Source organism: Marmota marmota, unplaced genomic scaffold, assembly GCF_001458135.2.
Source record: "Marmota marmota marmota unplaced genomic scaffold, marMar, whole genome shotgun sequence".
In the NCBI taxonomy this organism is placed as follows: domain Eukaryota; kingdom Metazoa; phylum Chordata; class Mammalia; order Rodentia; family Sciuridae; genus Marmota; species Marmota marmota.
Genome location: NW_026000140.1, coordinates 3184430 through 3253765, shown reverse-complemented (window position 1 = coordinate 3253765; position 69336 = coordinate 3184430). Strand labels below are relative to the sequence as shown.

The 69336-nt window shown below is 35.5% G+C and overlaps 1 protein-coding gene and 1 long non-coding RNA gene across 2 annotated transcripts; one reads left to right on the top strand and one right to left on the bottom strand.

Annotated features, from left to right (window-relative positions):
* Positions 1-25475: 25475 nt before the first annotated feature.
* LOC107158786 (albumin-like) lies at positions 25476-43346 on the bottom strand. The gene is made up of 15 exons (XM_015505279.2): positions 43190-43346; positions 42457-42514; positions 41390-41522; positions 39149-39360; positions 38488-38620; positions 37150-37247; positions 34991-35120; positions 33820-34034; positions 32629-32761; positions 31429-31526; positions 29799-29937; positions 28980-29203; positions 27499-27631; positions 26774-26841; positions 25476-25627 (listed from the first exon to the last, which is right to left on the bottom strand). The coding sequence occupies exons 1-14, from the start codon at positions 43266-43268 to the stop codon at positions 26800-26802; spliced, it is 1827 nt and encodes a 608-aa protein (XP_015360765.1). The 5' UTR covers positions 43269-43346; the 3' UTR covers positions 25476-25627; positions 26774-26799.
* Positions 37472-38177, top strand: LOC125611311. Its single transcript, XR_007341460.1, has 2 exons — positions 37472-37585; positions 38063-38177. It is a non-coding gene; the product is annotated as an uncharacterized LOC125611311 (long non-coding RNA).
* Positions 43347-69336: the final 25990 nt, after the last annotated feature.

Sequence of the window (69336 nt, the reverse complement as noted above, 5' to 3'; positions counted from 1 at the left end):
GCCAAACAAAACAGCTTCTCAGGAAAAACCCTCAGAGCCTCAACTGCCACCACCGGCTTTCCACAAGCCTCTCTCTCCCACACAAGCTTCTCTCCCCCTCCCACAATCCTCCTGCTCTTGAGGCCGATTGGCTGGGTCACATGGGCGGAGCCAAAAAAGTCCCCCAATGAGCAGCTTCGTGGTCTGAAAGGGCAGGGAAACAGCCCAATGAGCATCACCACAGAGGAGCCAATCAGCTAGATGTTGCTGGGGCTGCTGTGAGCCAATCATCAGCCGGCAGCCTGAAGTTTGCTGGGGCCCCTTCGGCTGTGGCTCTCAACAAGCATATTTTACAAATATGTTTGTACCCGTGTTAATTGTGACACAGTTCACAATAGCCAAGTTGCAGAATCAGCCCAGATGCTCATCAACAGATGATTGGATTAAAAAGTATGGTACACAATGGAGTATTATTCGGACATTGGTTTAGTTGGCTTTTTCACTGCTGTGACTAAAAACCTGACCAGCACAATTGTAAAGGAGAAAGTTTATTTTCAGGGTTTCAGAGGTCTCAATGCATAGACAGCAGTGTCCATTCCTCAGGGCTCCTGGTGAGGCAGGACATCACATTTTGATCAGAAAGCAGAGAGAGAACCCCACCTGCCAGATACAATGGGATGAAGTTAGGGGTTGAGGTTAGAAGTGAGATGGGGGTTGGCACCTTTTTTCTAACAAGACACATATTCAGATCTCAGCTGAGACCATCAGTGTCTTAGGCGCAGCATCATTATTCTCTGACAATCTACTTCTATTTTAAATTAACAACAATAGAGTTCCTCTTATTTCTCTATAAAGGTGTTTAAAAAGAAGGTCATTTGAAATACAATAGAATACATTAGTTTTAATTCCAAACTTCACAGAAATTTTCAATTATGTCCTAATTCAGTACCTCAGATTTAACATTATGAATCCCACATTTCCATTAGCAATCAAACACCAAAAAAAATAAACATGAGTGAGACTCCTTTAACTGCAAAACTGTAGGAAATAAGACAATTCTTGGGAAAGTCTGCTGTGCACTGCTTAAAACACAGGGTATTTCTCAATACTGTAAAATTCATGCTATTTCATTTATATGCTCCTTATTAGAGTCTAAAACATTTTAACTAAAATTTACACTGATAAAGCCAAATTTCCCTGAAGCAATCCGTATATTTTTAATGAAATTGTATTATCTTTGAGTTCATGAAAAAATCAAAACATGCCAATAATATGTTTGCCAATATATTATCTTATAAAAAACACTTTGATGGTTACCAGATGGTGAGGGGCAGTGGTACTGTTGCTCAAAGGACACAAAATTACAATTCAACAGGAAGAGTAAGTTAAAGAGATCTAATACATATCATGGAGACTATTGTTAATAACAGCATATTAAACACTTGAAATTTTCCAAGAAAGTAGATTTAAAATGTTTTTACCACAGAAAAGATGTGTATAAGGAAATGCATATGCTAACAGCTTAATACATTACACAATGTATACCTATATCAAAATGTACCATATACTATAAATGCACAGATTCTTACTTGTCAATTGGAAGGTAGGTAGGAAGAACACAGGGAAAACAATTGAAAACATCTATACAGAAAATGATTTTTTATAAGGACCCCAAAACAGAGATAACAAAAGCAATTTTAGAGAAATAGAATTTCATCACACTAAAAAGCTTCTGCACAGCAAAGGAGTCAACCTTAAGAAAGAACAAAATATTTACAAACTATTTATCTGGGAAAGGGTTGGCATTCTGAATATAAAAGGAACTGAAAAACTTCAAGAGAAATAGCAGATATTTCAATTCAAAAATAGGCAAATGATCTGAATAGACATCCCTCAAAAAAAGAAATACAAATGACCAGCTTATAAGAAAAAAGGTTAACATCACTAGCTGTCAGGGGAATTCAAGTCAAAACCACAAAGAGGTTACTTACTGCACTCAGAACAGCTAGGATTAAAAAAAAATGTAAAAAAAAATAACAAATGCTGGTGAGGATGCAGAGAAAAGGGAACTCTATACACTTCTGCTGAAAATGTAAATTAGTACAATTGTTATGGAGAACACTTTTCCCTCAAAAAATACCAATAGATGTATGTTCCAGCTTTGCCCTTCTGGGTCTATATCCAAAGGAAATGAAATCAGCATATGAAAGAGATACCTGCATACCTGCATTTACTGCAACACTTCACAATAGCCAGGGTGTGGAATCAACCTAAGTGCCACTGGCAGATTAAAAAAAAAGTGTGTTCTATATACCCAAAGGAATACTATTCAGCCATAAAATATTTGTGGTAAAATGGCTGAAACTGGAGAATATAATGTTAAGTGAGTGAAATGTTTTCTTTCATGTATGGTACCTTGAAAAGTTTATTTTGAAGTAGGCAAGAGTAGAATAGCAATTACTAGAGACTAGAACTTCATAAGGCAGTGGAGGTTGGATAATGGCTACCAAAATATAGTTAGGTAAGAAGAACAACTTCTAGTGTTCTTCAGTCCATTAAGGTAACTATAGTTCATAAGAACCTATATATATTTTATGAAGAACTAGAAAAGCTCTAAACAAAGAAATGATAAAAACATGGAAAGGCTAATTGCAAATTTGATCAGTTTGCATTTATATGTCTATTGGAATATCACACTGTATCTAAAAAGCATGTACAACTTTACATGTAAATTAGAAATAGAAAATTTTAAATGAGTGCCACAAATCCCATTTTTACTTACTTTTGGGGAATATTTACCTGGCAACGGATGCACTGCAAAACATCCCCTTCACAACATCCGTCATACATGAAAGAAACATCTTCTAGAAGGGAAGTAAGCTCCTTAAATTCAATCTTGGGGAATTTTTGATTGAATACAGCAATATTTCTAGAAAGAGAATTGATAAACCACTGGAATAATTTGAACAACCATAAAACAATAGTGAGTTCTTTATTAATACAACATAAACAGCTCCAAAGCCACTGGTATCACACTGACTTTGCCCAGATGTCCTCATCAAGCAGCTGATGGCATATTGCTCCATCTGTACGATCATTTTTAAAAATCCTAGGTTGGGGGGCTGGGGTTGTAGCTCAGTGGCAAAGTGCTTGCCTCACATATGTGAGGTACTGGGTTGGATCCTCAGCACCACATAAAAATAAGCAAACAAACTAATAAAGACAAAAAAAGAAAGAAAACTTAAAAAAAAAAAGTCCTAGGCTGGATCCAAGGAAATAAAAGACCCAAAAGAGATGTTTCCTTCCATAATCCCAGTAGGGCACAAGGCATAAGGGCCTCCACTTCCTGCTGTGAGCCCACAGGAGACATAGATAATCCACAAACTGACCAAAATACATCTCAGAAGTGCCTCCTTTCTCCTTGACAGCTTCCCTCCTCCCAAGTTTTATCTCATCCTGTTCGACTGACCTGGTTCTGAGCCAGCCATGCTCACCCACCTCAAAACCTCTGGGAAACTAGGAGGAATACAAATGAAAAGGATCAATTATTTAACCCAAATGGGATGCAGACAAGAAAATACAAGTATAGACAAGATAGATAATGTAGAACTCATACAGAGCTTAACATTTTGGGTCCAAATATCAAAAAGGCACCACAGTTTTTCATGGGAAGACAATGCTTTTAAATATTGTGTGACAGGTGCTGCCTGAAGGAGAAAGAGGAAATTCTGTTGAAAACAAAACCAAAATCTCCCTACTCTCTTATTTTTAAACTACATCTCCATCATTAGAGAGTTTGTTCACAGAAGAAAATCTATGGAATTTTTGTTTTGGCACATTTGCATATGGAAAGAGCTATGCATTTGTGGTACACTCTGAAGGTTAGGCTGGTGTCTCTGATGGCTGAACTGACTGGGATGTGTGGTGCTCACCTGGTTGGGCAGTATGCTGTGAGCTTGGCCATCTCTACTGCGATGGCTCCAGTGTCAAACAGGAAGTGTCAAAGAGGGTTTGTCCAGGATAGAAGATAAACAGTTCCCTTCACCCTGATATTCACTCACTAGCGTTTTCCTCCAACTTTAAAAGAAAATAAAGCCAGAAAACAAGACCCTGGAAATTTGTGACTCTCTGACAAGGGTCTTGGGTAAAGAGAATGGGTTTAAATCAGTGAGTGTACATGATACTATCTTGGTGTATGAGAACGTGGTAAATAACTCATTTGCTATAAAATAATTATAATTTTAAGTAAGGGTCTAGAGCCATGGAGTGGGATGATTCCTTATCCTTTAACAAAAAAATGCAATACCCACCTTTGCTTGAAAGGAGTTGGGTTTTTGTTGTTCTTCACAGCATATTTTTGCCACTTCTTCAAAGAGAGCAGCAAGAGTTAAAAGTGTAGGGCCAAAGGCAAAGTGGTTCCCTCTGGCAACTTCATGCATGTAGCTATGGAAAAGTTCAAACTATTTCTTAAAACAGAGAAGGAGGGGTGGAGGTATAACTCAGTAATAGAGCACTTGCCTCACATGGGCAAGGCCCTGAGTTGCATTCCTAGCCCTAAGGAAGGAAGGTGAGAATGAAAGAAGGAAGAGAGGGAGAGAGGGAGGGAGAGAGGGAGGGAGGAAAGAAGGGAATCAAGGTGATAAGAATGGGAGAAGGAAAAGGGAAGAAGCAGAAAAGAAATGGTAGATCAGAGAAGGGAAGGGAGAGAAAACGGAAAGAAGAGAAGAGGGCAAGAAAAACAAGTTTTAAAAAATGAAGATAAAAGAAAGGTTTCCATTATAGAAAATTTTATACCACAAGTATCTCTGACATCACTAACTCCAAATTAAGATTGATAATTGCAGTTCTAATCTAGCATACCCATCTATGAATGATCTCTTTCTCTACCCTTGATGCTGGGTATCAGATCTCCCTTCCATATTTAAAGAACAGCTACCTATACACACCCCATCTGAAATTCAAGGATAATTATTACTTATATTCAAATAAATTTGTGATACTTTGCAAAGCACACTAGCTTTCCAGAAAGGGCCTGGGCTTCTGCAAATACTGAACTATTAAAAATAGCTTTTTAGCTAAACAGCCAATAATTTCATATCTTCCTAAGGCAAGAGCTGAAACATCACCTTGGGAAAAATACATCATTTCCTCACTGTTTTCCTAGCAGTTTGACTCGGGGCATATACCTCTGTTCTAGGGCTTTTCTCATCAGAAGATACACAGCACTTATGTAAAGGTCTTAAAGGTGGACCACATCTTATTCATAGCTATGTCCTCAACAGATCCTGACACATGGTACACATTGGTTCAATCAATCAATGAACCCAGTCATGTACTTTGGAGTTGAGAGTTGGATTTAGCCTAAGAATAATGCTTTGTTTAAATCACTTATCTAGCAAGATTAAACTTACTGCTTTAGAAAAGATTCTCTTTTATTTTTATAAGCCTGGCATTTCTCCTCAGGATTCAGAGTAGGGAAAGGAGGCAGAAATCCTATATCAGCTTTCTTGTTATAGAAGAAACAGAGTCTTCTTTCAAAGTCCACTTGACTGCAGCAGTGTGAAAAAATTATACTTTTGTGGAAACACCTCCATAGCATATATCCTTTCCTGTAACACATTAATCTGGACAACAGAAAAAAAAAGGGTAACTTTTTGTCATGGTAAAACTGTTCTATCTTCTGAGATGAAACAAGGGATACAACAAAGGTTCAGTGCTATCTTATGGAAAAGGATTGCAATTTCCCCACTATTGCCAGCAGAGCATCTTGATCCACACCCTTGACAACCATTCCACACATTGAGAAACTGTCTTTATCCCACCACAAGACCCTTAATCTGTTACACTTTCTTGGCTACCTACATTTTCTTTCATCATGACTTCTCTCCTCATCTCCTGAGGTAACAAGGTCAGTGTGTTAGTTTATCAGCAAAGGGCTTAGAAATGGTGTTCAGTAGTTTCTAGAGATGCAGATAGGGACTCTGGAGGAGGGCTCAAATGCATGTTCAGGCTCCTCTGCTGCTTGTATACATGTGGCATACTGCATACATAAGGCATAGGTGTCGCGACCCCTCGCCGGCAAGGGAAAACACGACACAGGATTCTTCTTTGAGCAGTTTATTCAGGCCTTGAGTCATGTATCATCTTCTAGCGCCTGCCACGCCCAAGCACAGCTTAATAAAGCCCCCCACATCCCAATCCCAAGCCGCCACGTGGATCTCTCTCATAGGGTGGTAAGGGATTGCGCGCCAAATCTCCATAAAAGGAGTTGTTTATCACAGGCCACAGTGGAAGCCGGCGCCATCTTCTAATGGCAGCCACGGTCTATAAGAATGGCTTACCACACATAGGCCAACATATTGCAAATATACCCAAGTCCTTCTGTATATCATAAAAAGAAGTGCATCTCACCTGATGAATGTGCCTTATCCCAAATATTGAAACTAGAAGAAATAAAAATGATGCACACATGGCATCTTTCAATGATTCTAATACAGAAACTTTCTGAGTGTTGGCAAATAATCTTGTGTATTTAAGAATTGCAAGGGATTTACTTACAGCTATTTCTGCATACTCTAGAAGTGTCTTGTGAGCCAAACATTTATCCCTATATTCTATCACGTATTTCATCAGAATTTCCATTTCATCAAAAGTTGCTTCCTGAACATTCTGAGCAAAGGCAATGATGGTGCTGCAACAGTGGACATGGAGAATCAGTGATCATCTGCAGAATTTCCACTAACAAAAATCAGAGGAACATGCATTTGTTCCATAGACTCATGAGATTAAATATGAAGGCTATAAATTTTATATTTTGTTAACAATTCAATTGCCTGACAACCTGAATATTATAATTAATGCTGTATTTATTTTTCTATTACCTTTTAGTTTAAATCAATTATCTTTGAGAAGCACAAACATTTCTAGAATGAAGCAGAGAAGATTACAAAAATATCATCATCAAAAAGAATCTAGCATAGCACAACTCTGTTGAGAGCCACAGCCGAAGGGGCCCCAGCAAACTTCCAGCTGCCAGCAAACTTCCAGCTGCCGGCTGATGATTGGCTCACAGCGGCCCCAGCAACATCTAGCTGATTGGCTCCTCTGCGGTGATGCTCATTGGGCTGTTTCCCTGCCCTTTCAGACCACGGAGCTGCTCATTGGGCGACTTTTTTGGCTCCACCCACGTGACCCAGCCAATCGGCCTCAAGAACAGGAGGATAGTGGGAGGGGGAGAGAAGCTTGTGTGGGAGAGAGAGGCTTGTGGAAAGCCGGTGGTGGCAGTTGAGGCTCTGAGGGTTTTTCCTGAGAAGCTGTTTTGTTTGGCGTGTGTGGTTCTAAAAATAAAGTTAGTTTCTTTTGACAAGTGGCTCCTGATTGTGCCCAGCCAGACTGTGGCACAACTCACATGGATCCCATGTTCTCTTCTATAAATTTCTGGATAACTATGAAGTTGTCTGAAAAATAAAGATATTTAGGTTATTAAAAATTCTGGTATTTTAACATTTTCCTAATGAATAACTATATATGGCATTTAAGTGTGCAAAGTGTAAAGTAAAATATTATGATAGAAATTACCTTGACATTTAATGAGAAAGATAGGAATAAAATGAGCCAAATAGGAGATCTTAAGCCCAGATTATTGTGTGCTCAGGAAATATTTACTAAATTGAACTGATTGAATTAATCTCAAACTGATAGGATTTATATTTGCCATTGATGGCTCCCCCAATACTAATGTGAAATACAAACACCATGTCCATGCTAAACATCTGTCACTTGTGACTAGAAAAGTGATGTGAAGATTAACTGGAAAGTGATGTAATTCCAGGAGTTGATAAGAGAGACCTCAGCATGCTGAGGGCAACGTAGTTTATAGTACTAGTCAGACACAGATATTTAAGTGATCTCCAGACTCACCTAAAATCGCTGATTCTCTCCCAGTGAACATCAGTGTACATCAGAAGACATTTCTGGTTTTCCACATAGACTACATTTATGGAGTTCTTACTTTTGTGAAGTCGGACACTATGAGGTCTTCAACATTGACCAAGAAAGGCATGACATGGAACTCCTAAGCACCCTCATGGTGGAATCAGCTTGTGCCTATGACTATTATCCCATTTAGAATGTGGTTACATATTTCACAAGGATGCATTGTGATCCCTGGATGAGGAACCAGAAAAGGATTTACAGGAGTGGCACATGAGTTGCATATGAAAAAATGTAAAATATTCAACTAACATAAAAATAAGGAGCCCTGACTTTCAGTATAGAGGAAGTGATGTGATTAAAGCACAAAGATGATAAATCTTAAGATATATTTGGAGAGAGCCAATTGATTTTGATGAAAAGGTAGATCATAAAGAAAGGGCCTGGGTTCAGATTATGGGACTCTTGCATACAAAATTGAGTAGTTGGGCCCTCAATTAGCAGCCATTAAATACATTTACCCAGGGTAGTAATATGATCAATTTTATCCACTAAGAAATACTAATCAGGTAGTGATATATTTCAGTACTGGGACTTCCACAGTGCCTAACACACAGAAACTGATAAGAACTATTTGTCAAATAGATGGATAGAATAAGAAGGCCCTTGGGAGATTTTTGCAATTGTCCTATTGAGAAATCAGCAGGAGCTTAATTTGGGTAGGAGTAATGGAAAGATATTAGACCAAAATCAATAGGATTTTGAAACAGGTTGTTATAAGGGGATAGGAGACGGAGAACTGAAGAACATAATTTTCATCAAGCTCTACGATTAGACTCACTAGCAGGCTCTTTGGAATATGTGAATTTGGATAAAATACAATACACACTTTGAGGACCACTGGGACTCTTAGGGCACTTTAGGGAAAGTTACAAAAAATGCAACCTCCAGGACAGAGGATTTACAACAAAACTCTGTCAGTTGTCCCTTTGGACATAAAAAATAGAAAAGTTGCCCCTTCCTCCAAGTTGATGCTGCTGAGGGAAGTTTTAGGGGGAATATAGAGTTGAGGAGGGACCAGGGTCCTGCATACCCTGAAATTGTTCACCATTAGTTGGGAGATATGTTATATATAATAAAAGATTTCCCCAAAAAATCTCAACGCATATCGGTTCTTTTAATATTACCATCAACTCTATACATTTTCAAGAAATATTAATATTTTGAAATCCACATTTTATCTATAAGCAACATTGTCTATCTTGCCATAGGTTGCTGACCATTTTCAGAGTATGAAAATTCTCTCTACTTATAGATTAGGTCATATAATCAACAAAATACAAATTTTGAAAAAGGTAGCTTTAGATAATTGATTTATAAATATAGACTAGGGAGGAGAAAAAAACACTTAAAATTTTTAAAAAATGTTTAAAAGGAGTAACTACACTAATTTTGTCATTCCCTACTGATATTTAGTATATGTCTTACCTACATCCCAAGGCTCTGGGATTCAATCAAAAACAGTAAGAAAAATTAAACCTGAAAGTTTTAATTGCTTTATTTTTTTAAAAGAAATCACCTTCACAAAAGAAAGTCCTGTGCTGAAAAAGCCATTTTATATTATTCTTTCACACGATTAGTTAAAAAGTAACCTGTTTAATCTATTTATGAAATACTGCGTATTTGATTTTTAGTTGATCACACAGCAGAATTTCTTGCTAACTATTAACTAGGGAAAAATGCCTCTGTGTTTCCCTGGGAAAATCTATCATGATAGAAAAAGTGTCCAGAAGCTAAGTATGCACATACCTAATCAATTAGACAACCAAAAGAGGGAAAAAAAACCTTGAAATACTGAAAATATTAAAAGAAAAAGAATTAAAATAGAAAATTCACCAAAAGAAAAACTAGTGTAAAGACATAAAGTTTCACTGGTAATCAAAGAAATTTAAACTATAAAATATTAAATTTTATATATCTCATAGAATTAGAATAATAAAAATATCTAATTCTGGAAACACATAGCAAAATAAGTTTTCATATATTCAAAGATTTTGGAAAATAAGATTATAATAAGAATTAATAGTCTTAAAAATATACATATCATTTGAACCAATTACCTAGATTCTGGAAATCTGTATCAAGGACATGATTCCATATATAGAAACATTTTTCAATACAGGCTCTTAGCTCTGGCTTATAATACATAGTCTTTATTGTGTTGAGGGATATTCCTTTCTATACCTAATTTACTAAAACTTTTTATCACAAATGGAGGTTGAATTTTGTCAATTTTTTTCTGCTTTCATTGAGATGACCATACGGGTTTTTTCCTCTGTTCCATAATGTAGTGTATAATAGTTATCGATTTACTTATGTTTGGCCATTTTTTTCATCCCAATGATAAAACCCACCTGATGTTAATAAATTAAACTTTTAATGTTGAATTCAATTTGCTGAGGACTATTTTCAGAATTTTTTTTTTTTTTGCTTCATTGGTTATCAGAGATATTGGACTACAATTTTCTTTTCTTGTAATGTCCTTATCAGGCTTTGGTTGTCAGGGTGATGCAAGTCTCATAAAATAACTTGGAAAGTGTTCCCTCTTCTTTGACTTTTTTGAAAGATGTTGAGAATGATTTACATTAGTTCTTTAAATGTTTGGTATATTTCAGCTATGAAGCCATTTAAGTTCAATTGATTTAAAGTGTAATTTTGCTGAAAGTGGAAAATTGAAGTTTCTTCTATTACAACATTGCAATTTATCTCTCCCTATATATCTGTTAATTTTTCTTTATATAGTTAGGTCTTCCTATTGGAGATTCATAGACATTTATAGTCAGTATGTCTTCTTGATGAATTGCCCCATTGTCATTAATAATAGCATTCTTTATTTTTCAGTTTTTGACACAAAGTCTATTTTGCTTAATGTAAGTACAGTTACCTCTGCTGTCTTTTGGTTTCCCCTTGCTTGGCATATCTTCTTCATTTCTTCACTTTCAGACTATGTGTGTTCTTAGAAGTGAGGTGAATGTCATGTAGACAGCATAGAGTTGAGTCTTTTTAAAAAATCCATTCAGTCAGTCTATACCTTTAGATGGAAGAAATTAATCTTTTACATTTAAAGTAATTATTTAAAGGTAAGGATTTACTATTGCAATTTTGTTAATTTTTTTTCTGGTACTTTGTCCCTTTCTTCCTATCTTCCATTGTCCTCTGTGGTTTGGTAGTTTTTTGTAATAAGGTGCTTTGAATTCTTTCTTCTCATCTCTTGTATACCTACTAAAAGTTTCTGCTTTGTGATTATCATGAGACTTACCTAAAATATGACTATATATTCATTTTAGCAGTGATTTATATATTTTTGTATGTTTTTATGTTACTAATTAACTTTTTTTTTCTTTCAGCTTGAACAACTTTAACATTTCCTGTAAGGCTAATCTAGTGGTGATGAACTCCCTCAACTTTTGTTTGAGTGAGTCTAATTTCTTCCTCATTTCTGAAGAATAGATTTTTTAAATGATTTTAGTTGGTAGTTTTATCTCTAGGTACTTTGTATTTTCCCATTATCTCATAGCCAATAAAATTTTTTCCCTGAGAAATCTACCAATAGTAGTATTGAGGCTCCTTTGTATGTGATATGCTTCATTTCTCATGATACTTTCAGAGTCATTTGTCTTTGATCTTTGTCTTTGAATATAATGTGAACTCCTCTTTGTATTGAATTTGATTGGAGCCTCTGAGCATCCTGTTCCTGAAAGTTGTCATCTTTTCCAGATTTAGAAAGTTTTCAGCCATTATTCTTTTTAAAATATGCTTTGCAGCCCTTTTTCACTCTCTTATACTTCTTAAATTTATGCAAATGCAGTTATTTTGGGGGTGTCCAATAATTTTAAACCTTTTTATTTTTATTTCTTTTTCTCTACCTGATAATCACAAATGTCCTGGATTGAGTTCACTGATTCTTTTCTCTGCTTCATCACATCTGCTAATAAAGATTTCTGTTGAATTTTTCAGTTCTGTTGTACTCTTCACCTCAGATAGATTTTTTATTGTTTCTGCTTTTATGTCAAACTTCTTGATTTTTTACTGTATTGTTTTCCAAACCTTAATTTTCTATGCATATTTTTTTTCTTTTTTATTTATACATGACAGCAGAATGCATTACAATTCTTATTACACATATAGAGCACAATTTTTCATATCTCTGGTTGTATACAAAGTATATTCACACCAATTCATGTCTTCATACATGTACTTTGGATAATAATGATAATCACATTCCACTATCATTAATAACCCCATGCCCCTCCCTTCCCCTCCAACCCCTCTGCCCTATCTAGAGTTCGTCTATTCCTCCCATGCTCCTACTCCCTATTCCACTATGAATCTACCTCCTTAAATCAAAGAAAACATTCGGCATTTGATTTTTTGGGATTGGCTAACTTTACTTAGCATTATCTTCACTAATTCCATCCATTTACCTGAAAATGCCATGATTTTATTCTCTTTTATTAATAAGTTATATTCCATTGTGTAAATATGTAACATTTTTCATCCATTCATCTATTGAAGGGTATCTAGATTGGTTCCACAGTTTAGCTATTGTGATATGTTCTGCTGTAAACATTGATGTGGCTGTGTCTCAGTAGTACGCTGTTTTTAAGTCCTTTGGGAGGTGAGGGATAGCTGGGTCAAATGGTGGTTCCATTCCCAATTTTCCAAGAAATCTCCATACTGTTTTCATATTGGCTGCACCAATTTGCAGTCCCACCAGCAATGTATGAGTGTACCTTTTCCGCCACATCCTCACCAACACTTATTGTTGTTTGTATGCATAATAGCTGCCATTCTGACTGGAGTGAGATGAAATCTTAGAGTGGTTTTGATTTGCATTTCTCTAATTGCTAGTGATGATGAACATTTTTTCATGTATTTGTTGATTGATTGAATATCATCTTCTGAGAAGTGTCTCTTCAGGCCCTTGGCCTATTTATTGATTGGGTTATTTGGGAATTTTTTTTTGATGTCTAGCTTTTTGAGTTCTTTATATACCCTAGAGATTAGTGCTCTATCTGATGTGTGAGGGGTAAAGATTTGCTCCCAAGATGTAGGCTCTTTATTCACCTCACAGATTGTTTCTTTTGCTAAGAAGAAACTTTTTAGTTTGAGTCAATTCCATTTATTGATTCTTGATTTTAATTCTTATGCCAAAGTAGTCTTATTAAGGAAGTTGGGGCCTTATCCCACATGATGGAGATTAGAGCCTACTTTTTCTTCTATTAGACACAGAGTCTCTGGTTATATTTCTAAGTCCTTGATCCATTTTGAGTTGAGTTTTGTGCATAGTGAGAGATAGGCGTTTAATTTCACTTTGTTGCATATGGATTTCCAGTTTACCCAGCACCATTTGTTGAAGAGGCTCTTTTCTCCAATGCATGTTCTTGACACCTTTGTGTAATATAAGATAATTGTAGTTTTGTAGGTTAGTCTCTGTGTCCTCTATTCTGTACCATTGGTCTACCAGTCTGTTTTGGTGCCAATACCATGCTGTTTTTGTTACTATTGTTCTGTAGTTTAAGGTCTGGTATTGTGATGCCACCTGCTTCACTAGTCCTGCTAAGGATTGCTTTAGCTATTCTGGGTCTCTTATTTTTCCAAATGACTTTCATGATTGCCTTTTCTATTTCTATGAGGAATGTCATTGGAATTTTGATAGGAATTGCATTAAATCTGTGTAGTGCTTTTGGAAGTATGGTCATTTTAATAATATTAATTCTGCCTACCCAAGAACAAGATAGATCTTTCCATCTTCTAAGATCTTCTTTGATTTCTTTCTTTAAGGTTCTATAATTTTCATTATATAGATCTTTCACCTCTTTTGTTAAGTTGATTCCCCCCACTTTTTTTGAGGCTATTGAAAATGGGATAGTTTTCCTCATTTCCCTTTCTGAGGATTTGTCACTGATATACAGAAATGCCTTTGATTTATAGTTGTTGATTTTATACCCTGTTACTTTTCTGAATTCATTCACTAGTTCTAGAAGTTTTCTGGTGGAACTTTTAGGGTCTTCCAGGTATAGAATTATATCATCAGCAAATAGTGCCAATTTGAGTTCTTCTTTTCCTATGTGTATCCCTTTAATTTCTTTTGACTGTCTAATTGCTCTGGCCAATGTTTCAAGAACTATGTTAAATAGTAGTGGTGAAAGAGGACATCCCTATCTTATTCCAGTTTTTAGAGGGAATGCCTTCAACTTTTCTCAATTTAGAATGATGTTGGCCTGGGGCTTAGCATAGATAGCCTTTATGATGTTGAAATATGTTCCTATTATCCCTAGTGTTTCTAGTGTTTTAAACATAAAGGCGTGCAGCATTTTGTCAAATGCTTTTTCTGCATATACTGAGATGATCGTATGATTCTTATCTTTAAGTCTATTGATGTGATGAATTACATTTTATTGATTTTTGTATGTTGAACCAAACTTGCATCCCTGAGATGAATCCCACTAGATCATGGTGCATGATCTTTCTGATATGTTTTTGTTTTCTATTTGCCAGAATTTTATTGAGAATTTTTACATCTATGTTCATTAGAGATATTGGTCTGAAGTTGTTTTTTTTTTTAATATGTCTTTGCCTGGTTTTGGAGTCAGAGTGATATTGGCCTCATAGAATGAGTTTGGAAGTGCTGCCTCTTTTTCTATTTCCTGAAATAAATTGGAGAGTATTGGTATTAGTTCTTCTTTAAAGGTCTTATAGAACTCGGCTGTGTATCCATCAGGTCCTGGACTTTTCTTGGTTGGTAGACTTTTGAGATGTAGTATTAAGTCATTTATTTGTTGACTTTTTCTCCTTTAAGGAAAGAACTCCATGAAATGAACTTTCTTCTTAGAACTGTTATTTCATAGTGTTCCAGAGATTTCAATGTGTTGTATCTGTGTTCTCATTCACCTCTAATTTTTTTTAATCTCCTCCTTGATGTCTTCTATAACCCATTATTCATTCAATATCATATTATTTTAGTCTCCAGGTGTTGGAGTGGATTTTATTTCTTATTTTATCAATGATTTCTAAAAATTTCATTCCATTATGATCTGATAGATTTCAGGGTAGTATCTCTACTTTTTTGTATTTGCTAAGAGTTGCTTTATGGCATAGTATATGGTCTATTTTAGAGAAGGATCCAAGTGCTGCTGAGAAGAAAGTATATTGTCTCATGGAAGAATGGAATATTCTATATATGTCAGCTAAGCCTAAGTTTTTGATTGTATTATTGAGTTCTATAGTTTCTTTGTTCAGCTTTTGATTGGAAGATCTGTCTAGTGATGAAGGAGGTGTGTTAAACTCATCTAAAATTATTGTGTTCTGATCTATTTGACTCTTGAACTTGAGAAGAGTTTGTTTGATGAACATAGCTGCTCCATTGTTTGGGGCATATATATTTATAATTGTTAAGTCTTGTTGGTGTATGGTTTTCTTGAGCAGTATGTAGTGTCCTTCTTTATCTTTTTTGATTGACTTTAGTTTGAGTGGTATACTTTATTTGATATGAGGATGGAAACCCCTACTTGGTTCCACAGTCTATGTGCGTGGTATGATTTTTCCCAACCCTTCACTTTCAGTCTGTGGATGTCTTTTTCTATGTGTTGAGTCTATTGGACACAGCATATTGTTGGGTCATTTTTTTATCCAGATTGCTGGTCTATATGTATTTTGGTGATTTTATGCCATTAACATTCAGGGCTATTATTGAGACATGATTTGTATTCCCAGCCATTTTTATTTATTTTTTTTTTGTATTTAATGTGACTTGATTTCTCCTCTGATTAGATTTTCATTTAGTGTAATCCCTCCCTCTGCTGATTTTCATCATTGTTTTTCATTTCTTCTTCTTGGAATATTTTGCTGAGAATGTTCTGTAGTGCAGGATTTCTAGCTATAAATTCTTTTAATTTTTGTTTATCATGGAAGGTTTTTATTTCATCATCAAATCTAAAGCTTAGTTTTGCTGGATATAAGATTCTTGGTTGGCATCCATTTTCTTTCAGAGCTTGGTATATGTTGTTTCATGATCTCTTGGCTTTGAGGGTCTGGATTGAAAAATCTGCTGAGATACAAATTGGTCTGCTCCTACATGTGACCTGATTCTTCTCTCTTGTGGCTTTTTAGATTTTATCCTTTCTCTGTATGCTAGGCATTTTCATTATAATGTGCCTTGGTGTTCTCTATTAGAGCTATTTTAATCTCTTTGGGCAAAGTCATAATTCCCTGATTCATATTCTCTCTCTCTCTCTCTCTCTCTCTCTCTCTCTCTCGGCTTTTGTTTGTGGGTTTACCAGGGATTGAACTCAGGGGCACTCAACCACTGAGCCATGTCTCCAGCCCTATTTTGTATTTTATTTATTTAGAGACAGAGTCTCACTGAGTTATTTAGCACCTCTTTTTTGCTGAGACTGGCTTTGAACTTAGATCCTCCTGCCTCAGCTTTCTAATCTGCTGGGATTACAGATGTGTACCACCACACAAGTCTTTCTTCTCCTTCCTTCTTCTCCTTCCTGCACTTTTCACAGTCAGAATTGGTCTCACTCCCCTTTGATTCCCTCAACAATTTGTTGTCTGCTTCACTAGGGTCTTTATAATACTAGTGTCATTTGATTTTTTGTCTGTGCATTTGAAAAAGCAGCCAACTCTTCCAGACGTTATAGGTGTTCTTCACTACTGAGTATTATCTGGGATTCTGGATGGGCTATTTGGTAATTATCATAGGCAAGCAGACTTTGCTGTTGGGATCTTTAGCCAGGCTAGTCCATTGTCTTTGCTCTAAGAGCATGTGGGGTTACTGGATAGGCTCCACTATCTAATGAGACCACTGGCTAGACTACAATGAGGCAGAGCTACTGGCTGGGCACTGCAATTGTCTTTTTAGGCAGAGATGCAGGCTGCATTCATTAGTCAGGTAGTATTGCTGTATTTGGACAGGGTCACAGTCTGGGCTCCAATGTTACAGCTGTTGCTTGGGACAAAGAGGAACAGAAATTATGCTCAATGGGTATGTATAGTTGAGGCTTGTCTCTGCATGAGAAGAGCTTTAGGGTGGGTATGCTTATATGAGGATGGAATGAATACATGTTTGGACTCCCATACTGGGTGGAGGCAGCCTCTGTGCTCTGAAGAAATGCACAGAGAGCCTCAGGTTGGTTCTGAGACTGGGAAGAATGACTGTCTAAACATTCAAGCCAGGTATAATTTTTCACTGTGTTTCTGGGAGCAGTCAGCTCAGTTTAATGGATAAGCTGTTCTCTGATCACCATTGCTAGAAGAAAACACAGAACTACTACCAAGATCTTCATGCTCACCCTGTAGCCCGGCTCCCTTTCATTGTTTCTACCTGATTGCAGACAATCTAGCCATGTTTTGATTTTTATTATGCCCCATGAGGCAAGACAGGAGTAGCCTGTTGGAAATATCCCACAATGCTGGGTAAACTAGATGTATACTTCCACTTCTCTTTTCCCAGTGTTGTAACTGTGGACCCAGAAGAATCCTCTCTGTGTGGCACCATGCCAACATTAGGGGGGGCAATGTGGTCAAAATGAGACTTTCCTCTTATCATTCCAATGTGTTTCCTGATTTGGTTTTCATTCTGTTGTCCACCTTTTAAAATACCCTTTTGTTTCTTCTCTGATTCACGAGTTGTTTAGAAGTACGTTGTTCAGTTCATTGGGGAATTTCCAGATAGTACTATTAAAGATTGCTAATTTAATTCCATATTATTAAGCAATTCTCTGTCATCTCCCTTAACCCTTTGAAAGCAGCATCATTGAGAGTAGATAAATTGCTTATATGATAATCTACCAAAGAAGAGGTGGAGAGAGCTAATTTTTTAAGAGTGGCTAGTTTTCATTCACTAATTTGCATCACCTTGTTGCCTCAGAATTTTAGCTCTATTCTTAATATTGTCCTGTGGATACCAGAAAATTTGAGCACTTCTGATTTCTATTTCATAGGGTCAATGAGACAAGTGACAGTCTTCTCTGCAATTTCGTGTACAGGCAAAAGCACAAGTTAAATCATTCCCAACCCACTGTCTTTTAAACCAGCTACCCTTGACTGCCGCTACTCCCAGTCCCCATTCCACATGGGGCACACCAGTCCCTGAGCATCTTTAACTTCCTCCATTCCTCATGTTCTGTCATGCTCAGTCCCTTTAACCATGATTTCCATTTTTATGAAATGGTCTTCTCCTTTACTTGAACTGCTGAATCTTCTAAGTCTCTCCTTAATTGACTGTGGCACTTTCCGCAGTCAGAATTGGTCTCACTCACCCTTTGATTCCCTCAACAATTTGTTGTCTGCTCCACTAGGGGCATAATCTTGTAGTATCGCTATTCACTTGCTTCCTTCTCTACTGAAACAACTGGGGACAGTGACTATACTCAAAACAGGGCTGCCACCTAGTGTGTGCTCAGTAAACCCTTGTGGAATAAAAAGATTGATATAAATATTAATTCCATTCAATCCAGACATCTACAGCACAGTGAACACATTTTTACAATGACAGTGAGTAGAGAAGTGAACAAGATTGAGGAAAGATTGAGATGTTAAATTTTCATGGATCCTATAAAAGCACAATAATTTCTTTTATTGCCTCCAGATTATCCATTCTGATGTTTAGTGGTCATTTAAGAAACAATGTGCCCTGGAAGCACCAAAGAGTGTTTCAGAATTTCTCAAGTCACCAAGCTAACCTAGCCTCCAGTGTTGTAGCCATCCGAGATGGCTTTAATCTACAGCAACCAGTCCTCAGAGATTTATTTATTTATTTATTTATTGGTTGTAATTGGACACAATACCTTAATTTTATTTATTTGTATGTGGTACTGAAGATCAGCCTCACATGTGCTAGGCAAGCGCTCTACCTCTGAGCCACAACCCCAGCCCCCTCAGTGATTTTTTTTTTAACAGAATATTTCAGACAATGATGTATAAAACTAAAGAAATATCTGTAAATATTCACGAATAATCAGACTAAAAAAACAGAAATATCTGAGGATACTTTATTTGTTAGAGATATCTCACATAAAATTCTTCATCATTTTATTAATTTATAAGTTTTGTCATTGTAATTTAAAAAAAAATCACACCAAACAATGACGACTCACGTCTTCTTCTCCTCCCTCTGAAACACACACAAAAATATATATTAAGTACTAATTAAATGAACAGGCGTAGAAGGCAATGGGCTCTATTACCTTATGTTAGGGAAACAGCACATGAGGAAGCCTTCAGATGGCATTCTCTGAGGGCTTCGAAGTTCACTAATTTTTTTTTTTTTATTTAGCTGAATCACTAATTTACCATTTTAGGCATAATTTTGTTCCAGTGTATTTTTTTATGTAATCTTCTAAAATTGAATTACATTTATTTTTAAGGCATTTCCTAGCATCTCTCTCACTATGAATGGATATTTGGGTAGAATCAAGATTATATTTAGCCTCATCTGTATTCATTGTTAACAGAAGGAATTTAAACTCCCAAAGCAGCACGAGTTTTTTGTTTGTTTTTTTTTTTTTAAGAGAGAGAGAGAATGAATTTTAATATTTATTTTTTGGTTTTCGGCGGACACAACATCTTGTTTGTATGTGGAGCTGAGGATCGAACCCTGGCCGCACGCAGGCCAGGCGAGCACGCTACCGCTTGAGCCACATCCCCAGCCCACGAGTTCTTGAAATCAGTTTGGGACCCTGAAAATTAATTAAAACGATCAGAAAAAGGAATGGGTGATTGTGCCAGTCCTACAGGTCACTCTGTAGAATCTGGAGTGAATTCACATGTTTGTATATTAGTCAATTGAGAAATTAAGGAGTTAAACTCTAAGGTCAACAAGCTGGGACAGTAGAAGTCAGAGAGGGAAAAAAAAATGTGTAGTCAACTACAAATTCAGCTAAAATTACTAAGCAGTTGGTTTAAGACAATTCTTAGTAACTGCTCTGTTGGTATACAAAGGCATGCTCCTTAATGAGTTCAAAACACTTTTTAAATTCTCTCAATATCCTGTTTGCGAAATTAATTTGTTAAATCTTTTTAATCCCTTTAACAAGATGGATAAATTTTAGGCCAAAAAAACATTTAAATTATCATCAATTACTTAGAGAGTCACTTACTAGTTTTCTCTACTAGGAAATAAATCAAAATTGCCAATTTACCATATAAAATTAGAATCCTTCCTAGTATTCCTAATATTTTAGTGGAAAAAAATGTGATTTAAAAAAAAAAGTCATGAAATTCTTCAATCTATTTCTAAATAATTTTTAAATGTCTCCCATTATTCTAAAGTTATCCAACGATAGATTATTCTTCTCCTTTTTTCACCACAGAAAACTCCACACCAAGGTTTGCATGTGAAAATGAGCTGCCTCACCTCTTCTGCAAAGCAGACTTCCTGCTCCTGGCCCTGGCAGCATGTCTCCAAAAGGCCAGAGAAATCTGCAATGACAGCCTCAAGCTGTTCCTCTGTTATTTGTGGCTTTTGCTTCACAAGGTTAATGAGAAACCTATGGATTTAAACAACACAAAATAAGAGAGAAGTCTGTTATACACTGGTATTCTTCTAAAGCTTCCTCCTAGAGAATTGTCAAAGCTCTAGTTACCCTCAGCCCAAACCACCAGTCCATCAAACCTTCTCCAGTCTTAGCGCACACACCTGTCTAAAGCGCTCTCATCAGAAAGACTGAGGCTGGTCCCATGCCAACTTTCCACCTGTCTGGACTTTTGTAGAATATAGATAAAATACTATTTTATAATTCTGTCATACTTCTATGTAATGAATGAAGTGTGGTCTTTTTCTTACTTGCCTAGATTATCCTTTGCTGTTCTCTCCTCTAAAGTGTGTCTTATCCATACTCAAAGGCCCAGATTTCCAGACCCTGACACCCACCACGATCACACCTTTAATTAGCACCGGTAGCACCAATTACCCCTGTACTACTCATTTAGCAATGCTTTCCCACTGGAATTGTTGATAGGCCTGATTCTGGACTCTCATGGAGGAATGCTTATCTTGCTCACTGTTCAGCAGGGAAATCCTAACATAGAACGCTTCGTATTAGGACAAAGTCCTGTCAGAACACTGGCAAGCTCAATTTCCTTGCTTCTTTGACAGGAACTTATTCCCCTGTTAGTACGAGGTCAGCCTGTATGGCAGGTTCTGAACTCCTGGTGTCTGGACTCCTGAAATATGATATGTTGTGTATCACCTCTGGCCTATGATGGATGTTATATGTAAATTGGCATACACCCACTATAAAAGCTATTTTTGCTGCACAATAAAGCAGACAGAAGTTCTCTGAAACTGTTTTGGGAGGTGTTTCTCCTTGCCCTCAAGCTTCCCCACAGGAAGGGCAGGCCCCTCAGCAGGAATTAGTGTTGCCTGGAGCAATTAGGAGAGCAGGCAAGAGAAGACAATGTTATTCTGCCTTAAAACATGCCTCAGACTGTGATGGAGAAAAAGGGGAAGAACAGGTTTTCCAATGAAGGAAGACTCTACAAAGCAAGTGAGTTTTAACATGCATGGGTGTTTGGAGAACGTGTAAGTTCCACTATCTTGCATTACCGTCATCATTGCAGAATGGCTCCTACAATTAATGCAATGTGTACTTCATTTCTGAACACCCATGCCACAAGGTTGAATCAAATATGATTATTCTCTGTAAAACATACTGTAAAAACAGACTCAATTATGTGCCTCCTGTGCTTGCAATAGAAGTAACTACACTCACTGCAAAGATATACTTTAATCTCCCTAAATAGATTGTTCATTTTCCCTTAGCCCCAAAATGCATTAAAACAGAGACAATTTTTCTGAACAGGAGATTGTCTGCCCTAGTGAATTTTTCCTGACTAAACTTCCAATGAGTCTATGAGATCAGAACTATTTTGAAAGAATAAGTGTTTGGGGGATAATATGTTGCACTACTCAGCCCAGGAGTTGTAGGTATGCAAGATACAACTTTCAACTGCTACTTGGTATTGCTGATCTCCTCCATACTAGCAAAAGACAATTTCTTACTCTTGTTTCATTGCTTGCAGTGCTACACCCTGAGGTGGGAACGTATGATGGAAGATGAATTTATCAGCAGAGAATGATGGAGGAACATAGATCTCATCTATCACCAAGCTGCTGAAATGTGGCCTATGAAGAATTGCAATACTGACCAACACCAGGTTGAATCAAATATGATTATTCTCTATAAAACATACTGTAAAAACAGACTCAATTATGTGCCTCAAGTGCTTGCAATGGAAGTAACTACACTCACTGCAAAGATACGCTTTAATCTCCCTAAATAGATTGTTCATTTTCGCTTAGCCCCCAAAATGCACTCAAACAATAATTAAAACCGAGACATGGCCTATGTTGGCATATGAAGAACTGCAGCACTGGCCAACACCAGATTTCACAGGAATCACTTCCTGCCTGATATACAACTGCCCAATAATAAGGTCAGCCTGGTTAGAAAAAGGAGAAAACAAGGAGATGGGACATTAGTCACAAAGTTAGTTCAGATTTTTAAAAAACTCTTGCAATCATTTTTAATGTCCAGCAACTTACAATTAATATTGAAGGAAATTTTGCTGTGTGTATAGGATCATGTGTTGCCATATCATAAGTTCAGTGTTTACCCATTTTGGAGGGATAAATCTTACCTTTTAGTGACAGATGTTACCTTATTGATGTTGAAGACAGTCCTTCAGCTATTTGATACCAGCTATTTGAAACCCTTCCAAATACCTAATTCTAAAGGGAGAAAAAAATATCTTTTCCCTGATTCATGAAAATCAGTACATGGTTGTTTCCTGTGTATGTCTAGTTGAGCCTTACTTTCAAGATACAGTGGATCACTTTCTGAAGATAAGAATTGTGCAAACTGAGCTCTCTCACATCTATATATCCACACATACACACAGCTAACACAAAAGAAATAGGGTCAATATTCATGTGCCATGAAGGCTTTCCTAATGTGGAATCCTCCTGCTTTCTTCTTAAATGCATAGGAAAAACTTTCAATAAGTGTTAACATGCTTTGTGTGTATACTACATTTCAGCTTAATGCTGTATGAGTTACTGAGATTACCTAGTTTAAGAAAGCTGTCCTAAATAGTTGGTACAATTTTTATTCTCAAATATCAGATGAAAAAGCTGAAGCTTAGTGACATACATATTTTCTCCAGTGTAACATAACTAATAAGTGGTGAAATGGGCTGGACATACAGGAAGACAGCCCCACAACCTCCACTCCTTAATCATTACACCACCTGGCATCCCTATAGCTTCTCAGTGAAGAATCCAATCATTGATTAAGGTAACAATCACAGGAAACTCTCCTTTTGTTCCTAACCTTTGGTGACATGAAAACCAATTAACAAATAATTCCCCATGATCAAAAAGAAGAGCAAGATAAAACTGATATAAATTGTGTTCACAATTCTGACATAAAGGGAAAATAATTTTAAGCACTTCAATCTATAATTATTTGTATGACATGAGTGACAAGAAAGTAAATATTATTGCTGTTAGTAAATGGAAAGTCATTTTACTCTTTAGAAGATGAGATTTATTTACACTGTTCTATACTTTATATCCGGTCAAAAGGAACAAATTGCCCTGATATCATTATAATGATAAGATTGTTCTACAAAAGGCAAAAATATAAGAATGGCTCAAGTCACATGACACATTTTAGTCTATTGAGGGTACAGCTTTTTCTTTCTTTTGCAACATTAAAATAAGCATTTGATGAGCAAAAAGAGGAAATATGAGGTTAGTATTCCATCTTTCCTGTACAGAAAGCTTGCCCAGACATTGTGCAGTAGCCTGGCTGCATTTCCACCAGCTCTTCTGGAAGGACTAGAGTCCTGGCCATAGGCCAAGCATTTGGAGCTGGGTTCTCACACTGCCTCCAGCTGCACCTCACTGAAGGAGCTTGCTAAAGCTGTCTGCATGCTGGTTTCTCCCATTTCCCCTACATGGGAATTAGAAGGCCACTTCAAGTCAAGCAGCAGAAACCAGATAAAAACTAAAGAAAACATCACTGCTCCCTCACCACAAGCCAGTTGCTTGTCCTGGCTGAATTGGCAACACGTGGCTGCCATGGTGGCCATTTTCCTGATGAAGGCCATCAGCTCAGCCAAGGTCAGCTGAGGCACTTTCTTCACATAAGCAATGAGAAACTTGAAAGAAGCATTTTTCATCAAGTCCTACTGAGTTCCTCATGAATTTCTGGATTCCTTGCTCCTCTCAAAGACACTAATCTGGTATCAGAAGATTCAGTATTTGGACTGACCTCTGAGGATGATTTAAAAATAAACTTAGGTTAACTATCAAAATAATGTAGCCTTCACAGCCTATCACCACAGTTAAACCTCAGAGGAAGAACAGAAATATGTTGTCTTTTCGAGTCCTGCTCAGTCTTTCAAGGCAGTAGCTCTGTACATAGCAACCTATGCCCAAATTATACTTTTTCTAAAACCCTTCTTGGGAACTGAGATTAACTTTATGTTTGTGGTCTTATCTTTGATGCCAAGCATCTGGAATCATTGCAATAAGTGGATGGAAATATTAAAAATATAAATCGTCCAGAGATCCCACACTTTATTGTCCCCTTGGGCTCTCTCCCGCTTTGGAGAGATTGAAACAAATATATTAAGTGCTTGATTCATTTGAGCTGAGGCCAAGTAGGGGTTGCATAGGGATGAGGGATGTAATGGTGGGTGTGCAGAACATAACAGGAAGAGAAGGGACTTTTTTTTTTCAACTTGAGCAAGCATCAGACTTAAAATGAAACTATAGAGGACTATTTGTTAAGAACAAGTTGTGAAATAGTAAGCACAGAATGAAACCAAGCCTGTAAAAATTTAAAAAAAAATACAAACTATTATGACTATAAATGACTATGTAAACTCCTAGTCAAAATTGTGGTATAAGTAATTACCTTCAGGAACAGGGAAAAGAGGCTTAGTGTTGAGTACAACACCTTAACTTCTTTACAAGAAACTTTAAAGATGCTTGTACTTCATCAGTTCAACACATTTTAACCAATACTGGATATAAGTTCCTCCAGATCACCCAACCCTCTCTTCCATTAATGCTTCTACAAATTTCTAACACATTTCATGTATTGTCATCCTAAACTGTCATTAAATTTCTCCAAGAATGACTTGGAGAATTTTAAACCTAAATTTTAATTAGTCACCTTAAAAGTCATCTCTCTTTTGTCTCTCACTAGTTCTCTGAGAGTCCCAGTAGGAGGAAGAGACAGGCTGTAAATGCCCTATCCCTGCAACAGGTGTTATTGTTTCATAATGTTAAAAGGCTATTTTGAATATTTATAACCCATAATTCAGATGAGAATTAACTTTTCTTTTTATGAAGTAGCCTCTAAGGAACTAGAAGGCCTCTGCTGAAGTGGGGTGAGAGACAGAAAATTGAAACTTTCACAGATCCACAGAATTTTCAAGGATGGAAGCACACTTTTGGAAAATAACAGTCCTGGACCACAATATTCGATTCTTTTCATTTTTTATTAATTACAACATAGAGCAAAGAGGTCAAACGTTTGAAAAAAAGTTGTGTTTCTTAGAGTGTTGATTTTACATCAGCAGAAAAGACAAACAGATGGATAAAGTCTTAGTCTCTTTCTCTTCTCTGGACAGGCTGAAAAACAAAAAGAGAAAAATAGAAGAGCTGTTTGTAAAACGTCATATATTTTTTCCAATCTGTTACAACTAATGCTAAATTGCTTCGATTTTCTTTCTGAAATTTCCACCAGCAGAAACAATTTAAACCTTCCAAAGCTTAGCTGGGTTCCCCTTTTGCTGGGCAAGGGCACAGGACACACCAACATGTTGTGAAGTCCCCTCTTCATCAATGGTTCCATCAGACTCAAGTCAGAGGACTCTATCACCACTCCTCAGGGCTATCTAGCACCTACTCTTACTTAAGTCATACCTAAACAAAAAAAATATCTGCTCAAATTTGGAAACCTAGGAAGACATTTTTTCCACTTAGGGCTGAAACACATCACATTTGGGAATGACCAAATTTTTGGAGATACAAAATGGCTATTCTTTGTTTGGATGCACAAGTAGTATTATATGGTCAAATAACCTGGTTTTACCAATACTTTATTTCATTGCTATTCTATTTTTTAAATTCTGTTCCAAAAAATAGTCAAACATGTTTATGCTCAAATGTCTATATTTTAAAGTGGACCTTTGGTCATAAGAAGAAAAAATTCTATTATATTAAATTCTATTATATTAGCATGTTGACACGTTAAAAATTTAGGAGCGTGTTAATCATTCTACACTGGAAGTTAATGTAAGATAGATTGCTTATTAAATTATTAGGTTGAACCATGTGAAACCATTGATATTCAACTGTTTTTAACCTGCAAAATGTTCTTTCATATGGCTCTAACACTAGAGTCTCTGCTGGTGAGGCATCACTGAGAGGACTCTGCACACAGGTCACATATGTCAGAAGAGGACAATGGTTAACTCAATTCCTGCTGGAATTTTGAAATATGACTCCAACTCTTACTAGCTTGGTTGCCCCTTAGGTAAATATATTATATAACCCATGGCTTTATGTGACCATTTATTCATCTACAAAATGAGAATAATAAGAGCACCCAACTCAGACATTTTTTAAATAATTATATAAGTTAATATACACAAAGAGCTAAAAGTAGTGGTTGGTACTTATCTATATGACTGTTGACAAATGTTCAGTCATCTTTGCTTTTTTTAATAATAACAATTATAATTACTTTTTTAAAAATACAAAGTATATAGTTACCTGAGATCCTTGTGATTGTAATGTTTTTATGCTAAGGCCGCTTGACTTGCAGCAACCAATTTGGGGCCCTGAATACAAAGAAATGACAGACATTGGGAAAATATTAGCATTACCATAGAATACAAAAATTAGCAGGTTATACAAAAAATAGGTGATATACAGTGATTGTACCTGCACCACCCCCTTTAATTCACATTAAACTACCAGGATCTCTACAAGGAAGTTCACCAACAATCACTCTCCCCAAGAAAATAAATATCTATCTATCTATCTATCTATCTATCTATCATAGATAGATAGATAGATAGATAGATAGATATTCAGGGTACAGGGATGACTATTAAATGATTTAGATATTTAAAAGTCTATTCCCACCTGAACTAACTTGTAAAATTCAGCCAAATGAGAAGACAGCAATTTTGGGGAAAATGTTTAGATTAATGCTTTGCTTTACTGACCAAAACATTTTAGGCCTTATAAATATGTCTATCTATTCATAACGATCACAAATTTGGAACAAAAGAGACATTACAAAAATTTAATAGTATGCCACGGTGCAGCAGGAGATAAAACCAAGAACTACTAAACTCATTTTGTAAGGCAATTGTACATAGAATAAGATCTCTGCTCCATGCATCTTTCAAAACCTAAATCCCTAACCTCTGACCTGACCAAATGCACAAAAATGAAAGTTGGAAATATTAAAATGAAAGCAGCTCCAGCACCTCCTCAGAGAAGCAGGCCTCCTTGTCGTCAGCCTTGCAGCACTTTTCTAGAAAAGCTACGAAATCCCCCATCACGGTTTTCAGTTGATCCATTGTTGCTGTGGGCTTGTGTTTCACCAGCTCAGCAAGTGCTCTGCATTTGAACAGAAAATGAAAGACACAGCAAGAACAACTTAAGAATATAAGAAATATGAAGGATATAAGAATGGCACTTAACATTATAAACCTTGCAGGGCACTGTGGCGCACACCTGTAATCCCAGCAGCTCAGGAGGTTGAGGCAGGAGGATCACAAAATCAAAGCCAGCCTCACCAACTTGGGGGAGGCACTTACCAACTCAGCGAGACCATGTCTCTAAATAAAACATAAAATAGAGCTGGGGATGTGGCTCAGTGGCTAAGCACCCCTGGTTCAATCCTCAGTACCAAAAAAAAAAAAAAAGAAGAAAGAAAAGAAAAAGCATTAAATCTTGGAGCCAGGCAGCTCTGGGTTTGAGGTCATGTATGCCATTCTAACCTCATGTGACATTAATAAATCCACTTCACTAGGGTTGGTGAGAGGATCAAATAAGATAATCAATGCAAATCACTCAGTGTTTTACAGAGTTTCAGTAGATTGCCAGAAAACGTATGTCATAGCATTCAGATATTATTCAGATTTACGAGCTATGCTTCATTGACTTTATAGCTCTTGAAGGGTTTAAAATGACCTCTAAATTTTTAATGACCTTGAACTTCATTGAAAAATCTTCTTCTTTAAGAATCTTTAAAGTTGGTCTGTCACTTTTGCCCTATTCAAATTTAATTAAGGGGAGGTTATAGGAGTTAAGACTTCCAAACAAGTGGAAGGTGGTGTTTCCCTTTCATTGACAAATAAAAAGACAACAGTGCCCCAATGTGTAGTGTGGGAATAATAGGTTTTATAATATAAGTTTTAAGTCTCTATCATGACTATGGGTGACCAGAGATGACAGCAACTTTCTGTTGCTAAAGTTCATGCTATTCTCATCCTTTCTGACAGCATTGAGGAGTTAAGCCTCAAAACTCACATTTCTAGATGTTTTCTATTCAATTGTCATTCTCAAACGTCACATCACAGGGTTTTCTCTCACCTGTGGGGTCACTCTAGAACAAACTTAAAGTACCATTCATGCCTAGAAATAAATTCCCCTATGATTTCTACAACTAGTTTTTTTCTAGCCACAAATTCATCAGTTAAATGTTAAGCCATTTCTACTCGACCTAGCCTATGATCTTATTCTACTGGGGTGTTCATCCACAATATCACTATGAATAGTTTTTGCCCTCCAAGGGAAAAAAAAGCCATTCATTTTATTCTTTACAATTTTATCAACTTAAAAAGGCCAATACTTAAGTACTTTCCTCCAAGGAATATAATCAGTACATGAGAGGGTTTACTCCTTTCAATTAACAGTTCTCTTTATCAAAACTATAAACATGTGATAATGAAATACTACTCACTTTTGTTTCTTGATTTGTTGCTCAGTCTCTGGAAGTGTGCATATATCTGCATGGAAGGTGAATGTATCAGCATGCAATTCTTTGGGAACATATGTGTCATCAACTGATAGAGCAGAAAAGCATGACAGCTTGTTCGCAAAGGACTCAGAGCAGCATTTGGTGATTCTCTCACTCACTGGATTCTTCTCATGCATCACACACTCTGAGTTCAGGATTGCAGTCAGCTGAAGAACAAGAAGGAGAGCAGAAACTCAAAAGAGGCAAAAGAGTCCACAAACACTCTTTTTTCCATGCACCCAAAGTTGTGACATATTAGACTAGGAACAATGAATCCAAAGTTTACTGAGGCAGCAAATGACTATCTTTGGAACTAAACATAAGGGACTCTTTAATATTGACTCTTTTAAAAGTAAGTCTAGATGTCTCAATATTCTTAATACTTGAGAAGATGATTCACAAAAATAATTGAAAGTAATATGTCCTAACATATGTGTTAGAATGAGAAAGAAGTAGTCTTATATTGGCACATGAAACAGAGACCCCAAAAATGTAAATATTTAGGAAATTCCAAAACACTGAATATTCATGGATCCTTTTTAAGAGCAAGTTATAACTTTGAGATCTTATCTAAATTCTAACTTTGGCAGTCGAGATAATATAAGTGACCAAGTTCTGCACACACACAAAAATACATAGACATAGATATACCCATGCTAGTCATGTACACATGTTAGTAAATTCCTGCCTCTAAAAGTTAGCTTTGTCAATTTCATAAGATGAGAATTCAGTATTATAATTATTATATTTTAAAAGACTCACATAGCCTTCAATACAGGGCAGTCTGTGTGATTCAGAAAGCTTACAGCACTGGGTGGCCACTTTTCCTAATTTTCTTGAAGCCTCCACAAGAGTTGGAGTTGACATCTGGGGTGCTTTCTGAGTATAACGAATTACAAGTCTGTTGGGGGAAAAAAAAATTTCATGTGTGTTTAGCCAAACAAGAAACTGTCTTTTTATAATACAGTATATCAAGCAGAGAAAATTCAAACAAAATTAAAATAAACTAATATGTTCTTGTTTGCCATTCATAGAATTATGTTTGTCTAAGTCAAGTGCAGTGATGCAGGACTCTAAACCCAGTTGCTCAGGAGGCTGAGCCAAAGTATTACAATTTTGAGGCCAGCTTCAGCAATTTAGTGAGAGCCTAAACAACTTAGCAAAACTCTATCTCAAAAAAAATTTTTAAAGAATTTTAAATTTTAAAAGAATTGCAGCTCAGTGGTAAATCTCCCCTGAGTTTAATACCCAGTACCTGCTACCAAAAATTATCTTCAACTTCAGAATGATGGCTTAATGTCAGAAAAAGACTTTGTCCTGTCCAAGAGATCATTAAACATGGCTTTGAATACCACCTGCACCATATAATCTCAGGAAGGTTAGCTACCTTATTATAATCCAGTGACATTAGTATACTTATTATTGCATCTTTGTTTCATTAAATTCTTTTGAGAGTGTAACATAAATCAGGACTATGATGAATTTGAAAGATATAGGTGAAAAATGGGAGGAAATATCCCTGCCTCAATAGGTATGATGAAAGGATTAAATTGAAAGTGATAATATAGGCAATGAACAAGGCATGTTATCCAGCATATAAGAATCACTTATAAAGTATCCCAATCACCATGTAAAGTCAATGTAAGACTGTAATCTACTTAATGGAAGAATCTATGTATCATTCATTATTGTTAGCCTGAACTATAGTTTTAAAAAAGTGCTAACTATGTATATAAACTGCACAATAAATTCCTACTGAACCATGTGTCCCTTCTGCTTTCTTGACTTTTCCTCCATACATAAGGGCCTATTAAATGGGGACATTACTTCAGCATGCACTTTTATCTCTATCTCTTCTAGGGAGGGAAATTCCACAGGAAAACAAGGTCATGACCATCAAAGTCTAATGTATCTTCTGAACATCCACTTTTCCCACCAATAGACCAAGAGGAATGCAATTTCCCATATTATCTAAGTCCATATCTTTGTCATGTTTTTGTGTTCAGCTTTTATATTACTTCTTGAACTACTGCTATTCAAGGCCTACTACTTCCTGCTCTGTAAAATGCTGCTAGGGTTCATTTACTCACAAACTATCCCTTAACCTCCAAGGAACATCCTCAGTTGATAAGCCAACATTTGGCACTAACCCTCCCAGCCTACATACTTCCAGTCTCAAAAGACCATTTTTTAAAACTGTACATAAATAGAAGCCTCTGCATCCTATCGACTATATTTTCTCTGCTCTCCAGACTTTTTTGATAAAGAGAGTTTAGAAAGATATGTGTATCTTTGCTATTAAAAGTAATATGCTAGGCAGCCTTTACATGAAGTATTAAATAATAGCAAATCAGTCAAGGAAAAAAGTCAGCGAATAAACAAAAATACTTACACATTTTGGAATTTATATTCCCCAAGTTGCTCATAGAGATCACAGTTTTGCTTGACTATATTCTGAGGCTCAGTCACAAGAGGCTCAAATTCCTCAAACTGAAACATAAAAGAATCCATTTATAGTATCCTTCTGAGGACCAGATACCGGTCACTTTTTACCCCTTCCTTCTTTCTTCCCAAAACCACATGAGTAGATGTTCAGTGCCACATCTGTCACATCACATTCAAATTGTTTCTCTTATTGACAAGACTGTATAGTGCAAGAGTTTCTGGACTTCAGTGGCTGGCTTTGGAGCCAGGCCACCTGACTCATTTTCCAGTGGTGCAGCTTTACTTACCAGTTCTGAGATTCAGAATCCTCATCTTCACAATAGAGGTAAAAATAGTGCTCACCACCCAGAATTGCTCTGGGAATCAACTAAGCTAATGACATTAAAATAGCACCTAGTACATAGTAAAAGGTCAATAAATGTTGGTCCTGAGTATTATTATTATTATTATTATTATTATTATTATTACTACTACTACTATTATTATTAGGCCATCTCTCCAGTTGGATCCTCAGCTCTCTGAGGAATGTTGCCCTCAGCATCAGTTGCAGGACGGTGCCTGGCATACAGCAGCTTCTTGGTAGAGGAAAGAAAGTCTTTCTCTGATTCTATAACAGTTTGGAAACCTTTAACATATAATAGTAGGTACCCTAAAATCCTCCAGAACAGGTGTATTCTAACTTATCATCTTGTAAAACATTTCCTAAACCTTCTCAAAAAGATTTTTAAATATTCTAAAGAAATAAGTTTCATAACCTCCCTTAAGATATTACCTCCAGTACTTGATAAATCTTGGGTCAGGTTAACTTTCTTCATATCTAAGTTACATCTCTTTTAATTGACATTTAAATTTACCTGATCTTATTTAGTTCTCAGGAATATGGAAAACAAAGAAATGATGGCCAAGATTTTGTGAAATTAGAGATTACTATCTTCATATCTTTCTTTTCTAGACCAACTGTTCAAAATTTATTAACCATTCTATTTAAGGCTATTTCTTTCTAAAATGTTTAAGAGCACAGAACTGAATCCATCTCAAGGAAAGATCTAAAAATTGTACTGTGTATCATTTCAGTCTTGCATTTTTTTCTTTCTCATTATTATAATCAGCAAAGAGCTGTATTCTTCTTTTCCTGTAGGACACCTACCACATTGCCATAGCATGCAGGAGGATCAGCTTCAGCACAGCACTTCTCCAGTTTGGCTTCATATGCCTTGGCAATTCTCAGCAGCAAGAGGGAACCATACTCAGGATGCCTTCTTGAATATTCATACAAAAACCTAAGTAAGAAGAACATAGATTTAGTTGAACCAATGAGAAAGAATATGTACTTAACTCACTCCAAGTGTAACTCAAATTCCCAAGGTCTGAATTTCACTAAACCCCATGCAGTGAAGCTTAGTGGCAAAGGACTTGGGGTTCTTCCTGTGCTCAATTTCTGGTTCTGCCGCTTATTTTACTCTATTACGTTTGGCACCTTATTAAAACTAAAGAGCTTTAGTTTCCTCCTCTGTAGATTGGGAATCATAATAATATTCATCTCATATGTTGGGTTATTAGAAATACATGAACAATGTGTGCAAAATATATACTCATACATCTTAAATATTTTATGAATCATATCTGTCACTTTTTTTATAAATATGTAGTTTGATTTGGAGTATATCTCAAAAGTATTGTACTAGACAGAGATATGTTCTTAAAATTTTCTTTTTCCTCTTCATATGATTGAAATCTTTTATGATATTATTTAGTGCAAAGGAAGCTATTGCAATCCAACAATAAAATTGTAAAGCTTGTCATCATTCTTATTGATCGTATATAATCATTTGTTATTTAACTGCCTTGCCATACTACTGAACTTTTAGCCTTTTCATCCAAGTATGAAACACTTAGTGTCAAATTCTATACTTTGTTTTATATATTTCCTGTCAACACAAAGATGCATAGATAGAGATAGATGTATTAAGATGATTGATAGGCAATATAAGTTCATATATATTTTAGATATTTAAGAAGTACCCTTTCAATGAATGATTGAACAAGTAAACATTATATACATAATTTGTATACATACAAATATTTCTAGAGATATTTCTAGAGATGTCCCTAAGGAGTAAGGAACATTGAGCTTTACCATGAATATATACTGAAGGACAATGTTTGAAATTAATTAATTGTTTCAACCTTTAAAGACTGGGAGACGATGGATGAGTCAAAGAAGCATTCTTGGCAACATGGAAACTGTAGTAACTCCAAAGGAAAGCCTAGCATATCTTCCTAAATCATGAGCTTGTTAAATCAAATGCTAAAAAGGGTAATTCCTTATCTAACTTACGTGCCCAAGAAGATATCTTTTGCCTCAGCATAGTTTTTGCAAACATCCTTATCCTCAGCATAATCAGTTGTTAGTGCTGGTAAGTCAGCAGGCTTATCATCCTCTTCCAAATCAATGATGCAGTGGTATCTTTCCAACGGGGGCTTAGCACAACATTCTCCCACTTTCTTGGAGATTGTATCTTGATTATCACAAGCGTAATTGGAAAGGGTTATCTATGAGGAGGTCAACAATTGTTCAACATAAATTAGCATTGCTACACTTTCTCTTCAGATATTTGTGATTTTGCAGAACACATTCACTGTATTCCAAGGCCTTTCATTCACAACTACTGTGCCTTCTATGAACATATATCCTCTGTCAGTACTTCTGAGGCTCTAGGCTACTAAAACACACCTACTTGATCAAAATACACTAGTTAGGAACCAGTTATCATTTATTTGTTTATTATAATTAATTAATTAATCTCAGCTATTTATCAATTTTATATTTCCACTGTAGAGGTATGTAATTTTTTTAAATTAAAATTCAAGGCTATTTTTTTCAATACTTCCCTCAAAATAAATGCAGGCATTTTGAAACCAAATAACTAAGTAAAGCATGAAAAATTTTAACAAATGAGTCAAGATGACAGTCATGGGTTTTGCTTATATGTATAAAATATCTGTCTTAAATTTCCAGGAAGTGTCATGATAGCTCAGGATTCTGATATATGGTCATTATTTTTAATCTTTGAAGAAAGGGAGACAACACTACAAATTTGGGGAAAAAGATCATTTTGGGGAAAACACTTAATGAAAGGAGACAACATAGAGGGGGGAAAATGCATTCTTTCCAAAGATCTCTTGAGAAAAATGGCCCTTCTCCAACCCAACCTTGCCCCCACCCCAAATATATCAGTAACCAGCGTCTTCCTTCACCTTCAGCCTAGATTCTCAGAGTATGACCGAAAAAAGTTACAAATAGGTGAAAGAGTTTTTCAGGTCATTTAGTAATTAGGATAGTAAGGTTTACAAGAAAGTACCACAGAGAAGGGAAAACTGGAAGACAGAGCAAATGAAAGCAAAGAAGACTAAGTCACCCATTGCCAGTTGTTCCCAGTTATGCTAAGTACATGTATTCTAGCATTTTAAGCATATAAGCTACAAATGGAAAATATATGGCTCTTTACCCTGTCATGTATAGCTTCAAGCAGATCACCACTGCAGGATTCCTTGTTGATTTTAGTAAGATCTGTTGCCATCTTGGTAATTTCTGTAAATTCAGCTTGGGGAAATTTCTGGCTTAGACGAGATACTAACCTAAAAAAAAATGTCCGCCCATCAACATATTATAATCAGGCAATAACTGATGTTAAACTCCTATGAAAATTCCATTTATAACAAGGAAATTCAAGACAGACACATAGAAATTTTTCTCAATTCATTAATTATTTTAATGCTAGAGCTGAACCAAATGGTGTTCTTTTTTTTTTTTTTTCTTGTTTTCTTAAAATTATCCATTGTAAGAGTGTGGGTTGGATGGAAAGCTGATAATTCATAAAATTAGCAATCAAAGAGGAATGTTGAAAGGGCCAACAGTGTGAGGCGCATCAGGTATGGAGCCCCAATCTGTCTTCCTGATCTGACTTCATATCTTCATAACAGTGAGACCTAGGCAAGTTACTTCTCTGAACTTTAGCCTTCTCAGTGTCACAACATCATGCTAAATGGAAGGACTATTTTGAAGATTAAATTAGATAATCTAGGAAGTATCACACAAACTCCAGTTACTCTTTTTTCCTTCATTAAAACCCATTTTTCCTGACTACTAAAATTCTTCAAGAAAATTAATTTCATAACATCTACATACTGATGGAGTTTTTATTAAGCATACTTTTACCAAGAAATTGATCCAGCACAGCCTCTAAGCTCTCTGACAAGATATAAAAGACTAATATCATCATTCTTTCCAAAATCATTTCCATGCTGTCTAAATCCAGAAATAGAGACTTCTTTCCCAGAACCAACCATTGCCTGTGTAATGTGCATTGGTTCATGGTAAGGGTATTTTGTTTATCAATTTGGTTGTATTTTGTGGTCTGGGTGGTAGGAATGAAAAGCAAAGATAGTTCAATTGACAGTTTCTAGAGAGCATGCATAATGTCTATTATCTTAATTTTATCTCCTGTTATATAGATTCATTGTTGACTGACAAGTGAGGAGTTAGAGAGGCAGGTAATATTTTTCGTTTTTTTTTTTAATTTTTTTTATTGGTTGTTCAAAACATTATAAAGCTCTTGACATATCATATTTCATACATTAGATTCAAGTTGGTTATGAACTCCCAATTTTACCCCAAATACAGATTGCAGAATCACATCGGTTACACATCCACATTTTTACATAATGCCCTATTAGTAACTGTTGTATTCTGCTACCTTTCCTATCCTCTACCATCCCCCCTCCCTCCCCTCCCATCTTCTCTCTCTACCCCATCCACTGTAATTCATATCTCTCCTTGTCTATTTTCCCATTCCCCTCACAACCTCTTATATGTAATTTTGTATAACAATGAGGGTCTCCCTCCATTACCATGCAATTTCCCTTTTCTCTCCCTTTCCATCCCACCTCATGTATCTGTTTAATGTTAATCTTTTCCTCCTGCTCTTCCTCCCTGCTCTGTTCTTAGTTGCTCTCATTATATCAAAGAAGACATTTGGTATTTGTTTTTTAGGGATTGGCTAGCTTCACTAAGCATAATCTGCTCTAGTGCCATCCATTTCCCTGCAAATTCTATGATTTTGTCTTAGTCAAATACTGAAGGATGTTCCCAGAATCAATAAATAGTATAAAAACAGAGGCCAAGGCAAAAATACGAGATTAAGAGCAGAGTTGAAGCTAAGTAAAAATTATGAGTACTAATTTGGCTTACTTCATGACTGAATTTAATTATAGGACACAACAAGACAAGTAGATGCTTTCAGATTATTGTGGGAAAGGATAAAATTAAATTAAAGATCCTGACTATAGCTCTATAAAAATAATACACCATTAGAGTATGTTTCCTAGTCTTCATAAAAAAATAGAATCCATATGTCTTCTTTAGGACAAAAATGATAATGTCTTCTTAATTCTTTAACAACTTAGAAAAATAAGACAAAAATAATGTCAAGTTGTTCCTTATGTTCTGATTTTCACCTCGAAGAAATTTTACCTTTTAGACACAACGACAACAAACTATATTTGTAAACACTGGGAGAAATGACACATAAATGTATACTTTTGTCAATGGAACCATTATCACTTTTACATTTTTATAAAGATAAAAAATTGTATTAAAAATATTTACCATGCTTTGAAACCTCTTTCTCCATATTTCTCAATAACGCTACACTTGAATCTATCTTTGGCAGAAGAAAGCATTGTTGTCTTCCTCAAATTCTCAATCTAAAGAAAGAAAGAAATTTGAACAAAATGAAGAAAAGAAAACTTCTATACAAAACACAACTTCAAAAACTCAGATGAGACTATGCCACATTCAATCTAAATTCCCAAGTACTCCCTTTGGGAAATAATCATTTTGCTATGTAAGAGGAAAAATTATTCTGGTCATAGTGGAAGCCTCTATGTAGTTAAAACCAGCTAGGACACATTGCCAAAGAAAAGGCTTCTGAAAGAAAAAGTATATGCTAATATCCCAGGAACATATAACCTAGCTGAGTTCTGCATTTTGTGCATAATCCATTTAAGTCCCTCCTCTGATAACATCAAGAAACTCCCCGGACGTAAAGATTTTTTTTTTTTTTTTTTTTTTGCAATATTATTTTTCAATTCTCGGCGGATCACAATCATCTTTGTTGGTATGTGGTGCTGAGGATCGAACCCGGGCCGCACGCATGCCGGGCGAGCGCGCTACCGCTCGAGCCACATCCCCAGCCCATGGTAATAGAAGGAGACCCTCAGAGTTATACAGTGGAGGAGGTAGAGAGAGAGGAGGGGAGGGGAGGAGGGAGGTGGGGAGGGGGGAGGGTGGAGGATGGGAAAGGCAGCGGAGCACAACAGACACTAGTATGGCAATTTGTAAATCAATGGATGTGAAACTGATGTGATTCTGCTATCTGTGTATGGGGATGAGGGGGGGCAGTTCATAAGCCACTTGAATCAAAGTGTGGAATATGATATGTCAAGAAATTTGTAATGTTTTGAACAACCCACAATAAAAAAAATTAAAAAAAAAAAAAAAAAAAAGAAACTCCCCGGAGAACACAACGAGGTACACAATAAATACTTACGGAAGAAATAAATGATCTCTTGCTTCTAGTTGCAGTAAAATTCTCTACTTTGAATTCCTTATCCATCAAAAAGTCTCATGAAAAATAAAACAAAAACTGTGGGCCCTTGCTTGACAAATACTTCCCTATAGAGAGAATCACCATAGAGAGGGGCAGGACATTTAACTATGTGCACAGTGATTCCCTCCATCAGATCAGCACTTCTAAATCTCAGAAGGAGGAAGGAAGAATAGGAGAGGCCTTCAAAAAGAATAAAACTTCTTTGGAAGACATAAAAGTAAAGCTTTTTGGAACATGTAGGGAAGTGTGTTTAGAAGAATAAGGTTTCCTAAACCTAACCACAAGATGTTTAAAATCTGACATTGCACTATGGATTGGTTCTTTTTGGGAAATACCTTTGGTGTCAGGCATTCTGCTTTATCCGCAGCTTGGCAGCATTCTGTCACAAAGCCTTTATACTTTTCAGCCAAGTCAATGATTTTCTGGGCACATAAGTAAGGATTTCTCCTGGCAACTTCATATACAAAGCTAATTTTAAAAGAAGATAACAAGAATTCATTTTTCCATACCACACAATATTACAGAAACAATTACAATCAACATTCTCCCAAGAGCCTCCAAAAGCCAAAGACATGTAATTTACCACTGAAGCTCAATTTGCATATGATGGCCTTGTCTTTGTCATTCTTTAAGTCAGTGAAAAGAAAGGATGAATCTGTGATGTACATGTATGTGGATCACATAATAAATGGTTAAACTGGGGTGATCTAATATTGCTGACTAAATCAATCCTGAGAGAGTATATATTTTTTCAGAATGTTTTAAAACATGTCTCTTTCAAATTTTCATATAGATCATACCTGTTTCAAGATCAAAGAATTTTGATTATATTTTTTGTTGTCCAGAATTTTGTGATGTGAAGTATTACTTCTTTAAAACTCAACATGAGAACAAAACTTCCAAGTCTTAATGTTGGAAATGGCTTGTGGTATGGTACTTTTATAATGAGTATTGACTTACTCCTTAATTTTTAATTTTGAAACGTAGATTACTTACTGTCCCAAAGCCTTCAGGTCATTTTCTTCAAAGGAGGTGCACAAAGCATCAGGATGTTTTAGATCAAGTGCAGGGATGTTAGGCATGTCTTCTTTGTGCTTTACGAGGCATTGAAATCTCTCAAGGTCTTGTTTATCACAGCAGTCAGCCATATCACCATAGGTATCACGAAGAGTCGCAATTGAGCATGTTTTATCTCCAAAGATAGTATCCTAAATGGAAGAGAGCAACCTACACATTACTGGGAAGGTCTTTATTTTCTTTATTACAAAAAAAAAAAAAACAGCATAAATATTTAACAAACTGTTAAAGCTTGGTGAAGAAATCATCTACATTGCACATATGTATGATTTATCTTATATTGAAACATCCCAGGGGACCCCATGAATATGTTTTATGTATGAGTCAAAGCATAAATTTAAATATGAAAAAAAAATCTTAATGAAATACAAAATTTTAAACCCATCAAAAAAAGGAAATTGTATAAGAATTCACTTCCCCCATTAAATTTCCTTGATTTGGCTACTTCTGTGAAATTGTCATAACAATCAACTGCCACAATATTACTTACGATGAATAAAACTTAAGGACAAAAAGAGAGTTGTTGGCTCTAAGGAATGTTACCTTTCTCTGCTTCTTACCTATCACTAGGGAAACTAGCCTGCAGTGCAGCGGGTGAATTCATCTTAGACAGAAGGAAATACTCAGATACTTTCTCATTTAATCTGCTTCTTTTTGAGAGACTCAATTTTTTAGTAGATACCATATACAAATCTACCACACATTATTACTGCATTAAAATATAGATTTTTTTATTCTAGAAATATTTCTCTCAAATTATTTCACTCATTCAATAAATCCTTTTTTTCCTCATTCATTGTTATTATATAAGTAATTCTAACCATATAGAAAATTCACTGGTCTAGACAGAATTTATTATTTTTTTAAATGCACTTTAAAAAATTCATATGTAGAACCATAAAATTGGGGGAAGTTAAAGTACTTATTCGCAGCAATGAGAGTTGTGTACAGAGATAAACAAGAAGAGGAAAGGGTCCAAAGACAATATGGACCTTGACCCTGAAGAGGCATATATAGATTGAGTGGTGAAAGAAACATAGGCCTCTTATTTTAAAGATGTATTTAGAAATAGCAAACGTTCAAGCTCTTCAAAAGGATTGAGTGCCTTGTTTTTTTATTTTACGTAAAAAAATTAATAACCCTAAAATGATGAATAAATAACTATAACTATTATTTTGCCCATAGCATAGAAATCAGTTGGTGCTTTCTGGAAGTAAAAATCATGCTATTACCTCAAAGAGATATTAGACTCTTGTATTCAGTCAGGCATTATTTACATTATTTAGTCAAGATATGAGAATAACTGAAGTGTCCATCAACAGATAATAAATGGATAAAGAAAAATGTGGATGCATAAAGAAAATGTAATATCTATATACAAGGGAATGTCATTCATCCTTTAAAAGAAGGAAATTCTACAATTGGCACTAATGCAGATGATCTTTGAGAGCATTGTGCTAAGTGCAATAAACCAATCACAGACAAAGATGGATGATTCCGTTAATATCTCATTGCTGCGAATAAGTATTTTAATTTCCCCCAATTTTATAGTTCTACATATGAATTTTTTAAAGTGCATTTAAAAAAAAATAATAAATTCTAAAATAGTCAAATTCACAGAATCAAAGAATAAAAAGATGGCTGCCGGGAGCTAGGAAAAGGAGGAAATGGGGAGTGACTAATGAAATGGCATAAAATTTTACTTAAGCAAGATGAATAAACTGTGACAATCTGCTGCATAATATTGTACCTATAATCACAAATAACGTATTTCACACATAAACTTTTAAAAGGATAGAATTCCTGTCAAGTGTTCTAACCACAATAAAATAAAGTTAATAAATACACAAAGATACATTATCTCTATTAGCCTCTATGAAAAGAAACCAAACTTCTTGAAAAGAGATGGTTACAAATTGCCATTTAAATACACGGTGACTGTCACGTGTGTTCTCAATGAAAAAAAAATCTTGTTAAAACTGGGCATACCCACAACATCTCTGTCCCTGAATAAACAGTGAATGACTTATCCGTCCATATGAAACTTTTGAGTGTAGCTTACAAATTGTCACTTAATAGTAATGTTTTAAAAGAATTTTTTCTTTGAAATATTCATAATAACTTAAAGGAAAAGAAAGAATCCTCAAAATCAGAACTTACAAGTGGTTTGTTACAATCTGCTCCTGTATTATCAGCAACACATGCTTTTGCCAAGTCAGTCACTTGTGTTGTAAATTTTGCAAGGTCATCATATTCGGTCTTCTGGAGATACTGAGAAAAGGTCACCAGTACCCTGAAACAAAAAAATACAGAAACATGTAGCACAAAAAAACTTTAACATAAAACAGGTTGGTTGATTTACTAGAGAGCAAATCACTTATGTGTCTTTAATCTATGTTTTCTATATCTTTCTTATAATTATCCAGAAAGCCTATTCATATGAGGTATTATCTAAGGCCTAATCAGGTACATGTGGCTTCCTAGGTAGGCAGGATCGTATTTCAGCCATGTCCAAATTTGTATGGGTTCATGTCAGTAGAGGCAGACACACAGGGCAAACTAGAAAACTGTATACCAAATAGATTTAATTGTTGAGACTGGGCTTTGCATAAATCCTTTGAGTTACTTAAAATGAAAATAAAAACACATCATTATTCGGGCTATAGGGTTGTAATGACCTTTAAAAAATAGACTATTTTCTCAATTTTTTAAAAAAATATTAAAATGTTCCAAGAAACCACAGAAGAATTTGCTATGTAAAGGGAAGTTAGTAAGTGAGCTGCCAAAGGAACCATGTATTAGTCTTTCCACCATTGTTCCAGAGTTTCTGGGTAGTATGAGAAGTCCAGATTTTAACTGTTCAATACAGTAGCCATTAGACTTATGTGACTATATACTTAAATTGTTTAAATTTAATTAATATTCTATTTAAATTTAAATAAATCAAAATGTACCTACTTAAATGCAATTTAACTAAACTTTAATACAATTTGACATTTTATTCCTCCATTGCACTGGCCATATTTAAAGTACTCAACAGCCCCGTGTGGCCAGTGGCTACCATATTACATAACACTGATACAGAATATTTTCATCAGTACAGAAAATTGTAAGGGGCAACAATGCTCTGAAATCTGGACCATGATGACAGGAAAATGTAAGACATTTAGAGTAATAATCAATGTAATCAGAAACATTAAATTTGACTCTTCCATATTTTAACTTACAGGCCTTTGAACTCTTGCTCTCCGAATTCCTTATATCGTTTAATAATCTCACTTTCATCTAAGGAAAAGGAGAAGAAACAAAACAACATGTATTTAAATACTGAAGAAAATAATTAATTATATGCTATGTTCTATATTTTTTTTCATTTAACTTAGGTTGTTTATTTGCTTCAAAATATTGGATTCTTATTCTTACAGAAAGTCTTAGGATGGTGAACTATGTCTTCTGCACTTAAAGAAGATATTATTCGATCACAAAGAATATTATTTTTAATATCATTAAATAATTATAACTTTATATTCTAGTTATATAAAATCTAATGCTCTTATAGTACCTATGAACAGCAACTGAGAAGTAAATACAAGTGGAAATCCTATTTTTATTATTAATAACACAAGAGTTTTTCTATTCTAAATAAAGCAAGGTGCATTAGGTAGGCCTTAGAAATTGTTGTGAATTCTATCTTCTCTGTTCTATGAAGTGTAAGTCACTCTGCCTGGCATTTCTTCATTAGAGAAAAGAAATTACATTCACTAAATAATTCTCACCATGTTGTTTCTTCTTAACTATATTAATTAAATAACCACATAAGCATTCACAAAAACAAAAAATCATCACATTCTAGATATAAATCCTAAAGGAAAACTTAATTCTTTAAATACACGGGGGTTTACTGAAACTTTTACTAGGAAAAAAAAAAAAAGTTGTACAAAGGAAAAACAGAATTCTTACCTGCTTCTCTACGAAACACACCCCTGGAATAAGCAGAGCTGAAGAGAAAGAGAAGGGAAATAAAGGTTACCCACTTCATTGTGCCAAAGGCTTGTGGGTTGATAGAAAAGGTAGAATGAATGCAGGGAAATTAGCCCTAATATACTTCTTTAACCAATAATTGTAGATTATTAACTAGACTCATCTTTGTATTTCATTGGCTCCCAACTGATTACAAAGTCATAAGATTCTTGCCAAAAAAAATGTTTGACTAGATTCCTTGCATATGTTTGCCATCTGGAACTGTTTTCTCCACAACACTTTGTCAATTTATCAAAGTTATGTAAAACATCTTATTAAATTTTATATAACAGTTTAAACGATTTGTACCTATTATTCAATACCATGTTCTTTATCTGCTATTTCTCATTTGAATATTTTGGTTTGTGATATTTGCAAAAATACAACTAACCCAATGCTGCTGCTTGGAATTGAGTTAAGATCCAAACTGCATCTACTATTAATTCCAAGTATGCTTTTTACTAAAGGTAATGAGAAATTTACACAAAGAGACATCTCATGGGGGTTCTACTTTTTTTTTTTTTAACTATCAGAAAAAGTCTGACTTTTGCCTCAAACACAAACTAGGAGAAAAGCATAGCAACAATGACAACTAAAATAGATATTAGCAAGTCCCATGATTCCATCCTCACTATGGCCTAAGTAACAAGCCAGTTATTTAACTAAATAATTGAGTCAGTCAAAATGCCCCATAACACATACAGGCACAGAAACTAATAAATACTCAAGAGAAGTATTATAATGAAATATATTTTCTATGACCTTATTTTAAATGATTTCACACAGAAAAGCCTAGAATAGATGAAGAGACATAGGAGTTTTTATTGTTGTTTTTATTTTGTTCATTGGTTTGTTTTTGTTTTTGTATTCAGTGACTCAAAGGAGTACTTTTGACATTTGTATTTCACCACTATGTTATACTTTATATTTTTGGAGGTAAACTTTTGTTTTCATTTTCTTCTTCCTTAACTAATCACAAATGGTAGAACTGATTTCCAAGAATGAGTCAGAATGTTTAGTTCGTTTTGAATTTCTTTGATTTATATAGCCTAACTAATAATTACATTGACAAGCATTCTTGATTTACATCTAGAACATTCAGACTTACCCAGAATGTTCCTGTATGGCAGAGACATATATCTAGTGATATAAAAAGCTGTGCTGACTTCATACAAAACTATCAAGTCATACCCTGTGGTAACAATTAAATTCCTTTATTTTATGTTTATATACAACATTTAAAACCAGTTTTGCTGTTATGACAATACCATTACTTCATTTACACATATGCACATTTGTTAGCAAAATAAAATAAATAGAATTATCTAAAGACAAATTTCTACATTTAAATAGCTTTTAAAATGCACACTTTTAAGCATAAACTTTAAGAAGTCTCTGGATTCTCATACTAGGTAATTTTTAAATCCACTCCGAAGAGCATACCTCACAAGCCAATTTATTTTGCGTTCTCCAGGAATGGCGTTATTACTATGTTATAGAGAAAACCAAAGCAGCTATGATCTCCAGTTTTCATATTACAATTAAGTATACACACTATTTTTACTCAACTAAATTAGAGAATAATTTTTTTAAGGAAAATTGGCAGTTGACCTGTTCAGAAATCATCCTTTTTATATTTTATACTGCACTATAATGCATTTTCTGTATCTGCAAGTATACAAGATCCACCTGAGCAATGGAAATTGAGGTCCTTTGGTAGGCACACCCCTGAATCTAGACTTGTTACTGGACAGAGTTCCTGCTTCCAAAGCCTCCCCACCAGGAAACCCAAATGCCTACCAGTTTACCCTGTCTTGGATTTCCTCTGTTTCCTTTTGAAATAATTTTTCTGTTAGGAGGAAAATATCAGTGGTAGACTTTCTACTCTATTTTTCAGCTATTGTCAGTTTCTTCATTTGTTTGGTATAATTTTATCCATGTGTGGAAGAAAAATGAAATACATTTCAAATCTGTAGCCTAAGCTTATCAATAGTTGCCCACAGTCAAAACTGCACCTGGTCAGGTTTCAGTGCACTGTGGCCTTGTCCTTTCGTTTTCCTGCCCTTTCTTCCTTTGTATCCCTGTGACACACTTCAGGAGTAGCTTTTTTTTTTTTTTTTAATAATCATTTACACTAATGTTAGGAAACTTGACCACAGAAAGGGCCTACAGAAAGGAGACAACTCATTGAGAGGAGGCAAGTGCTGGGTCAGTGCTATCATTTTGCTACAGCAAAAGTTGCGATAGAAAAAAACGCTTCATTCAAGAATGAGAAAGCAATTTTTGTTGTTGTTGCTATTTTGACCAGAAAAAAATAAAATGAAGTCAAAGTTGATCAAGAAATATTACAAAGGTGTATTACAGAAAATAATCTGCTGTTCTAACTTTGTCCCTTCACTGTTGCATAATTGTGAATGGTCAAAAACTCTATGTTTACACTTATTGTGTCTAGTTCTTACCAAGAGAAGTGTTACATGACTTCAGAGTACATCCATGCAGAGTCAGTTATTTGAATTATTTTGACATTTATTAACTTTGCTAGGAAAAAAAGTGTAAAAAATTTTTAAAAAAACATATTCAAGTGATCAATGAAAACCCTATGTATGTTTGAGTAAAACTGCTGGTTGAAAGAGTTGCCACCTAATAATGGTTATTTTGGGTGAGAGAGCTCACACTGTCACACTTCTTAATCCCCTGTTGTTTTGCTACCCAAATCTAAATACATATTCTTGGTGATAGTTGCTCATTTAGTAAAAGATAATTTTTACCTACAGAATTGTATTTTGAAAACAATTACTTTTCACAATTTTATATTCATTTAAACAAATCTTTTCAATAAAGCACTGTTGTCTAGGTGTTTACACGCGCACACACACACACGCACACACACAATCACCATCTTTGGCTAGTGTAATGGTTTGATGTGAGATGCCCCTAAAAGCTCACATGTGAAACAATGCAAGAAGGTTCTGAGGAGAAATGATTGGGTTGTGAGAACCTTAACCCTATTAGTGAATTAATCCCCTGATAAGAATTAACTGAGTAGTAGGATGTGACTGGCGAAGGTGGGAATTGGTGGCATGGCCTTGGGTATATAATTGTATCTGGAAAGTGAATTACTGCCCCCCTCACTTTTTTGATCACCATATGAGCTGCTTCCCTCTGTCATTGTCTTTCACCATGATGTATAGCCTTTCCTTGAGCCTAAGGAATGGACTGAGATAAAACTGTAAACCTCCAAATAAATTTCTTCCTCTAAAGTTGTTCTGGTTGGTTCTTTTAGTCACAGTAGTGAAAAAGCTGACTAAAAATGAAATTGGTACTAAGAGTGGGGTTGTTGCTGTGACGTATCTAATAATATGGTTCATAAGTTTTGGAGCTTTTTGGAATTGGTGGGAGGAATTTTGAGATGCTTAGCAGTGAAAGCTGGAAATACTTTAGATTGTTGTAAGTGGAGCTTAATGACCAATTCTCGGGGAGCTCAGAAGACCGGAATGCCAAAAGGACCATAGACAGTGAGGGCAGGAATCAATAGGGTTCAGAGAAGAAGAATTCTATTGGAATTTGGAATAGAGGCCATTCATGTTATGCTCTGGCTCAGAAGTAGTCTGCATTTTGCCCATGACTTTCTGTGAAGCTAATTTTAAATGTGATGTACTTCTTAATCTGGTGGAAGAAATATTCAGGTAGCATAGCATTCAGGCAGTTGTGTGGATATTGCTGCCAGTTTTTAGCCAAGTTTATTGTGATAATCAGGAACAAACAGCAGAGCAGAAAGATTTGAAAAACTTGGACTTGAAAGGTGAGAGTAAAACTGGGACTAATGAAGTTGCAGTTGTTAAAGACATTACTGCCGCTAAAGACTTTGCTCAAAGACAATAGGAAAGATGGCTTGAGGGCATCTCAGGAATTAGCAAGATCATATCCAGCTCAGACTTAAGTAAGTAAAAGTAAAAATTCTCTTGAGAAGAGACCAGTGAGGCATCCTTCTTGCAGAAGGAGAGCTTCGGAAGTTTTTTAACATGGTCAGCCACCCACATACTCAAAAGCTGCTGCAGCCAAGGTCCCTGGAGGTTTGACTATTGCTCAAGATGACAGTAGAACTTGGTGTCAACTACATGGTGCTGGTTCTGCAGTAATGCAGGATGCTGAAGTTAGGGGATCATGAAGGTTTCCAGCAAGATTTCAAATGAAGACCTTGGAAGTCAGGTTAAGTGCAGCAGAGTCAGAGCCCTGGAGGCACTCCCTGAGAATGCAAGGTGTGGAGATTTGAGGAGGAAAATGAAGCTGTATTGGAGACCCCCAAGATTAAGAAATGCCAGTAATGTGTGACATCAGCCTAGGAAAGCTGCAGGAATTGAGCTGAGACAAGCAAAAGAAAGGCCACTTGGGCTGCAACCAACAAGGACACAGGGATGGAGTTACAGAAAGTGAAAACCTCTCTTCTCTTTGAAGAAGACATCATGCCATGTGCTCCAGATGTAGAACACAGAACTATAGGATTTGTTTGCCCAGTTGGATTTTGGTCTTACTTTGGTCCCATCCCTTTTTTCTATGCCCCTATGTTTGTGAATGGAAATGTTTGCTCTGTACCTTTATATATTGGATACTTGTAAAATGCTTTCAATTTTACAGGAGCTCACAATGCAAGATTGCTTTGAGCCTCAGAGAAGACTTGGACTTGAACTTTGAGCTATTTCAGAACTGTTGAGACTATAGAGACTCTTGGAAATGAACAAAATGTATTTTACATTATGAGATGGTTGTGAGCTTTAGAGGACCCAGGGTGGAATGTTATAGTTTGGATGTGAGGTATCCCCCAAAATCTCACATGTGAGACAATGCAAGAAAGTTCAGAGGAGAAATTTTTGGGTTGTGAGAGTCTTAACCCAATCCATAAATTAATCCCCTGGTAGGGATTAACTGAGTGGTAACTGAAGTAGTAGATTGTAGCCAGAGGAAGTAGGCATTGGGGGCAGGGCTCTGGGGTATATATTTGTATCTGGAAAGTGAAAACCTCTCTCTCTTCTTTCTGATCACCCTGTGAGTTGCTTCCCTTTGCCATAATCTTCCACCATGATGTTCAGCCTCACCTCGAGCTCCGAGAAATAGAGTTGGCTGTCTATGAACTGAGACTTCTGAAATCATAAGTCTTCAAATAAACTTTTCCTCCCTAAAGTTGTTCTGGTTGGGTCTTTTAGTCACAGCAGCAAAAACACTGTCTAAAACAGCTTGTCCTCTCTCTTAATTCCTTTTCCCCAAAGCTCCCTTGGTGTAAGGGTCCTGTTTTCTGCCCTTTCTCGTTTTAGATTGAGTCTCTGGAATTTTTGTTTATTTCCACTCATATTTCCTAACCATTTACTTCAAATTTCTTGATTATTTACTTGATAGTTTCAGTTAGTTCAGTGTAATTTTCTAGCTTCAGGCATGGACATGTAAATCTATGTACATTTCTATGCCATATGAATAAAATTGGATTAAATTACACTTATGGAGCCTTCTACCTTGAATATTTCATGATTCTATACTTCTGATAATGGTCTCATCAAATGAAAAAACATCCTATCTTTTAGGAAAAAATGTAACACATTAGGGAATTGGAACTCAAATTTGAGAGCTTGTCCATTCCTAAGCTAAACAGGTGCTTGGCAGGCATTTTTTTCTATAGAGCTCAGCTTAACATTTTTAAGAAATTAAAAAAGGCAAACTTTCTAAACTACATTAATGAGACTTTCCCTTACCTTTTAATCAAATTTTTCTGAAAGAAAAATATACTAATGTCTATAATCTGTTTATTCATTCTTGAAATATTCACAACAAATAGAATATATAAACATAAACAGAAATTAATATTAGTAACTCCACTCATAGTGATAGCTAAGATGGAAATCAAGCAGAAATGAATGCACTATTGAGAGTCTTTTCACATTCCATGCTTTTTCCAAATACAATGCAAGAGACTAACTAAAAGAAGTTAAAAAATGTAACTTGTACAAAGTTAACTTGTACAAAGATTGTATTGTTATAATGTTCCTTTGTTGAAATTTTAGTGGCTCAGATTCAGACTATTTTCATTACAGGGTAAAATTTTCTCCTCAGTATCTTCTAAAGTTTTAGAAATTGTTAGGTATCTTGTGATCTTCTAGTGCTAGTTCTTAGCTAAATCCTTCCCAACCTGCTACCCAACTGAAGCTGGGAATTTAAGTCCTGGAATTATCATAGCTTTTCAAGAGCTGTATGTGGGCTAACATTAAAAAATGGATGATTTGATCTAAAAGTTAAACCATGAAACATTTTAAAAATAGATCATATAAATAATTGGCCTATACGTTTTTAATAGGGAGAAAAATTATTCTCTAGCTAAATTATAGTAAACAACCTGATGTAAATGGTTTAAAGTGATTTTAATATATTACTATAGGATATATAAGTTTTGAATTCTTCAAATTAGTTTTTAATTATATAAACATTAGAAAAAAACTTTCTATTAGAACAATATATGTGGGTTTGAAGGTATTTTGCAAAAATAGTTCACTTAATAATAAAAACTGTCAGAAGTACACATTCAAATAGAATAAAGAATGAATTTCAGTAACAGGATGGTGCTGTCCTTTCAAAATCAGAAACAGCTTCTGATTTATAGTTGTGACATGGCAAGTATATTTAGCATTAATAGCTTCAACAAGTAGTTTAATATATATATAATTACTATTTGAATACAATTTAAATTTTTATTTATACAATTTATTTGTTCATGCATTAAAATTGTATAAATTAGTCTTTCTGCAGTTAACATCTTAAAAGCAAATGATGGTATTGATTGGTGCAAATTTCTTTTTGCAGCCATATGGAATATTGGAGGGGAAAGTACATCAGGAATGATAGTATCTAAAGCAAACACTGTCTTCGCATCACAGCAAAATTTTTGGATTATTGCCTTAAAGATTATTTAATACAACTTGACTCATGCAACATGGAGATATATTCAGATCTACATGTGCAAGTCTGCAGTGGAAACTGACACTGAACTGAATTTAACTACAGAGTAAATAATTGAGAAATGTGAAGTAAACGGTTAAGTAACTATTTATTTAAGAACCACAGTGTTCTTGTTGACAAGGCAGAAGGCACTAAGTAATGTTTCATACTTTCAGTTGTATCTCTTATTCTAATTCAGGTTCAAAATTTACTGAGTGTCCCCTATATGCCAAGCAAGCATTTACTAAACTCTGAGGATACAAAAGATTAATAAGGCACAGCCCCTGATTTCAAGAAGCTCACAGTTCAACAAACATTGGAAGATAATTATAGTGCAACATTATAAGTTACTATGCATGTAGAATACAAATTAGGACTTGGAGAAAGGCAATCTTGTGCATAAATGAGATCTGTGGACTTTAACCTCTTTAGCTACCTATGCAATTAAACAGACTATTAAATTTCAAATTTGTCACTGAGCTCATTTTAACTTGTGAAAGAACTTTGCCTGCAGAAATGGAATGAGTTGGCAGAGTACTGAGGGAGGTAAGGAAAATCAAGATGTGCAATTTCTGTTTTACAAAAGATTAAAGCAAACTGGAAAGATGGCAGATTAGCAGAAAGAGGCAATGCTCACAACTCCATGACTCAGACTTAAACAGCAGGGAAGTTACTTATACAGGAGGCGAAAGGGAAAAAAAAAAAAAACTCCCTTGATACTCAATGTCTGACAGAAAACCTTGAACATTGGAAAAGTTGGGGTACCCCAGACAAGGCTAAGGAACTGAATTGGAGCTGAACTCCAGGCAGGAGCTGGAGGTGAAGAAAAAAAGAAAACTGCAAGTTCTGAAAAGGTCTATAAATCCTGGAATATCATGGTGTGGGAACCCTGGAATCAGGGCAGGCCACCCTGGGCAGAGCCAGAGGCTATTTGTCCAAATAAACTGGTACTCAAATGACATAGCCAGCCAGACCAGCACAGGAAGCATAGACTTAAATACCTCCATGTAAAAGCAGCACAAACTCAGACCAGGTGCTTGGATCCTCAAAATCCCAGCACATGAATCCAGCAGATGCCAACTGTGAGATGTAAAGTGAGCCTAGCAAATCAGCAGAGTCTGCATGGAGATCATATTGCCTCGGGGCATTACAGATCAGAGAGGCCAGAGAAAGTCCATGCCCCCTTCTCTACTCCATTGAATGGGCAGTGAGAAAGACCAGCAGCTGGGAGAAACTGAAGGGGGCTGAATGACTGATTTCAGTTCCTAAACCACAACCCCCACCCTCACCCCCTACCCCCACCATCCTTGAGAATCCAAAAATACAAAAACAGTCAGTATCCCAGAAACACAGAACTGCTGAAGGACCAACTGCCTCTTTCCATGGGCAGTGCCCTGTGCAGAGCACTGGAATACAGTCCTAGAAGCAAGTTGATTCATTAAACACCTGAAAAACCCCTCATAAAAAACAGCTGGGGAAATAGCAAATCCCCACCCTGGGGAGCTTCACTTGCAGTTAACAGATCTCAAAGACAACACTCAAGGAGTCAAGCTGCCAGAATCTTCCACAGCTCCTCAGCCCATCATACTGAGAAGGGATGCTTAGAAACTGAAAGGCACTTTAGCACAGACAGTGGGCCAAGAAAATTTTTTTCATTGACTATTTTGCTACTTCAATTTTCCTTTCGTCACATTTTGAATTGTTTTTGAAGTTTACTGATTGACAAATGATTGTACATATACAATTTGTACATATACAATTTGTTTCTGTTGTATTTTTAGCTTTTAACATTTCTTTAAGATAGCTTTTTTTTCTTATTTCATGCTCTTTATATTTTTAAAGTTTTTTATTTTTAATTTTTCTTTATTTTTTGGAAGACTAGGTCATGGATTAGTATATGTTGGATTGACTCCCTATTGACTCTTTCATAATTCTGTTTTGTTTATTTATACTTTATTTATACTTCTCTATTTTTAACAGCCAAACTACTATTTTTCCCTCACTTTTCCTTTAATTCTTTTACTTCTATTTTATCTTTAATTATTGTTTTGTTGTTGTTGTTGTTGCTGTTGTTTTGGTTTTTTATCTCACCTCTTAATAATACATCCTGTAGCATCTACATAGACCCCACTCCCCTCTTGAATCTATAAACCCTTTTCTACTGTCCCATCTCTTCTTCTTTTTCTCTTAAAGAACTCTATCTTTAACTGATACTTATACATACTTACATATCCTTTTTTATTCTTTTTCTTTCTACCATTTTATTTGAATGCAGTTATTTTTCATGGATCAATATTTCAAAGACTAAAATGTTTGATTAGAATGTATCATTTTTGTTTTTGTAAACGTTATTTCTTTTCTGTATACTTCATTTTTTCTTTTAATTTTTAATTTTTTTTCTATTTTTTTATTTTTATTTTATTTTCATTATAATTTTTCCTCTTACTTATCAATTTCCTTTCACTCTCTTTCTCTCTTCCACTAATAGCCAAGCTCTAATGTACTCTTTTCCACTGATTATTTAACTTTCTACCTCAATGTTTCCTCCTCCACTTTTATAATTTTCACATCCTACATCACTTCTATTATACCCCTGTCATCACATGAAATTGTAAATTCTTATGTGAACTTACTGATTTACTCGTGGGCAATAAATGACCGTATCATTTCTCAGTATTGTAACAACCAGCATTGTAGAGTTCATTGCAAGAGCTCCTTGGTTTAATGCTGTAATTGTTTGGGTCAGTATTGTTACTATCTCCTGTTAAACCGTGAGATACTGGACACCTTCAGGAACATTATAGTACCACAAGGAAAAAACCTAATGTCTCAAAATCAACTGTTAGATGGTTATACATAAAAACAACATAAAAAAAAGCAAGAGAACCATTTGCCTGAAATAAACAAAATATGTCAAAAAGAGAATCCATCAACACCACAGTGGAAGAAATGTCAGAGAAGAAATTTAGAATGTACAGAGTTAAACTGATATGTGTGGTAAAGGTTGATGTAAGGGAAAAGTTACAGGTAGAAAAAGATCACTTCAATAAAGAGATAGAGATTAAAAAAATTAAACAAAACAAATCGAGGGAATGTAGGAATCAATAAATCAAATAAAAAAATTTATTGAAAGTATCATCAACAGACTAGACCAACTAGAAGACAGAGTCACAAGCAATGAAGACAAAATATATAATATTGAAAATAAAGCTGGGTATGCAGAAAAAATGTTAAGAGACTATGAACAGACTTCCAGGAAATATGGGATTACATGAAAAAAAAATTAAGATTTATCAGGACAGATGAAGGCTAGCAGATACAAACCAAAGTAATGCACAATCTTTTCAATGAAATAATGTCTGAAAATTTCCCAAACCTTAAGAATGAACTGAAAAATCAAATACAGGAAACGTATAGGACCCCAAATATAAAACATGACAACAGGTCCACACCAAGGCATATTATTATGAAGATATCTAACATACAGATTAAGGATTGAATTCTAAGGGTTGCCAGAGGGAAAAAAATCAAGTAACATTTAGAGGGAAACTAATTCAGATCTCAGCTGAATTGTCAACTCAGACCTTTAAAGCTAGGAGGTCTTGGAATAACATGTACCAAACTCTGAAAGTATATGGATTCCAGCCAAAAATACTATACCCTCCAAAACTAAGCTTTATATTGAGGATGAAATAAAAACCTTCCATGATAAACAAAAAAAAATTCACAACCAAAAAGCCTGCACCACAAAACATTTGCAACCAAATATTTCTTGAAGAAGAAATATAAAATTAAAATGAAATCCAGCAAAGGGGGAAACTACACTAGAAGTACAGTCCATCAAAAAAGAAGCTATTTCAAATTAAAAACTGGAAAGAATTCAAAATGACAGGGAATAAGAATCACTTCTCAATAATAATATTGAATGTATACAGTCTAAACTCATCAATCAAAAGACCTAGATTGGCAGATTGAACTAAAAGTCAAGACCACAAGACCCAACAATATGCTGCCTCCAAGAGACTCCCCTCATAGGAAAAGACATCCACAGACTGAAGATAAAAGGATAGCAAAATATGTACCATTCACATAGACCTCGCAAGCAAGCAGGGGTTTCTAACCTCATATCTGATAAAGTTTACTTCAAGTCAAAATTAATCAGAAGGGACAAAGAAGGCTATTTCACATGCCTAAGAAAACTATACTTCAACAAGACATAACAATCTTAAATATTTAGGCCCCAAACCAATGGTGTACATACGTACATCAAACCAATCTTTCATAATCTCAAGAATCAAATAGATCACAACACAATAATACTGCATTACTTCAACATTCCTCTCTCACCAATGGATGGATCTTCAAATCAAAAACTAAAGAAAGAAGACTTAGACCTAAAAAAATACAATTAATAATTTAGTTTTGACAGACATATGTAGAATATTTTATCCATCAACAAATCGATACACTTTCTTTTCAGTAGCACATGGAACATCCTCTAAAATAGAGCACATTGAGTCCACAAAGCAACTCTTAGCAAATACAAAAAAAATAGAGATAATACCTTGCATTCTATCAGATCATAATGGAATGAAATTAGAAATTAGTAATATAATTAAAAAATAGAAGCAACTCTAACTCCTAGAGACGAAATAATACACTACTGAATGAACAATGGGTAGCTGAAGAAATCAGGGATGAAATAAAAAGAATATTTAGAGGTAAATGAGAATAGTAAACCATCATACCAAAATCCATGAGATTCTATGAAGGCAGTTCTAAGAGGAAAGTTCATTGCATTGAGCTCATTTATTAAAAGAACAGAAAATCACCAAAAAATAAATCTAACTTTATGTCTCAAAACCCTAGAAAGAGAAAAACAAACAAGCACCAAACGCAGTAGAAGATACAAAACAATAAAAATCAGAGCCAAATATAATGAAAGTGAAACCAAAAAATAAAAATAAAAAACTCAAAGAAAAAAAAGTTAGGTTTTTGAAAAAATAAACAATATTGATAAAACTTTAGCCAAGCTAACAAAGAAAAAGAGAAAAGCCCAAATTATTAAATCCTGATGAGAATGGAATTATGATCATGGACACTGAAATAAATGAAGAAAAACTGAAAACATTCTCTGTCCAAAACTGGAACGAATCAAAGAGGCCCTCTTTTACTACTCCTATTCAACATAGCCCTCAAAACCCTAGCCAGAGTAATCTGAAAACAGAAAGTAAATAAAGGGACACAAATAGGAAAAGAAGAGCTCAAGCAATCCCTATTTTCCAATGACATTATTCTACATTTAGAATACCCCCCCCAAAAAAATCTACTAGAAAGCTTCTAGAGCTTCTAGAACAAATTCAGCAAAGTAGCAGGATATAAAATTAACAAACATGATTTAATTGCATTTCAATACACCAAGGATACACCAGCTGAAAGAGAAATTAGAAAACTACCCATTCACAATAGCCTCAAAGACAATAAAATATTTGGTCATCAACATAACACAATAGATGAAAGACCTCTATAATCAGAACTACAGAACACTAGAGAAAGAAATTGAAGAAGACCTTAGAAAATAGAATGATCTCCCATATTTCTGGACAGGCAGAAGTAATATCATAAAAACGGCCATACTTACCAAAATCACTATACAGATTTAATGCAATTCCTATAAAGATCCAAATGATGTTCTTCACATAAATAGAAAAAGCAATCATTAAATTCATTTGGAAAAATAAGAGACCCAGAATAACCAAAGCAATCCTCGCCACAAAAAGTGGTGCAGGAGGCATCACAATATCAGACTTTAAATTATACTACAGAGCTATAATAACAAAAACAGCATGGTACTGGCACCAACACAGATTGAAGACCAGTGGAACAGAATGGAAGACACAGAGACACACCCACATAAATACAGTTATGCTATCCCAGACAAAGGCATCATAAAAATACATTGTAGAAAAGATAGACTCTTCAACAAATGGTGCAGGGAAACCTGGAAATCCATGTGTAATAGAATGAAATTGAACCCCTATAACTCACCCTACACAAAACTCAACTCTAAGTGGATCAAGGACCTAGACATTATACCAGAAACGCTGCACTTCCTAGAAGGAAAAGTAAGCCCAACTGTCCAACATGTCAGCTTGGAAACTGAATTCCTCAACAAGACTAAAGCACAGGAACTAAAATCAAGAATCAATAAATGGGATGGTATCAAGCTGAAAATCTTCTTCTCAGCAAAGGAAGAATGAAAAATGTGAACAGAGATTCTATAGAATGTGAGAAAATCTTTCCCACCAGTACCTCAGATAAGTAAGGCATTAATTTCCAGGATATTCAAAGAACTCAAAAAACTTAACACCAGAGGAATAAATCACCCAATCAACAAATGTGCAAAGGAACTGAACAAACACTTCACAGAAGAAGAAATATGAATGTCAACAAATATATGAAAAAAAAATTACAACATTTCTAAACAATTAGAGAAATGCAAATTGAAACTACACTGAGATTCCATCTCACTCCAGTTAGAATGGCAATTGTAAAGACTACAAGTAACAATAAATGGTGCAAGAATGTGGGAGAAATTTACACTCATACATTGCTAATGGGACTGCAAACTGGTGCAACCACTATGGAAATCAGTATGGAGATTCCTTAGAAAACTTGAAATAGAACCACCATTTGACCCAGTTATCCCACTTCTCAGTCTATACCCAAAGGACTTAAAATCAGCATACTCCAGTGATGCAGCTACATCAATGTTTATAGTATCTAAACTCACAATAGCCAAGCTATGGAAACAACCAAGGTATCCTTCAATGGATGAATAGATAAAGAAAATGAGGTATACATGCACAATGGAATATTACTCAGCCATAAAGAAGAATGAAATAATGGCATTTGCCAGTAAATGGATGAAACTGGAGAATATCATGCTAAGTGAAATTAGTTGATCACAAAAAAAAAAAACCAAAGGCCAAATGTTCTCTCTGATTCATGGATAGTAACCCAAAACAAGGGAGGTTGGGGTAGGAAATAATAATAGGAATCCATTGGATTAGACAAAGGGGGAAAAAAAGGATGGGATTGGGTGGGTAACAGGAATAGTAAAATGAATTGGTCATAACTTTCCTAGCCTTAACTCCATATCATCTACAACCACATAGTGGGATCCTAAGTAGAATAAGTTATATCCTATATATGTATAATTTGCAAAATACATTCTAGTGTCAATATTTAAAAAGGAAATGGGCTTCAACATTGAGAAGGATGGAAGGGAACTCCCTGCAGGGATTTTAAGAAATAAAGAAAAGCATTCTGAAAAGAAAAGCAGAACTTGCAATTATTTGGGTTTCCAGCCAAAGCTAAGTATGATGATGTGGTCATTTTAATATTATAAGTCCCTCCACCACCACAAAATAATATTCTTATAGAAAACTACAAAAGCTTCAAGGGGAAATAGATTATCTAAGATGATTGACAAAGTCTGTAGACAACATGATTATTTAAGGATGAAACACTCTTCCTGATTCAGGCAGTATTTTTTTTTATCAATAGCATGCACCTGCAACTCTGAAAGGGCCTTCAGGGAGATGTGGTTTTGAGCTGAGAATATTAAATGCATGAATAATGAGAGGGAAAAAATAGTCTTCTGGGCAGAAGGAACAGCATGTGCAAATGCTTGAGGAAATTAGTTAATAAATAAATAAATGTGAGTAAGGAACTGAGAAAGTCTACATTCCAAGTTGTAGGGAAGTATAGTGTGAGAAGGGAAAGAAGAGTACTCAGAGGTGGCTTTGTAGGTCATCTTAGCTACAGTAAGTATTTGAGTTTTTACTCAAAAGCAATGATATGATGTTGAATGAATTTATTATCTTAATGATGTCATCTGATTTATGCTTCAGAAGTTCACCCTGGTTGCCATGTGGGGAACAGCATGAAGAGGGCAAGAGTGTATACAGGAAGACCAGTCAGGGAACAAATGCAACAATCCCTTGAAACAGGATGAGATCTTGAATTGCATCAATGGTGGAGAAATGGAGAGAAGGAAAAGTATTAGAGAGATTTAGGAGGAGTACCTAAGCAAGAGAGTCCTCTTTCTGAAAGCTAATGCTTAGAAGACCTCTCATGACCTTCTCCATCTCTATTCTGCCCCATGGAACAAAAAGTTTACAAAACCAAGGCTATGTGAGCACCAAAGTCTGCCTTCCTTCTCTTCTAGACCATGATTGGGCACACTGATTCTGGGTTTCCCTATCCAAATAGCCATGAGTCTCTTCTAGAGCCTGAGAGGGCTTCTGACCTGCACAAATCCCACCGTGAGCAAAGAATATCACTGACGTGTTTACCACCAGGCCTGAGGAGTGGCCAGGAGGCAGCTATTCACAGGGGCAAGGGTGGAGCTGGGAAAGGAGAAGTGAAGTTTCCACACAATGCATGAGGGAGCCAAGGATGGGCAGAGCAGAGATGTGGGCCAGGGCTGCAGCCTGATTGTCCCCAGCACAAAACTCCAAGTGTGACGATTTAGACCTTTTGCCTTGTATAATGCAATAATTTTAATACAACAAAATAGTCTAGCAAGTGTCAGTCTTCCTATAGAAAAATCTTTGGTAGGATTGGACATGCTGAGTTTTAGGAGTTTTTTATTTTTTTATTTTTTTAAGAAGAAACATCAAGTAGGTAGTATAGATAAAAGGATCTAGAGACAAGCCTAACCATGGAACATTATTTGTGAACCTTCAAGAGGGGCAAAATTGAGATAGCCGAGGGAGTAAGGAAAGTGAAACAGGGAGAGCCCCATGATGGAGTACTGAGAAAGATCAAAGAGTCAAGATCAGGCAGCTGTCGGAGGGGTGGTAGGTCAAGGCAATGTTTCACTAAGGAGCACAGGGAAGAGAATGTTTGAGAAGAAATAATTCAAGAGTTACAAATACTACCATCAAGGATTGCAGATGAGAATTGAAAAACCATCTATTGCATGAAGGTGACTGAGATCCCTAATACAGCTACTTTGGTAGGATGATCCAAAACCCAGACTGGAGTGGATACAGAAAGACTGAAAGTGAAAAATAAGAAACTGACATAGATAACTCTCCCAAGAAATTTGAATGTGAAGGTGGGCAGCTGAAAAGGGATGAGGGGAAATGAAAGATTTTTGCTTGAGAGCATACAGAAATCCAAAAGAAGGGTTCCACTGAGATTCAGGTATTAAACATACAAAATAGAAGAGATAGTGGATGAGAGGATAAGCTCAAAAGCACAAATGAAGCTGAGCAGAGGAGCAGCTTACCTAGCAAAACTGAAGGGAAGCAGGATTGAATGGATGTAGATACAGTTACATTTGTTCATTTAGAATCAAAATCCATCTGTAACTCCTACAGTGCTTTGTCTTTGAAGTAGGGGCACCTAAGAATGAAGAGGCTGGAGCTGAATACTACAGGGAAATGGAGAAGCATGAGGCAGTCAGAGTGAATGAGAGAGAGTCCTGAGTGGAGAGATTGATTGCTTTGGGCTACGTTGAAAACTAAGAAAAATCTATAACCCTAACCCTAACCTCAAAGGCCTGTCTTGGTCTCCCCCACCCCCAGGACATATCTCTTAGAGGCACCAAGTCCTGCACTATTACCCAGCCTGTCATTCCCATGTGCCTTTTCTCTAATGCATACCACATGCCAGAAATTTCCATTTCTTAACTTGTGGGCAAAATCAGACAGGTGATGAAGAGCAACAATTTATTAAACAAGCCTCACAAAACCTGACTGCCTCTCCCTACCTCAAAACCATATATATTCACGATTTTCTATTTCCACTCCCAAACTGCACCTAACCTTCCTAGAAGTAGAGGAATTTTAGAAAGGGCTGCTACAGTCTCTGTGAGCTCCTAATGGAGGGCATCTCAGTGAGGTGACAAAGTGGAGAGAAGAAACTAAAGCAGTAGTTCTGTGCTGCTTCAGATCTTATCACACAGGTCCTAGCGCATTGGGACAGAAGATTAACTAACTTTTGTAAATAGCCATTACAGCCTGAACTTTGGTGTGCAAACTTTGGAATGTACGTTTGTTTGGCTGTTCAGAAATTCCTTCCTGTCTTTCATTGAGGTTGATAGATTAATGTTTCCTTACAAGTGAAATGCTTCATTTTGTGTCCTACATCCCCAGCATAAAATCCTTGAAAGCACAATCCATGTCTCATGCTCACTATATCTAACAGTCTAGGGCATATCTTGAATCAAGAGCTATTTAAAACTTTCATTGATTGTTAATTTAATTTGACTGATAAAGGAACAACCTCACACAGGTGGCAAGGGGTCCTGAGCAACTGATGAGTCCTCCCACATTATTCTTTTTTCACAAGAATGCCATGAATATTAGCATAGTTAGATAAACTGGAGGTAAACAGGTTAGCAGAAGCTGTCTTGTTTTCACCATGGCCAACTGAAGAGGCTAAAACACTCTAGCATTAGATATACTGGGGTCTCTTTAAACAGGTTTATGATCTATCCAATTGGCCCAGTATATACATGTATTGCAAGAATATTGGTCAACACTTACTTATAAATGAGCCTGATGACCTGCACTTCTTTGCCATCCCCACCCAAATCTAAGTCCCAACCTAATGGTAATTCCCACATACATTCTTTTGTATTCTGTTACCTTAGTAAGCAAAAGGGACTCTAAAGAAAGTCAAACATGAAAATCTTTCCAGTAACTCAACCATCCTGCAAAACAAGGGCCTTTGTTGTAGAGAAACTTGTTCATAGCCACTCACCATGGTTCTTGATGGTTCTTGAAAGTCAAATTGAAATGTCAGCCACAACAACCTAATCCATCCTTATAGAGGTTACTCTTCAGCTCATTCTCATTATGACTTAAAAATGAGAATAATCCTGGGAAATATCAAATATAAAATGTGTTTGTAAGAAAAGGAAGGGCAGATATTGGTGACATTCTTTCACTCAAAAGAACAAATCTGGTTTGGTCAGATGTTAACACAGATCCCCTTCTTGTTAAACCAAACATGTAATAAGTGATATATACAGTGAGGGGAATGTGTTTCTCTTCAGAAGCAGGCATGATCTCACTCATATGTGGAATCTAAAAAATTGGTCTCATAGAAGTTGAGAGTAGAATGGTGGTTATAAGGGGATGGAGAGTGTAGACGGAAGTGAGGGGTGGAGAGAGATTGATCAATGTATGCAGTTAGATAGGAGCAAGAAGCGCTGGTGTGCTATGACATAACAGGATTACCTCAGATAACAATAATGTTCTGGGCATTTTAAAAAGTCAAAAGAAAAAATTTAAAAGTTTTCACCTCAAAGAAATGATAAATGTTTGAGGATGTGTGTGTGTGTGTGTGTGTTTAACCAGATTTAAACATTACACCATGTACACCTGTATCACTACATCATATGACACCCCATTAATAACCATAACTTTTATTTTTATTTATCAGTTAAAAATAAATTTAATTTGAATTCTTATATGTATCCATGACCCCCATTTCAAATTTTAGATATTCTCACAATAGATCCAAGATGGAACCTACTATTTCATATTAATTTACTATTTTAAGAAAAATAATATATATGTGATATATATATACTCCACAAAGCTACACCTTTGTATATATTTCCTGTTTATTCACTGAGTTCATTGAAATGTGTGTTTAGTGTGTGCTATATTTCCCACTCTCTTCAGTGTCTGTTCTAGGTGCCATCTGAGATATTATTATGTATTTGTTAAGAGGACAGACTTGGAAATAGATTCCCAAATTCAAATACCAACTCTACTACTTATTTGTTGCATGGAATTAAGTAAGTTACTTCAACACTGTGATCCTTGAATTTTTCTCCTGATAATTAAGGATAATATTTATTAATAGGATAGCTATAAAAAACTAAATTAGTTAATACATGTCAATATAAACAGTACCTGGCTTCCCTAAATATTACCCAAAGGCAAAAGGCAGCACTAAACAAACATGTGATATAAATATAGATATAGATATATAGATAAAGATATAGATATATCTCCCTGAAATCCCATTGTACATTATAAAAATATTTGCTATTATATTTTGAAAATAGAGGTCTCATGAAGAATTCAGATATCTTTTGACTATCCTGATTATTATATTCTGAATTCTGAATTCCCATCCTCCTCTTGAAAGCCTTCAGTGGACCTTGTTCCTTTATTATAAAACATTTCTCACTGAAGACCATAGGTTCTTAACCAATCTTAATTCTTATTTTATCTCCATTGGGTAAAATACTGCACATTAAATAAGTATTATTGAAATGAGTGCACCAAGTGTTCCCAAAATCAAAAACAAAAATTTTTATACTATTTTTTAGAAAAGTAGCTGATTTTCTACTGTTCATTCTCCTTGCAACAAAAGAAATGCATTTAATAGAAGTTTTACTCACAGTATTTTAAATGATCAAATTACTGCTTTCGAAAATGGTTTGATTCCTATATGTGGCAAATAACCATCCAAATATTCTGAGACAAACTGATTTTTTAATGTAATTCTATTCTATTCAATATTATCTTCAGATAAAGATAGTTGCATAATTATCTTTCAAAATAAAGATAAAAGCATCTGTGAATATGACTTAATGTTATACATTTTAAGTCTTCCCATTTAAATTCACAAAGAAAAAATATCTTTTGTTTGACAATGATTTTTGCTCAAAATATCACCCTCATAATTTAATTAAACAGGCAATAGTCCTTAATTTAAGGACCTAACAAGAACTGTAACACTACCAGCTATGCAAAAAATTACTTGTACAACATGGAATACAACTCTTCTAACAGCACTGGAAGGCAATGAGGAAAGCACAGACAGAAGAGTAAACTTGCCCAAAGTTCAAATTCTAGTAAGTGATAGAGCAGGATGAAAACCTGGTTCTTCTATATTGGAATCTAGCATCCTCCCATTCTCCTAGTATTCATTTAAAATATGTAAAGCATACAAGAGCAGATTTATTACTTTCTGCACCAATATCCAAGAAATGTGTGTCAAATATAGATGTCAAATAAAAGGTTGTCACAGCAACATCTGCCAAAATAAAACAAGCTTTATTTTAATGGCATGTGAAAGGATGAAACTGGGAGATCACAACTAACAGAAGATAACAACTGTGGTTTTGTTACACATCATAAAGTGAAATGCACATCTGCCTTTCAGACACCACAAAAGAAAACTGAGAACTTATCACATGAAAAACAGGAAGGCGGAAGCCTGAATGAGAAACTTGAAGGTACTCATGGAATATATGTTCTTGCACATTAAACACTTCTTTACTGAGTTTGATGAGGTTCTATCTCAACCAATTTATCTTTAAATTTTTTTTGAAAGAAATGTTTGTTGACCTGTATAAAAAGACCTTTACAATAAAAAGTGGAATATTTATAAGATAAAATTAAGATCTATTTCCATATTTCTTCAACAAAGCAATGAATGCCTAAACTTGAGTTTAACAATGGAGTCATGAACCCAATCCTACTATTTACAAGAATATCAAGAAGGATCCCTAATAACTGTATTCAGCCATCTTTCATTAATTTTAATAATTGAATTAATACTAAATTATAGAAAGACAATTTAAGATGGTGGAGCATGAAGAAAAGCAAAAAAGATATAGTCATCCAGCTTCAAGAATCAAGTAACCTGAAGTAGAATAATGTGATTACCTGAAACTCAAGGTAAACGTTAATGATTCAAACATAGGGGGTGGGTCTCAGATTAATAAAATTGTGCTTCTGCTAAAAGGGAGTAAAGGTTATCACAGCTTCTCTAAACAAATTCTAAACCCACGCATGGTAACCTTTGAAATTTAACAGAGCATCACCAGAGTTGCCCTGATTGGATTGCCTTACATGCCACTGGTCACAGAACTTTGTACCAGACATTTTTGTGTGGAAACTTGTAGATATTGCATCTCTTTAAGTTAAACAAACCCTTGGACATACACACATGCTGTTTAAAGGGTGTCGTCCCCTGAAACAGTAAATTTATAATCCTCATGCTGAAAAAATATTTCCTATCTCTTCTGTCACTTACATTTCATATAAAAAGAACTTCTACCTTTCTGCTTTATTCTTCAAAAGAATAATCCTGTATGATCTTGTGTTACAGCTACTTGAAAATAATGTTAAAATATCTTATGATATCATAATCTTCAACTGCTTTGCTTTATAATATTCTGTGTTGAAGTGCAAAGGTGTTCTTAAATTTCTGATAGGGTAATTTTGTTCTTCTCTTGGATTTTCTTATAACATTATATGCTTATTTTTATAGGGAAAAATGCAACCTCTTGACCAATTAAAGCCACACAATTATATACCAAAGGCACTTGCAATCATTTAATTAAATAAATTGAGTTAATTGCCTATAAATATTGACAACAGTATTCATAATATTAACAATATTAATTGGCTGTGGTCACTACTATTTATTTTTCAGTGAAAGTAAACAACCACGGAAAATTCTAAAAATACCCAGTTATCCCCTCTTCACTAAGAATTCAACATATTTGTTTTTAACAACCTTTTTGTTCTGTGTTGTTCTCCTACTTCAGGCTAGGCTAAAGGTAGGGGGAGTTCAGAGTAAACATAAGAATTAAGACTGTAAAAAATGCCTTATTCCAAGCACTATAGCCAGAGATAGTGACAACTCAAGTGAGTCACTGTTATCACTCTTTCGTGTCCTAAACTACTAACTCAATAGAAAGGAAAGATATGATGTAAAACCTGAGGTCTGAGTTCTAACCCAAACGTCCATTTGATAGAGGTCAGGTTATATGACCACTCCATAATGCAAGAGGTCCTTCCCTCTACAACTCAATCTAACATTTGCATTTTTAAATCTCGTTGATCAGTTACATAGATATTCCAGTTGTTAACTTGGTGGTTAAAAATGTTTTATAAGCTTTTAATCTGCATGTCATTAGGTAGATCATGGACCATTCAGATCACCACAGAACCTCACTCCCATCAGTCCTACCCTGACACGTTTCTGTCACACCACTCCCCCTCATTGCTCTGAAACTGCATTCAAGTCACTATTCAATCCCAAAGAGAAAGAACTGGCTACATGTTCCATGCATATGAAAGGACACAGTCAATGGCATTTGATTAGCCTCTCTGATGTTGACCTCAGTGAAATCATATTCTTTTTCCCCCTATTTTTTATTGGTGCATCATAGTTGGACATAATGGAAAAAAAATTGTTCACTTTTTTTATTCACTGACAACTCTTTGTATCTTTTATCTTTTGTGTTTCTTTGTTCCCTAAATATCAGTCAATGAGTCATAATTAATTTTTAATTCTTTCAATCTATTTGTACTTCATCTCAGTCTATTTCATTGTAGTGATATATTAAGGAATAGATCTACTTCAAACAAAAGCTATTTTGCACATTATTCCCACAAATTATTTTCTAGAATATGATATGCATTTGTTATCTTTCTTTCACTCAAAATCTTATAATGACTCCTGACAGCTGTCCTTACACCATGTGCTCATGGAGGAGACAGTACCCAACACCTGAATCAGAGAGGTATCTGCAGGTGAGCTAGACAGCACGTGTGCTCTCAAACACAGGTCTCAGAGACAATGCACAGTGGACACAGAGTCCCATAAGGAGTTCCATTTGATTTTATTTGACCAGAGATACCAGTGGCACATCAGTGGAAAAGAAATATAATTACCTCTTCAAGTGAAACCTAGGGTCCTAAGTGACATGATGACAAAAATCCAACTCCTGCATTTGGCAACATTTCTTTGCCATATTAGAGAGATTTGTAAACAAAGGCTGCAGCTACTCACAGGTGAGTCCAGACTTGAGCCCAAAGAAATTAAACAGAATTAATTTACAATTTCTTCCTGACACTCCTCTTTTCCAAAATGCTTGTTGGAGAATTGCATATCTTGGGTGTCTCAATATTAAATAAATGTAAAGAGCTAAAATATTCCATTTTAGAAAAGATCTTCTGAAACTTTACCATTAAAATTACAGGATGGACTCTTGGAGGGTTGTGGATCTACAAGTAAAATGGTATAAAATATGAACAGAACTGTAAAATAAATTGCTCTACTTGATTTTTCCAGGACATTATTTCCAAAACAATTCCAATCTCCCTTCTTCAAGAACAATACTGTTTGTACTACATTTGATACAGATATTGTGTAAATAATTTTAAAAACAGGTCTTATTTCTTAGCATCTAAAGTATCACATCTAAAGGAATGAAAGTAAAATTCTTTAGGACCCCTTCTTTTTTCAATCATTAAGTGAAATACTCAAGATGAATATTCTTGTCATTCTATTAAGAAAACCCAATTCATTGAGAACCTGTCCATGGGCATTTTGCTAGTTGCCCTACCTCACGTTTCCAAATCACAGTCTGCTAAGCACTCCAAGTGTCTAGCAGAGGAAAAGACAAAACGGGATTTTGTTATAAACAGTGGCAATAAATACGCACTGGTGTTTTTCTGAATAGTACAGAGTAGACAGTTCGGTGGAAGGAACACCAAAAGCACATAACCCATGTCATTAGGTTACAATAAACCTCTCTTGGTTGCATGGTGTGCCCCCTGGCTGAAAAGAGCAGGCATAGAAGAATAACTTTGTATCTGTCTTTCTCTGAAGGTCCTCATTCTGAGCCTGACACCAGTCCACACAAAAGGTAAAGAAATCTTGAGAGGAGGGCAGCACATACATTTCATCAGCTTTCAAATCCTTGAAGCAAAGCCTTCTGAAGGCAAAGTTTGTTTTTCAACAGTGGTCCACAGCAGGGTTGATGGTTCAATTTTCATTTATTCCACGTAATTCTCCAATATCTAAATCTGCCTGTACCGATGGGAATTGGAACTCAGATGTGATTTTAAATATTAAATGGAGTTTTGAAAAGTATGATTAGATGAATAGTTATAAGCTCCATGATCACTGTGAACTTCACTCAGAAGACACAGGATCTCAAAACACTATATTATGCCCAAAGGAAAGTGAAGCCTAGGGTCCTAAGTGACATGATGACAAAAATTCAAAGTATAGAAATTGGAATGCATACAGATCAATTTCTTGGTAACGTACACACAAATTTTTAGTTGTAAGCAGAGAACTGCAGTCAACAAACAGAAAGTGGTGAGCAAACACTGTGTTTCTTGGGTATGTTTCCCTGCTGGGTATTTTCCTCCCCAGGCTTAAAAGGATTGGGCTGGAAGTGGGATCTCTTTCTGAACTCTTCCTCTTAGAGCAAAAGGAAGAATTTGTATCAGGACTTAAAATTATAAGGTTTCCTGCATGATTCTGAAACAATATTGTGATTCCTATATCATTTACCATAACAAATCATTTCTCATATAAATAAGGAATGAGCAAGATAATTTAGAAAATCCTTGACAAATATTTAAGACATTCTCTTTTCCATCTTAGGGTCTTCATACAGTAAACCAAAAGGAGGACTTGACATTACTTGCTCAACAACGTTGAAAACAAGGAAGAGAGGAAAGTAGATAATCAATAGTAATTGGTGAGTGGAAATACTTTTTCTTCATTTTCCTTTTTAAATTTTGTTTTATTTATTTATGTTTTAGTCTAGCTTTTTGATTCTACACAGTAGTTGGGTTCATCCTGATAAACTCATACATGCACAGGAATCAATTTCAGATGTATGGGCCATGCTCACCATATTATCAACACAGGCAAACTCCTCACTTAGTGTACATACAGCAGGTAGTCAAAGCTGTCACCATTTCCTTGCCAAGAGAGATCAGTTCTTCAGTGAAGAGCTGAGGGGCTATCTTTGTGAGCTTGATAAAGGAGCTGAGAGAACATAATTTGGTTCTGAACGTAAGTAGGTTCCCATTGTCTATGGAATAACTATTGAAACCCAGACCCTTCAAGTAAGTCAAAATAAGTACAATGTGCTCCCTGCTCTCAGAAAATGGTAGAGAAATGTCTCCGCACTCTCCATCTTCCTCTACCCTGCCTCCTATATCTCTGCATTTTTGCTCCCTTTCTCATTTCATGGTCATCTCAGAAGCTCTTAGAAGCTCTTAGATTTTTTTCTTGTCTCCCCTGTGGAGCTCCATGGCAGCAAACACCTTGGCTTATAAGTGAAAATCCTGCTTGAAATCATTTGTGTAGTCAATAAGTATTAAAGGGAGAAATTGATAGACACATGTTGGGAGTGAGATGAAGGAAAATAAGATCTTTAATGGTCTGGGTTTGAATTCTCAGCTAATAGCAAGATGGCAGAAATAGTAAAGTCATATTTTTTAAACCATGTTTTAGTTGGGCACGGTCATGTAGACCTGTAATCCCAGAGGATCAGAAGGCTTAGACAGGAGGATCGTGAGTTCAAAGCCAGCCTCAGCAAAACAAGGTGCTAAGCAACTCAGTGACATCCTGTCTCTAAATAAAATACAAAATAGGGCTGGGGATGTGGTTGTTTCGTTGAGTGCCTCTGAGTTCAGTCCCCCATACCAAATAAATAAATAAATAAATAAATAGAACCATGTTTTGTTTTGAAGATGTTCGCTATCAATAAACACTGTATTAGCATAACTAATAAAATTGGAATTAACTGTATATTATTCATGATTGCTCATAGAGCACTGAAAGAATAATTATTACAGTGTTAAGCAAATCCAGAGTTATTTCTATAAACTTAGTTAAGATAGGCTCAAATCCTGGGCAAACCATCTCTTTCTCAGAAAATGATAATGACCTTTAGTATGTTCCATCCTATTCCCAAACAAGGCAAAATCCAGGGACCCTGATTTGGGAATGGGAAAGTCAACTTCAAACAGCAATTAAAGATCAGAGAACCAATTTGTGCCATTTGTCCAGAATCCTGGATCTTTTCCCAATTCTAACCTCATTTCTTTTTTTTTTTATTGGTTGTTCAAAACATTCCAAAGCTCATGATATATCATCTTTCATACATTTGACTCAATTGGGTTATGAACTCCCATTTTTACCCCAAATACAAATTGCAGAATCACATCGGTTACACACTCACATTTTTACATAATGGCATATTAGTGACTGTTGTATTCTGCTACTTTTCCTATCCCCTACTATCC

What these genes read in the sequence shown, in the direction of transcription:
- LOC107158786 (XM_015505279.2), bottom strand. Translation starts at nt 43,268, where the DNA reads ATGAAGTGGGTAACCTTTATTTCCCTTCTCTTTCTCTTCAGCTCTGCT. An exon ending in TGTGTTTCGTAGAGAAGCAG is followed by an intron (nt 42,515 to 43,189) that starts GTAAGAATTCTG and finishes CCTTTTCCTTAG; the next exon opens with ATGAAAGTGAGATTATTAAA. An exon ending in CAACAAATCAAGAAACAAAA is followed by an intron (nt 27,632 to 28,979) that starts GTGAGTAGTATT and finishes GTTCAAATGCAG; the next exon opens with AGCACTTGCTGAGCTGGTGA.